Consider the following 72089-nt stretch of genomic DNA (forward strand, 5'->3'; position numbering starts at 1 on the left):
GTGTTACATGTTGTCTTTCACAAAGGTGTTGTTTCTTGTTGTTTATCTCATGGAATGTGTCCATATCTCAACTCAATGGAAAGGAAAATAATGTTTTCTGTCTTTTTGGTTGATTCATTGGTAGCGATGAAAAATGTGTATGTGAATATTTCTCTATGACCTCAACCAAAGAAGGATAACTTGACATTCTCATATAAGTCTGATAGTCAGGTAGAGGTATTTATATCGTACTGACATAAAAAAAGAAAAACCCAACTTTTATCTTGTTAGGGTAAATACATATCGACACTATAGTGAAGGCATCTCAATATTCTTTAGAGTCAACTTCGTGTTGTATCAGCAAGAGTGGAATACATCCCTACATCAATCGTGCTTCTTGAGGTATCTCAATAATTTTGGGGGTAGGGCATCTCGACACTCTATTAGAGTATAAGCTCTTGACTTTTTCGACCAATTTTAGATTGTAATCTCTTAATCTGATAAGATCGTGAGGTTTGTCAATGCTATTCAACAAGGTAGAAAAAGTTAGTCTACAGTAACGCACTACGGAGGATGCAGAGTATCTCAATACGTACCATACATTGCAGATAGAATATAGACATCTTTATCAAGATGAAAACATGACAAATTCATCTCGACACTAAAGGGGATACTCTCAACTCTTTCTATCAATTTTAGTGCATAATTGAGAACAGCGTAAGACATCTCAATGTTATTTGACCAGGTAGATGAGGCTACTCAGTTTGCAGTAACACATAATGGTGGGTTTAGAGACATCTTAATTTGTACCATACACTACATGTAGAACGTAGATATCTTTGTCAAGGGGGAAATAGGGCAAATGCATCTCGATGCTAAAGCGGAGGTATTTCAACCCATCGGGCAAATCAGTGGCCATAAGTTGGGTAAAGGCAACTCAACACCCTTCGAAGGTAACTCATGATTCTGTAGGTACTGAGGCAACTCAACATTTCTGCAGTTAACGAACAAATGCTTCTCTACATTCGAAGACATCTCGTCTCTTTCAAAGAGTTGAAACATCTTAACACTCAGAGTACTGGCAACTTGGCGCTCTTTTATCTATAGATTAGGGGAATTTCCACTATGGTAGCACATTGGAGACATATAAACATCTTGGCAACATGACTGCAGATATGGGTACCCTTATCCTAGTATTTAGCAAAGTCTATAGAGTTTTTATACTCTAACATATAAAGAAGAATCTCGATCCTCTCATGTATTAGAAGTATCTTAGTGCTACATGGTATACTAGAAAGAGGTTATCTCTTATATTTATTTGAGAGGTGGCTACGTTTAAGTTTAAGTTTTGTCTAAGTCAAAGGTAGAGGTCTAGCTGGTGTTGACCTGTGTTTCTTTGTGAGAGAGTCTAGGTCATGAAGAAGATGAATGAGAAATGATCTATAGGTTATGAAGGTGTCAACCCCTTTATCATTCATGATTGAGGGTATTTATAGTGGCTTTTAGTTGGTTGTGTCAAGCATAATATCATTATGACTATTTGCAGGTCCACTAATTAAATAGATCTAAGGGTCATATCTTAAATTTTGCTCTGGTAGATCACATGAGCCGATTAGAGGTCTTATTTATATATTGTGTTTGATGCAAGGATTTATGTTAAGTGGATATCTACTCCTCTAAGACTTCAATAAACAAAAAGTCTATTTAGAGATCGTAACTTATAAATAACTAACAACTTATATATGTCAAATTTGGGAGAGACTTGAGAAGTTAAGTCTTCTGAAAATACAGCAAAGTACATTCCATTTATTAAAATACATTCTATTTATTAAAATACATTCTTAAATCACTATGCTATTATTACTTGAATTATTTGTCCATACTTCCTTACTTTGGAATCCACAAATTCACTAATAAATAAAGAGGACACACAAACTTCATCATTCACTTTGATTTCAATATCCTATTCTCGTTGTGCCCACAAGGCCCTTTGGTTACAACTATATATATTTATATCATATAATATATTTGACTGTAATTTAGTGAAAGATTAAGAATTTTCATGCCAAGTACTAAAATTTCTAAAACAGCTGATAAAAGTTGTAGTATAATGTCACAGACCATGATATTTGGGTCTGAGACATTGACGTAATTGTCTACTAAAGAGGTTTTATGTAGAGTGTGGGCTTCCCAAGGCCACCAGACTTGGCTCATCACTTGAACAATACTATGGAGCCCGTTCACATTAGCCTTGTAGAAAAGGAAAGTGACATCATATTCAAAGATGATCACAGAAACTCAGTAAATATGGCAAGAAACACAAAATCAGGAAGATATTGTGGGGGAATCCTACCATATCTAGTGTGAACATCCATCCAAGAAAAGAATCCTACTAATGAATGTAATTAGATAGGATTAGGTTGGGTTTTCCTTGATTTAGGTGATCTTGTATTGATTGGGCATACCTTAGCTGTTGATGTAAATTGATCTAGGTCATTGCTTGAGAGAGAGCTCAACTATAAATAGAAAGTTTCTCCTCCTCATTTGTATTCATTAATTCATTCATCCATTCTCTTGGAAGAGAGTAATAAAACTCTGAGACACTTACTCTAGTTATTGTGTTATTTGTTCTTTATTCCCTTTGTGTTTGTTACCTCTCTTGGTGGCTAGGAGTAGCCCCACTTGAGTTTGCACTTTCATACCATAATCCAACCTTGATGGTTTGGAGTAACCTCATTGGTGTTAAATCTTCCGCATCCTAGAATCCTTGAGGGCTTAATTCCAAGCTTGATGAGTTTGGATGCTCACTAAGCTTGGGTAAGACTTATTTAGTTGTAGAGAATACCCCAAAGTGTCAAGAAATATCAAAGTTTACACGTCTCGTCATACATTAACTTTGATATTACGACAGTTTAGGCTTGATGGTTCTGAGGACTTAATAATTGGTATCAGAGAAAGTCATTGTGGGGAGAAAACGATTGTTTCGTACATGTTTGGTTGAAGGTGGTAAACCGGGTAAGTTAAGTTTACTTACTATTCAGTTAATTTGCTTTTGTAGTTAAGTTGCAAGGATTTGTGTTCGAGCTAGTCAAGGGTGATTGAACTAGTTTTGAGATGGCAGGTAAAAGAGGAAGATTTTCTACACGAAAAGGCGAGGAGAGCCATAGTGAAAAGTAAAAGTGGACAAAACCCATTGAGGATTACATCGAAGATTTGTAAGGTTGAGGTAATGATTGTAAATCTTGGATAGATGATCTAATAGATGTTGGTTCTTCCACAGAAAAGAGGGCCACTAGTTTGAAAGAGTTTATATACTCGATCAATGACGATGTTTAAGAGATTCTTTATCAGCTCAAAGAGAAGTCGACTAAAGTATGTGATTTTGTTAGGGCTGAGATGTTGGTTTTAGGGAATGAGAAGGAAGAGATCTTAACTTTGTTGGAAATGAGGGTCATAAGACTTGAAAAATCCAAGGAAGAGGCCAAGGAGACCCAGGGTGTTGTAGAATCCCGTCTTGACAAAATGAAGTCTATAGATGATAGGTTCAAGGATGAGGCGTAACATGTTCTCAACGAGTTGGAGATGGCTCGAGGGAGTAATGCCCATGAAGCCAATGTAATAGCTTTGAGAAACGATGAGGATGACCTAAAGAAGGAGATCCTCATATACAAAAGAGCAATGAGTGAATGGTGTGCTCAAGACCTTCTTGGAGGGACTCAGTCCAGAGGTGATACTCGGGAGAGAGCAAATAGATGCCCAAAGACTTTCGGAGGCCATAGTTGTAGCTGAAAAGTTGATCGATCTTGTGGGAGACAAGCCAACTAGCATTGTGTTGTCCAGGCCCATGCCAGGGATAGTGGCAATAGTGGGGTAGACTAGGAAGAAGTGCAGTTGGTAGATGATAAAAGAATCTCTACGATTGGCCAATGTGAGCCATCGATTGTTCATAGCCAAGGAAAGCCATAGGGAAATAATGGCATGGCTAAGGCCGGTGTGAAGAAGAAGGTGAGCAAAGAAAAGTTGAAGTGTTATTTCTGCGATTATCCTCATTTGATTAGAGGATATCTCGAGAAAAGTCGCCTTACTACCATCGTCAGGGGAGTAGCCAAGCCATAATAAAGAGTAGCAAGACTTTATACGATTGTAATGTCAATGTCGCAACTGCAAGTAAAAAAACCAAGCCAAGAAAGGGACTTGGATTGATTGTGAGTCCTAATACAGCAAAGCCAAGAGAAAGACAAGGTGCGACTACGGATGTTAAGACAACTAAACCCGAAAAGAGACCCGGTGTGATTGTAGATGTTAATGCCGTCAGGCCAGAAAGTGGTACGACTATAAGTTCCAAATTACTCAATCCATGATCGAGAAGCGACGAGACTGCAGGTGTCAAAGCAGTCAAGAACAGGAAGAGACCCGGTGCGATAGCTAAAGATAAAACTGTCAAGCCGATGGTGGAGAATGAGCAAGTTGCTTACAGTATGCCAAGATGGAGGTGTGTATGCTCAGAGTCTCGAGTTTGGTTGAAGAAGATGGGTTCTTCACCTTCATATTTGGATTGAAGCCATGGGCGAAGAAAGTGTTGGAGCGAAGAGAAGTCAATGAGTTATCTAAAGCCTTGAAAACCACTGAGTCTATCAGAGAATTTGGAGTCAAGAAGAGCAAGACTTCCAAGGCAAAGGTGAAAGTCGAGGGTAGTGGTGAGGGAATCCGTGATGAAGGTAAGTCAAAGGATGATGAATGTATTCATTGAGTGGCAGTGAAAATCCACTCAATGATGAACCAGATGGTGAGTCTGGGGAAGATGTTTTAGACTTGGCATAAGTACAAGTGTCAAAGATGCTACGCCAAAGGTAAGAGTTGAGCAAACAAAGGGTCTCCAAATTAAGATTACAAAGGTGTTACAAGATTACCCGATGGGAGGCGAGTCATCCAAGGTGATGGATGAGCCCAAGATCGAGTTGTCCAGAGAAGATGACGAACCCAAGATCGAAGAGGCATTGAGACTTGGCTCAATAATATTTGTTTCTGCCAAGTTGAGTGGGAACCAAGTGCAGGAAGGGTTATCCGTGTCCGAGGAGTTTACCGAGCAGGTTCGTGTAGAGAACATAGCTTCAGAGACCATCATAAGAGAAGGGTTGAATGAGGTATTTGACGAGGATGTTCACGTGAAGAACATTCTTCAAAGACTATTAGACAAAAGTCGAAGGGGGCCAAGACGTTGAAAGACAAGGCAACCATGGAGAAACTACCCATTTGCAAGGTGAGAAGTGAACTCCAACCTTCGGGTTAGAAGGGAAGAGGCGAGAAGGGACATCATACTTTACTGTGAGAAAGTTTTGATGCATGGTGACACAAAGAACTCAATGAGGAGGGTTCAATGTGAGGAGTATCAAACTTCATGGAGTAAGAATGGTTGATACATTTTTGAGTAAATGCCACGAAATATAGGGGAAGGTACATCTCAACACGATTCTAGTGTTCTTTTGGGTTTGATTTATTGTCTTTAGTGAGCATAGGTCGAGTAAGACCTAACCTTTAGCGTGGAGGAAACAAAGTTTGGAAGGGATCCAAGACTTTGCAACAGGGCCAGGAGGGTCTAAGCCGAGATAAATCAAGACTTGTAGGAAAGGGTTCCTACGATAGAGATTTACTTGTGGATGTGTTAGCCCATTTCATCACTTAGCGACAAGAGCCAAAGCAAGTAAACCCTTTATGGGGGAGGTCGAGTCCTTATGGGTAGACATGAGCAAGTAGAGGCGTCAAAAGGCAACTAAGTTGATGTGAAGTATGGCGTGAGGGATCGTGAAGTTACATGCGACAGAAGCCAAGGCAAGGAGTTCGTAAGTGGGGATCGCAACAAGCCAAGGCATTGAGAAGTGTCCAAGGTGATGTTGCCTAGGATCATTGAGTGGAGCGACGAGCCCATCACTAGGTTCAGTGGGGGAGAATGTCACAGGCCGTGATATTTGGGTCCAAGATATTGGCGCAAGTGTCTGCTAAAGAGGTTCTATACATAGTGCGGGCTTGTCATGGTCACCAAACTTGGCCCATCACTTGGAGAAGATTGTGGAGCCCGTTCACATTCGTTGTGTAGAAAAGGAAACTGGTATCATATTCGAAGATGATCAAAGAAGTTCAGTAAATATGGAAAGAGACAACAAATCATGAAGATATTGTGGGGGAATCTTACCATATCTAGTGTGAACACCTATCCAAGGAAAGAATCCTACTAATGGATGTAATTAGATATATTGGGTTGTGTTTCCTTGATTTAGGGGATCTTGTATTGATTGGGCAGATCTTAGCCGTTGAACAAAATCGATCTAGGCCATTGATTGAGAGTGAGCTCAACTATAAATAGAAAGCCTCTCCTCCTTATTTGTATTCATTCATTCATTCATTCTCTTGGGAGAGAGTAATAAAACTCTGAGGCACTTACTCTAGTTCTTGTGTTCTTTGTTCTTTATTCTCTTTGTGCTTGTTTTCTCTCTTGGTTGCTAGGAGTAGCTCCACTTGTGTTTGCACTTCCACACCATAGTCCAACCTTGGTGGCTTGGAGTACCCATGTTGATGTTAAAGCTTCCGCATCCTAGAAGCCTTAAGGGCTTGGTTCCAACCTTGGTGATTTTGCATGCTCATTAGGTTTGGGTAAGGCTTGCTTAGTCACAAAGAAAAATCATAAGTGTCAAGAAGCGTCTAAGGTCGTACGTCCCGTTAGACCTTAACTCTGATATTACGACAATTTGGGCTTGAAGGTTATGATGGTATGACAATATCATTATACATCTATTAATTAGTTTCTTACTTATATATAATCTGATTGATTAATTAATTAATTAGTTTTTCTCTTTTTGTGTCCTTGGAATTTAATCAATAGCTATTAGCTAATGAGTCGTAAACTAGTTACGAGAGTATAATCTTCCTGGGTTTTACGACAATGACATTGACATTCACATAATGTGGAAAATAAAAGAAAAACTCGAAAGCAACGGATGAGACAAAGAAAGCTTGAGAGAGAGAGAGAGAGAGAACGTGTGGGGTTTGGTTTGGATGAATGGAGCAGAGGGGTGGGTGTTGTTGGTGTTGTTTATGACTGTATCTCTGCGTTTGGGAATCATGAGAGACAGTGAGCAAAACCTGCAAGAGAATCCAGCACCCAAACATGGAAAACCTTAGGAATCCACCGTCCGCCTAGATTCACAATCTCTTCTTTCATCTCCTTTTTGTTCTTTGATTCGGGCCGCTGCATCCATTGATCCGCAACATTGTTAGCTACTGGTTTGGCGTGACACTTGCATGGAATATGTGGGGTTGAAGACGACAAATACTTCCTCTCTTCTACTTAGCTTCAAAATCCAATCCTCAAAATCTCAAAAAGAAAGCACAAGCTCAAGCTGTCTTTCATGGAGAGTAAGGGATGCAGAAAACCAAACCTCACCCACAAATCTCAGTTGCTTTACTGTTTATTCTCCCTCATCCTTTTCTCAGTTTGCTTATTGGTTGGCATCAGCGGCACTACAACCAGATATCAACAAGGTTTGCTCTTTCTCATCTAACATGGCAGAAACGAAACCCTGGTGTGTGTGTGTATATATATATATATCTGATATGATGATTGATGACACTCCATTTTTGACGGTAGATTTTAGGTTTCTACTGTTTGCTAAAGCTGCAGTTGGTATTTGTTCTCAGGTGAGTCAGTGAACTGTACTATTTATCTGTGTCCTGCTCCTACACAGTATTACTTATTAACTCTTAACATATGTTTCTCTGATCTAATACAAGAATCGTTCATGGACAATCGATCTATACATCATTGTTTGAGGGTTAAAATTTCATATGATATTGGATTCACTAGTAAAATAAAATGATCTTCTTAAAAGATTTTAGATTGAGTTATTGTGTCTGTACAGTGTGTGTACGGTAACAATAGGCTAAGAAAAATTATTGCGGCCCTTCTCCATAAACCACCACGAGCCTTCTGATGCATCGAATGGAACCATGCTATATGACTAGGGCTTCACGCCAGGTCCATCTCCATCCGAAAAATAACAAAAAGAAAGCAACACATGTGAACCCTGCGGCAGTACTGCAGAATTTAGGATTATCTTCTTAATTTTAACGAGTCTCGGTAACTTGAGGTAGCAGAGCTCAGCGCTTTAACCCAAACCACTTACTGTCTAGGAATAGGTTATATATTTGTATTGTTTATTTGTTTTGACTTCCCGTGTACATTGGTTTTTGTTCTCGGCTCAGAGCGCGCATGGTATTTGTAGGGGTCATAGATTTTGATTTTTGTGGTAAATTATCAACTAAGTAATAGTATAAGGTGATTATTACGATTCATTTGTCACAGGAAACTGCCCAGAAGAATGCCGTTGACATCCCAGTACGCCCTTTAAGCTTGACCAGGAGATTGTTGAGTGGCCCGGGATCATCCCCGCCACGGTGCATCTCAAAATGCGGCGACTGCACACCATGCAAGCCTGTTCACGTGTCGGTGCCGCCCGGAACACCGGTCACCGCGGAGTATTATCCAGAAGCATGGAGGTGTAAGTGTGGCAATAAGTTGTATATGCCATGATGCTCGTGTAATTTTGTTTGGTCATGTAAACATATGAGTAATGCTATTGCATGTGACGATGGAGAGACTATTGCTGGTTTTGCTGTGATAATTTTTTTCTTTTACTTTAAATACATATATATGTAAATAATTGTAGCATTTATATAGTATTTGTTAATTAACAACTTAACAGAGGAGTTGCTCATTTAAAAAAAATGCAAAATTCTATGTTAAAATCTTAAAATAGTGTGAATTTAAGAGAAAGTTATCGTATAAAATAATTTGTATAAGATAATTATTTTAAATTAGGTGCAAATAAAATTTGATGGAAATTTTATCGCATTAATTTAATTTAATTTGAACTCACTTAATGATATTAGTGGTTGCAGAGACTGTTGTTCTTTCTTTAGATCATGAGTTTGAACAGTTGTGTCTGTAGAGTATATGTTGTCAATAACTACGAAAAATCATTAACATGTATTATCTTGTAATTACTTAAATTACTGAAAAAATTAATTTGATATGTTTTGATTTTAATTCAATTTTAAAAGTTAATTGATTTAATTTAATTTTAAAATCAAAAAATGTTGTAACAGATGAATCTGGGTTTAATTTACTATTATATATATTCAAACTATCGCATGGGTTAGCATGAATTAATTGACTTTAGTGGTAAAATGATTTGTTATTCTCCATAGAGATTATGAGTTTGAATATCGACAAGAGTATGGACATTCATAGTTAATTAGTTGAAGATCTTTAAATATATATGTCTTATATTTACTCTATATATATCAAAAAAGAAAAGAAATCTTTCGCAAGTGTTTGGATTAGTTGATTAGGGTTGTTTCATCTTAACCAAGAGTTAACATTAAATGTTTAATAAAAATTTTAAAAAATTATTTAGTGCATGTCGCATATCGTAACATACTACTAAAACGACGAACTGAAACACACCACAAGCAAAATTGTCCTTATTATATAAATATTAAAAAGTATAAGGATTTTTTTAAAATTAATCATTTATTAAAAATCCATTATAATTGAATTATAACTCTTTAGGGAAAATTCCATGTTTAGTACATAAATTATCACTTTTGTTCCGATTTAGTACCTCAACTTTCATTTTTTCAATATCATACCTAACATTTATTTTTTATTTAATTTTAGTACCATGCCGTTAAAAAGTTAACGGCACACCTGACGTGAAATTTTTAATTTAGGTAAATTACATGATTCATCACTCAACTATATTCTCACTTCTATTTTGGTCACTAAATTTTAAAAAAATTCAATTTAATCATTAAACTTTCAAATTACTTTTATTTTAATCTCTCTTTGATGATGTGGATTATTTTATTATTTTTTTTTAATATGACATGACGAATTTATTATTATTAATGTCAAATTCTATTTTCATCACTTCATTATGATTATTTTTTAAAATTATATTATAATTATATATATATATTTTTATTATTTGAAAGCTAATATCGAAATAGAAATACCGTGTCCTTTTTTTCATTAGTTATATTGTGGCAACTTACAAACTAAAAAATTAAAATTAATTTGTATAATTTGTGTTTGCTAATTTTATCATTAAAAAGTATATTTTTACCGGTTTTGTTATCTGGTTTTGTTATTGTTGGGCATAACAAAACCGGTAAAAATTACCTAAAACATTATTATTTCTACCTAAAACATCATTAACATTTCCGGTAAAATGCCCAACAATAACAAAACCGGTAAAAAAAATAACAAAACTTGTAGCGTTTTACCTGTTTTGTTAAAATAATGATGTTTTCGGTAATTTTTACTTGTTTTGTTATTGTTGTATACCAGTTATATTGTAAATTTACCTATTACATTATAATTATAACATATGTGTTGATACTTTTAGAAAATGTATCGACACATATGTTTAACTATTCTCTTATTATAATATAATTAATGATATATTATTCTTATTATAAAAAATAAAAAATATAATTTATAATAATTTTATTTTAATAAAATATAATAATCATATTTTTTATTTATAAAATTATAGATATAATATTTTAATATTAATATTTACATAAATAATATTAAATAAATTATTCTAATATTTTAAAAATAATAATATTATTTTGTTAATAAATAATATTGTTTTATTGTATTTGATGTTTATAGGTGTTATTACTGCATTTCTTTTAAATTCCAAAAGTGTCGATACTTATTTAAATGGAATCGATACTTTCAACATATCCGGTAGGTAGTTTAATGTAATAGGTAGCGCCTATTTTTTTATCGTTTACATTATTATACTTGATAATGTTTCCAATAAATAATCGGTTATGTTATCATTGGTAATATTTTAGGCGTTTACCTAATATATTGTAATAACAAATTAAATAATTAACCTATTTTATTATATAAGTGCTACCTATTACGTTATATAAGCGCTTCCTAATAAGTTATTGTGTTTGATAATGTTTCCAGTAATTAACCTATTTTATTATATAAGCGCTACATATTACATTATATAAGCGCTACCTATTACATTATATAAGCGCTACCTAATATGTTATTGTGCTTGATAATGTTTCCAGTAATTAACATATTTTATTATATAAGCGCTACCTATTACATTATATAAGCGCTACCCAAGGCCGGCCCAACACATGTGCCACATGGGCGACGGCCCAAGGCATCATGTTGGGGGGAAGTTTTCTAGGGCTTAATTTCTATGTTACACGGTTTTACTCGCCTAAACCAGTTGAAGAAGTCTCTGGTTGAGCAGATTTGGAATTGAATGATTTACCATTTTTCTTCATTAATTCTGTACATATTTAAGTATTAGGTTGTATTTCACTTTCATCGGTAGTTTCATACTCCATTGTCAACCAGGGTAGTTTTCTCATTTGGTTCTTAACTTAGAAGGTGTGCATTGGGGAGTTGTTAATGGTGAAGAACTCTTTGAACACAGCTGATACATATGGCTATATGACTGTCCCTTGTTCCCATATGTAATGGGATAAGGGGGAGGTAAGATTGTAGGCTGCCCCCAACACCAGGTTGAGAGCAACTTCCGTAGAAGACCTTTGAATTATGAAATGCCCTCCGTAGGACTCGATCCCACGACGTCAAGGTTAAGAACCTTGTGCTCTACCAACTGAGCTGGATACATATGGCTATATAACGTAAGAAAATCTTATTCTTTTAGTGTTTCAGCTTCAAACTTTCAATGAAAACGAACTAAAAATTATATCCTTCTCATTCTTTTTCATAAGATTACCCAATCAATGTACAAATATACCAATGTACTTTTTGGATAATCTTTCCTACATTAAGCTTAGTGCATTTGAGATTTTTAGTTATTGTTATGTATTCCTAAATCATGATTTAGTTGTTGATTAATCTATTTGTATTTGTTATGATTAATGATGTGTAACATGTGTTTGATATAAAATCAGTACCTTGTTCTCGACTGGCACCTTGACTTGCACTTTGATCTTGAGATTCCAACGACTAATCTTGCTTTAAGAACTTGATTGAACAAAGTAGTTATCTGTTTAAATCATAAATCTAACATTAAACACTACAGGAACCATATTTACCTTTGATCTAGGTTTTCTACCGAAAACTTGTTGGAAACTTATTACCTGTGCACAATTTCCCTTCAATTCTTTCCATTTACTACTATGTTGTTAGTTGTGAAATTCTTGATGTTTATATTCTGAATTTTATGCCAAATGAATCCGAATGTGGAATCAAATAGGCCCGAGATTCGAATTTAGCATCTCTTATTCTTAGATTACTCGGTTAAACTTATCTAATAGGGGAAGGATTTATGCTTGGATTCGAACTTTGAATTTATTAGATGCCAGTTTTTGAAGATGACTGCATGAACCATTTGAGTTTCGAGTTCACTTAAGAATGCTTATTCTTTCTCTATAGTGTGTGAATTTGGTGGTTGACATGAACTAATCCTATGATAAACTCATCCTCGAAGTGTAGTATCGAATCGGCCCGAGATTTGTATTTAGCATCTGGAATCTATTTTCCTATTCTTCGACTACCTCGTTAAACTTTTCCGGTAGAGAAGGACTTATGTTAAGATTCGAACTTTGAATTTGCCAACTACCACATTTAAAAAGTATCTGCATGAGCGGATTGAGCTAAGTTTTGAGTTCAGGAATGCATCGTTCTTTCTCTTCTAAACCTTTGATGGTATGTAAATTTGGTTATAACTTGTAGGTGGTTGGCATGAAGAGATCATATCCCTTTTCTCTAAACAATGTTCCAGGTCCCCTTATCGTAAAATAATAGAGGTTTTTGCTTCAAAAAATGCATGAAGACATCGTTTTAGGTGATATTTGTAGCCTTGTAGGTTTTAGTTTGTATTAGTATTGTTATTGTTTGACTATAATTTCTATTACATTTTTGTTTTAAAACAATTATTTATGTTTTGTCTATTATACGATACAAGTATAGGGGCATAAAATTGTTATATCGCCCAGGACATTAAAACTCATTGGACCGGCCCTGGCGCTACCTATTACATTATATAAACGCTACCTATTACATTATATAAGCGCTACCTATTACATCATATTTTTACTTGTTATATTGTAAAGTATCGATCATTTTTATAAAAAGGATCGATACTTTCAACATATTAGGTAACATTATGATAAAACCGATAAAATTTACCTGATATGTTGAAAGTATAGATACTTTTTATAAAAATGTATCGATACTTTGTTGAAAGTTATGTAATTTATGTTTCAAAAATTTTTTAATATTGCATCATGTTTTCCACATACAATATTAATTTAATAATTTCATTTACACAAAATATTTGATTGTTTTGATATTTTATAAAATATTATCTAAATTTAAATTTAACAATTTTAACCAAAAATAATAATATGTAATATCGATGTTTATTATTTTTAATTTAATAATAATATATACCGTAAAATAAAAATAAACCATTAGACATGTATAATTACTAAATTAATATCTTAAAACTCACTAAAAAAATAACCTTAAATTAATGTTTTCCATGAAATAAGTATGAGCACTTATATATATGTATCGATACTTACCGATAACCAAAGTTTACCGATTACCAAAATTTTTAATAGTTTTTCATGTTTTCTACCTAAAAGATTATTAGTCTGTCAACAAATAGATAGGGCTAAACCGAATTTGTTAAATATCTTTTAATATATCTGGTAATGCCGTATTTTAGCCATATATTAGTCGCCTTTCCTGAGACAATCCCGGTAATGATTAGTAAGGTAAACCCATCAGAATCACTGAATAATAGGAGGCGGCGTTGACCTTGAGGTAGTAGGGGTGAGCAAAACTCAACTCGACTCGAAAAATTGATTTTTTCGATTCGACTTCAATTGACTTCTCTTAACTCGAAAAAAATTTAAGTTTAAATCGAGTTGTAAAATACAACTCGAATAACTCAAAATTTTTTACTAATTAGTAAATTGATTTTTAATTTTTAATCGAAGCTTGAGTTAAGTCCCTAGACTTTGTATGATATATATAAATCACATATGAAAAAATATTGTATATGATTATAAAATATTATTTAAATAAAAATCAAATGATGTTATAATATTGTAAATATTTAGAATTAAATTTAAATAGAAACTCAAAAATTTGACTCGAAAAAATTTCAAGTCGACTCCGAGTTATAAAATAGGACTCGTTAACTAGAATAACTTTAAAAAATTTATTCACCTTGATTCGACTCGATCGAAAGCTTACCCTAGATAGCATATTGAAGTTAAAAAGGTTGGGCGTAGGCGAGCATCAGGTCTGGAAGAAATAAAAGAAAAAGATAGAGATGAGGTTGTCCGATGAGGCAAAGGTTGACAACGTCAGTTGAGTTCTCAAACGACGACGGCGATAACTCCAATGGCCGGTGAAGGGAGGTGTGCGGTGTCAAGATATAGAAATCATTTTGGCCTTTTCTTATTCTAAAAGTTCTCCAAAACCAATTGAAAGAGAGAAAAAGTAATTTCCAAATATGCCATCCAATTTTCTATGATTCTCAAAACAGATATCAGATTTTACCTAGAATTCATTTTTGTCATTACCTTTACAAATTAGGTATCGAATTTCAATTTGTCCCCATAATTTCTAACCCAAAATTGAAGTGTAACAAAAACAAAAGATTAAAAATAAAATAAAATAGAATTAATATAAAAAATTGAAAATCAAAATTCAAAGTTAACATGATTATAAATGAAATGAAATTAATTTTGATTTTTATATTAATTTTATTTTAAATTTTTTTTCGATGCAATAGAAGTGGATTCCCATTTTAATGATAAAAAAAGGTGAAATGAAATTTCAAGTCCAACAATCGTTGAGGATGTAGTCGCTATTGATCAATGATAACAATCAACGGTGGTTGACGAAGGTGATAAGTGATGACTAACAATGTGAACTTTAATTGGATTTAGGGGTCAAATTGATATTTTATATAAATTTTAGAGGTTAAATTAGTATTTATAAAATTTAAGGTCAAATTAGTATTATGTCTAAAATTCATGGGTCAGGTTAAAATTTAACTATTTTTATAAATATGTCACATTTGCAAAGTAGAAGTTAACGACTCAGTGATTAAAATAAGAAGGGTTGAAAATAAGTGAGCAAACTAAATGTTTTTAAAAGAAGTGACCAAAACCAAAGAGACCAAAGTCATAAGGGATCATTATTGTTTACCCTAAAAAACGATACAATTGCAAACAGTTGAGACAACTTGGACGGCAATATTATTGTATTCAACATTCAACAGGCTGTTCGCTTATTCGTTATCAACTCGTCTTCCAATAATCACCTGCAACAACATCTTACATATTTTATTATTTATTCAAAAAAAAAAAAGAGAGAAACCGTGTTAAGGTTAAAGACTCTTCCGCCGGTCGGCCTCCCTCCGAACTTCCACCGATAATTCAGAAGAACGCTCTCGTCGTTAAAATTCATGTACGTTTTCATATATCTTCTCCGTCAACGTTTGAATTCTTATACAATCCAACTCTGCCAACTAAGATCTCCATTATTTTTTTCTTTTTTAGTTTTTCTTTCCGTATTTTTGCCGAAGCAATCCGCCGTTTGGGTTCGATCTCTGGCTCCACCACCTATGCCAGAGATTGAACATGTCCCAAAGAATGCCCTCTTCGGCAAATACGAGATCGGCAGGCTCCGGTTGCGGCGCCTTCGCCAAGGTTTACCATGCGAGGAACGTCCGTACCGGGCTCAGCGTGGCCATTAAGGTCATCAACAAGAAACGGCTGTCCAGCCCCAACTCGGTGTCCAACGTCAAGCGCGAGATCTCCATCATGAGTTGCTTGAACCACCCTTATATCGTCAAGCTTTACGAGGTATTGGCCACCAAAACCAAGATCTACGTCGTAATGGAGTTCGTTAAAGGTGGGGAATTGTTCGCCAAGGTTGCTAAAGGAGGTTCACCGAGGATCTCAGCCGTAAGTATTTCCAACAGCTCATCTCCGCCGTCGGGTATTGCCACGCTCGCGGCATATTCCACCGTGATCTGAAACCTGAGAACCTACTCCTTGACGACAACGGGAACTTGAAGGTTTCGGATTTCGGTCTCAGCGCCGTCACCGATCAGATCCGAGCCGACGGCATGCTTCACACCTTGTGTGGGACTCCTGCTTACGTGGCGCTGAGATCTTGACAAAGAAGGGATACGATGGAGCTAAGGTGGACGTCTGGTCATGGCATCATTCTCTTCGTGTTGCACGCCGGTTACCTCCCTTTTAACGATCCCAATCTCATGGTTATGTACAAGAAGATCTACAAGGGTGAGTTTAAGTGCCCTAAATGGATGTCCACGATACGAAATGGTTCCTGTCTCGGCTTTTAGACACGAATCCCGAGACGAGGATCACCATTGATGAGATCCTAAAGGATCCATGGTTCAGGAAGGGCTACAATGAACCCAAATTCCATGAGGATCAAGTCAAGGACGAAGCTCAGATCAAAAGCTTGGAGTTGAATGCATTCGATTTGATCCTTCTCATCGGGTTTGGACCTGTCGGGTTGTTAGATGAATCCCATGATTTCGGTGAACGTTTGGTGTTAAAAGAGGCACCGGAGAAATTGGTGGAGAAAGTGAAGGAAGTAGGCAAGGGCGAGATTGAGGGTGAAGAAGGGGAAAGAATGGGGTGTTGAATTGGAGGGAAAAGACGGAAATTTTGGTGTAGCTGTCGAAGTTTACCGGTTAACCGATGAGCTGGTGGTGGTAGAAGCCAAGAGAAGGGGCAGTGATGTGCAATGGTACAAGGAATTCTGGAACGAAAAGATGAGGCCCGCCCTGGTGGAAACATAGAGATGGAAGTTTAACAAGATTGTTAATTTCAAAATGGCTGCTTTTTGTTATCATTTTTATTTGTTGTTAGAGTTGATGATATAAAAGGGAAGAATACAGGCAATATGCTTTTTTCTCAATGGAAGAATTTTCCTTTGGAGGAAAAGGAAGGGTGAAACTTACTTCTGTAACATACAGCAGTTGGTATAATAATAATGCAAGTTGAAGTATGTTAGCAGCATTTTTGTAAGATAATCGCTTGTTTTGGGGGGAAGAACAAAATTCACACCCCCAACATTACCTCTACTGTTGTATTTCTCTGTTTGTGTATATAAGAGAAGTGGGGACAAAGAGAATAATAAATTCATTAATGGAGCTATGGCATTATCCTCGAACTGCAATGATAAGAATATGATTGAATTAATTATCTATAAGATGAAACGGGGCAGAGCAAAAACGTAATCCAATCTTATAAAATAGTCCATATGCGGATGCATTGTATATGCATACACTGAATGGCCCAAAAGTTAAGCTCACATTCGCAGGCAAAATTTGTGGGTCTATTCATTTATGCAGCAACAATGTCTGGCCCAATTTACTCTAAAATCTTCCAACTTCAAATTAGGGCAGAATCACCATGAAGGAAAAACAAAACCCAAAACACAGAAAGAGGTAATGGCTAACCTAGCCGTTCATGGAGGTTTAGAACTGAAGAAAATTTGTTCGTAAGGTACGTTATCGGGTTTTGGGACTGCTTCTTTTTCTTCTGTTCCGGTGAACTGGGAAGTTGAGAATGTCTGGAAAGGCAGGGATAAATCTTAAGCTCAACAAAAAACCAAAGATTTCCATGGGGAAGCCTAAGAATTACATTAACAGGGAAGGCCCTAAACCTAGTGTTGAAATGGGTTGTTACTCTTGGGAAGAGCAACTCTAATAGTAGAAAACTCAAGGGTGCGGATGATGGGAGAAGAAAGCGAGTTGATTCTCATCAATTAAGTTCATTTAAGATTGATAAGAATTTAGAGGCAACCAAGACGAAGGCTTCGTCTGGAAAACACTCGAAGATGGTCAAGAGTGACCTAAACAAAGGGAGAAAAGGCAATGGCAAAGCTTCTCCTCCGTTAGAGTATGTTACTAATCAGGTGAAGCTACTTCTCGTAACCCTAAGAATGCCAGCAGAAGTGCGAAAGATGAAGCTGAAATGGGTAGTGCTCCAATTGATTCATCAAAGAAATATGCCAATGCTAATGCCAGATCCAACTCAACTAAAAAAACATCTCGGGATAAAAAAGCTTAAAAACTGATTCAGAGTTGTAGATGATAAACCAAAGAAGAAAAAGAGAATTCTTAGATCCTTATGATACCTCAAACAAGCGGCTAGATGATGGCACTGCAATCAATGGTCGGTTTTTCCTTACACTTCCCCAATTTGTCTGGTGTTCTTTTATTTGCACCACTTTGTAATTATACTTGTTTGAAATGGAATTTTTTGTTTGAACTTTTATTTTTTCTGTTTCTTTATTCCTCTTCAGAATGTAAAAAGGATAAAAAGATTTGGCGGAAAATGCTCCCATGTCAAAGAATGCGCAATTTCGTGGAATACAGCCGAGTCCCTCCATCCTTTCCTTTGTGGAAGATAATGTAATTTGTTCGCCTAGTGCCTTGAGATGTTTGGACTTTAAATTCAAATCTTTTTATTGATTCTGCATTCTGACTTTTAAATACCATTTACAGTTGCTAGGGCGTAGACGAACTATTGAGATCCAGAGAGCAGGCTATAACACTGAGCTCTCTGCCCCGTTAGACAACATCCCTTTCTCTACCAATCCTGAAAGGGAACGCATTGAGGAAACGTGTGTCTTTTTTATTATTATCAATGTGATAATTAGCTAAAGTTACTCTTTTTTCTGCTGTGTTCATCTATAGGTCAATGTTTTTTGCAGATATTTAGGAACAAGTTGCATTTTTTTGCTGCAGCAAAGGTTTCATCGTCATTTCCCTCACCTGATATTCCAGAGATTGCATTTGCAGTAGATACCTGATGTTTTTCATTCTTTCCTTCCACATCTGTTGGTTTTATTTTAGGTTTCAATTTTTCTGGATATTGTACGCTTTCCATATTGATGGCTTCAAAAGTGTTCGTTTTCTCAGTATAACATTCTATTGTCTCATATACCAATTGAAAGAGTATAATTCTCACTCTATGGTTATTGCAAGTATCAATTGGGAAAGTTGTACGCCAGCAGCTATAGTAACTATGCTCTGTATCTGTACTCTTTCCAAGTTTGTCTGTGGGGACTTATGATGAGACTGCTGGATTGACTTTCTTTTTCTGCATGCGACCTTCCTTTCATTGTCCAATTTTAATGAGTTTCTAAGATTGGATTATCTTATTTTCACATTAAGCTGGTTTGACGCTTTGCTTACCGTCTGCTCATTTTTGTTTTGATGCGACATATGACAACTTGTTGTAGTCTCTAAAATCTTATCTACATATATTCATGTTAAGAATATACATCTTTATTGCCCTTGTTAGTAGGTCAAATGTTGGGAAGTCATCTCTTCTCAATGCACTTACTAGGCAATGGGGTGTTGTACGGACATCAGACAAACCAGGCCACACTCAAGTCCTCCCAATTTTCTTAAATCTATGCTTTCAATTTCCTGGTAATATATCTTTCTTGCAAAGGTTACAGAAACTGTTTTTGTTGCAGAGTATTAATTTCTTCGAGTTGGGATCAAAGCTCTGCTTGGTTGATTTGCCTGGCTATGGCTTTGCCTATGCAAAGGAAGAAGTTAAGGAGGCATGGGAAGACCTGGTGAGTACATTGTGTTTGGATCCAGGCATCCAGCCTTTGCCAGCTGCTGTTTTTTATCTTTTAGTTAGCCTTTGCATTTTTTAACACCTTATTGGTGCTGAACACGATAATTAATCTGTGCCGGTCCTAGTTATCAGATTGCTTTGCTAGTGAGCATGATTGTTTTCATCAGTTGTTGGACAAGGTAGACATTTGTTTTTTCTGAACCAATCAAGTGTTAGACAAGTTTGTGTGTACTGGTAATTGACAATGGGAGGCTGAAATTATTTGTTTGGAATGTTTTCCGAGTTGAAAATCTGAGAACTGACTGAGTTACAGTCTACGTTTTATGGTTTTTCTTCTTGTTAGTTTCTTGTCAAAACCAGTAAGGTATGATTTAACCTCTTGCAGTTAAGTACTTGTTAACTGTTAAAACTTGCAGGTCAAGGAGTATGTTTCAACAAGAATTGGTCTAAAACGAGTGTGCCTTCTCATTGATACAAAGTGGGGTATGAAGCCTAGAGACAATGAACTCATTGATTTAATGGAAAGGTATATTTCTGTTTTATTTTCTCGATATCAAACTGGTGACTTTTAAGCCTGTAATTAATATTTTATTTGCATAAAAAGGCATGTAAGGAAGAGGAAACTTAATTTGGTATTATAGTTGCATATCGTTTGGTACTCTGGGTGTTGCCTCCTTTCCCTGGATAAGAGTAGATTAAAATCTTATTGTACAACATGAAGATTTTGGTTGATGTAGGCATTTAAAGGAGTGCAAATGCCTAAGAGTTAAGATAACTTTTTAGAACAACACATCCTTTGTGTGTGGACCCGGGGGACCCCATACGTTGCATAACTGACACTGTCTCAATCGGCAAATGGCAATGAAGATTTGAGACTCAAGTTTCATTATTTGGTTAAGAGGGAAAGGAGGAGGTGAGGTGAAGATCATTATTTGCCGTTCTGGAGATACTACCTTAGATGGCGTGGTATGACTAGGCAGCGATCTTGCATGTCTGTTGACCTTTATGCATAAGGGAACATAAACCACACTAGGAGTATTGCATGTACTTGATTTATTTTGTTGATTTCTCATTTATTAATATACAGATCTCAAACAAAATTCCAGATTGTCTTAACCAAGACGGATACGGTGTTCCCAATTGATGTGGCACGTCGTGCAATGCAAATCGAAGAGGTGATTTTATGCATTGATGTTTCACATTTTCATTGAAATTAGCATCTTGCCTTTGATGCTGACCAGTTTCTAAAATCCATGTGGCTTTGCAGAGCCTCAATGCAAATAGATCTCTTGTTCAACCGGTGGTATGAAGAAACAAACTTGTTTGATGTTCTATAAATTATCGAGTAGGATGCCTATGTAAATGGATATTGATTTTATTTCAGGTGATGGTGAGCTCAAAAACTGGAGCTGGTATCCGAAGTTTAAGAACTGTCTTATCTAAGATTGCTAGGTTTGCCAAGCTCTAATTCTGGCCAGGTGATTATTTCGCTTCTTGTCCATAATGTCTCATGTAGTTCTTTAACTGTTGATGAAATTAAAAACATTTTGGATTCTTTAGATGTGAACTGATGAAATTTTCCCCCAAACCTTGTAAACTGTGATTGACGGGTATCGTTTACTAATCAGTGCATCAGGAATGGCTTCCAACTTGATAAGGGTTTACCTTTTGACTAGTTTATGCGTCTAAAATTTTAACCTCAACTCATTGTTTTTAGTCTTTTTTGCTTCTGCTTTAGAGTTGGCAGGGTGAAGGGCAGAAGTTGATATATTCATTTAGTGGACCTGCTCTTGTCATTGTTATCAGCTTCAAGTTATTTAATCAGCATAGAAGCTCACAGGAATTGATATATATGGAGAGGTATTGATGGGGAGTCCCCACTCTTTCTGCAGCATCACAAGAAACTTTTTGAGGATTTGTTTTTATTTTAAAAAAGCCTTATAAAACAAAGCTTTAGGGATAAGATACTTTGTTGGTAGTATAAAGAAGGTACCAGATGTTTGTATAAGCTTGGTATTTCTCAAAAAGCAAAAGCACGGTGAAGTTGTGGGTTCATTCATTGGGCAACCATAGGGTGTTCAAAGCTTATTATTGATGCATTGGTAAGACTAAAATTGCTATCTAACCCAACTAAAAAGATTTGCCAAAAGCCGAAATAGGATTAGGATGTGACCAATGTTACTTGTAGGTTGATGCTGGTGCCAGACCAAAATTGGCACTCTGGATATGAAATTAATTAGATAAAAGGGCAAACTAAATGTTTAGTATTCTAGCCATTACTTTTATTTTGTTTTGGTCATTCAACTATTTTTGTTTCAAAATCATACATAATGTTTAGTTTAGTTTAGTTGTTTTTTTTTGTCACTTTTCTTCAAAAAAATTAATAGAATTGTTGAGTGTTATTTTTTTATTTTTTATAATGATGATGTGATATTATCTTATGTGACATGTTAGTATATCATTAATTTTTTAAACTGTGGGTGATTAAAATAAAATTAAAATTAAGAAAAAATATTTTATTCGTATTTGTTTTCAACCAACAAAATTTCATCTTTTATTAATAGATCAAAATATCTATTAATTATACTTTTAAAAGGTAGACTAATAAAATATAATTTTACATTACAGTCACAAATTCAATTAGCAAAGGATGAGATTTTAAAAATCAATTAAAAGCAAAAACTAATTTAGAAATAATTAATTTGATATTTGAGTATAATCAATATTCATAGATCTGGACAGTATATTAGAAATTAGAACGTCGAAGTAAATTAGAAATTAGGGCGGGCGAATTTGGAGAATGTCCGCTGAGGCTGATCCTGATTTTTCTGTCTGCAACTCTCGCCGGACTTTCCTTATTACAAACAAACAACTCCCACTCTGCCTTCTCCAAGGTATCTTCTTTTCTTCATATCTGTTTCCTTACCCTCTTGTATTAACAATAAAACCTTAATTTGTTTTGAACTAGGTCCGGCAAGCTATAGAATCTGGGTCTGGACGTGCGTCGACATGGCCAGTGGTCGTTACTTGTGGAGGCATTTGGTTTCCTCAAACTCAAAGCACTCCACTTGATTCCACTCCTTTAATTGTATTCAACAAATCTTGTGCAAATACGTTTTCTTGATCTCGTTATTTTGGGGGTTTGCTATTCTTCCTCGTCATTGCAATTGTTCTTTGTATTTGAAGAACTACAGTTGTACATATTTCCTGGATCTTGCTCCTGTAGCTTCAATTTGGGTCCCAGATTGACAGAAATAATAAATTCCTTCTCGATTAAAAGGGACATATGTATATATATATATATTGTTATGAGCTTCTTGTGTGCTTTGGAACGTGTTTCCTTTCTTCTGATTATACCCTAGTCTTACTTTAAATTGTCTGTTGTCTAAAGCTAATGACTTTGTTCTTGGACTCAGCTTCTCCGTGCCCATTCAATTTGTTCATAAAATAGTAAATTTTTATGCTTATGAAAGTTGTAATAACTTCCAATTTGGACTGGTCTTCAAGCTTATAAGCTGCATATCTGGATCAATAATAAATGTATTGAGGCTGTAAGATTGAAAAGTTATATAGTTGGAAGCTACTGGAAATAGTATTTCAGCTTCTCCGTGCACCATTCAATTTGTTCATAAAATAGTAAATTTTTATGCTTTATGAAAGTTGTAATAACTTCCAATTTGGACTGGTCTCTTCAAGCTTATAAGCTGCATATCTGGATCAATAATAAATGTATTGAGGCTGTAAGATTGAAAAGTTATATAGTTGGAAGCTACTGGAAATATGTATTTCAGTTTTCTATGCAACTTCTTGTTTGTGGAAATATATCCAAATCAATGACATGCTGCTTCATGAAAGCTTGAAAGGTTACTGTGAATAAGCATCTTCTTGTTTCTGAACTATATGTGCATGTATCAGGTTTTCGGTGGTTACAGACTTGCAATTTGTTGCTGGCACCATTTATGTAACTATGCATTGGTATCTTGTAACTTCTGTTTACAGTATCTTTACATAGTGCTAAATTTTGGCCGCATTGTAGGGTAAAGGCAGTCTCATAACAGTTTTTAAGGTCACCGAACCACATCCACAATTTAAAATATTGGGATTTTTAAGAAGTAAATCACGTCTACGACACTGTTACGTGTTACGTAACATCTTCAACATTCACAAACCACATCTGCTACAGACACTGCAACTGCAATTTAACATGGTTGGTGTTTTGATATTACTAAGTAGTTTTCCTCTTGGTCAAAGATCTCACTCAAGATATCGGATTACTGTTTGATCCTTTTTTTTTGAATGGTTGTCATTTATTCTTTCATAATCTTTCCAGCCGTCTACACATTCTGTAAACTGTCCCTCCCCCTTTCACCTTGTCTCCCTCCTTCAACTTTCTTTTCTTTCTTCCACCTTGGTTCAATAGTAAGTTTTTATTCACTTTCTAGATGCGAATATGAGAAACTTTCTATGAATTCTGGGCTGCAATGCATGAAAAAGGATCGATGTTTGATTGAATTATGATGTTTAGATACTACCAAGAACTTAGGCTAATGGATTATATATTCAGGCTGTAGATACAGTAATACCTTGTTTACAATGAGCATACGAACTTGTGCAGGTTATATGAAAATAATGGCAGATGAAGCAATGAAATGGGACATGATAGGAACTGCGGGTATGAATTATATGGTGTCATGCTCATGGATGGTTCCCTTAAAATTACATAAATGACGTAGTATAACCAATAGAGGAAGTGAAAGGGTTAACTTTTTTCTATGTTAAAAGTACTAAAGTTTCTTTCTCATATTTCTATTTCTTCGCTTCCTCTATTTTCTTGATTCTGTAGATTTTGTGACTAATGTCGAATTTATTCGAACGTTATAAGATACTACCCCTTGATGTGAGTAGATTTTGAGCTCGCTTCAATCCAGTATAAAGGAGCATATGCAGGCCTTTATAAAATGACATCTTTTTGGTACAGTTTATTATATCATAATTCGTTAATTATTTTATAATATAGTGATCACAATAGAAATAATATAAAAATCAAATGATAAAATAAAAAATTTTATACAAAAATGACCAAAATAGAAGTAAAAGAATTGAGTGATTATTTGGGTAAAATACTTGCATCAAGTGAAATCGAATCAAGCTTTTAAGCAGCAACCACTAAAAGTAAGACGTGAAGTAGGTCATGATAACATGACTCCAAGTGTGGAGAGACAATGGCGCGTGTAAAAAATAATATATAGAGATATTATATATATTATTTCTAAATATATAAGATAAAATTATATTTTTTTCCAAGTTGGTCAGGTCATGTTTTTTTTCACCCTAAACCCGAATCAGGACTGAATATCACCTTTAAAAAATCTGACATGACCCGACTTGAATCTAATTTTTTTTAAAAACATAACCCAATTAAATCGGATCGAATCAAAACCTTTCGGATTCGGATAGAATGTCCGTTCCTAGGCGTGTGGTTGAGGGATGCCCTTCCGCTTAATCCAAAGCAAAGCACGTAATCACTGAGAAATACGGGTGGGAATAGGTCAGGCTTTTAAAGGCCTGAGTCTGGCCTATGATAAATTTTTTAGGTCGAGCCTAGCCTATAGACTATCAAAGGCTTTTATTTTGGCTCGACCTGGCCTTTTTAAAAGCCTGGCCTGATAGTCTTTTTAAAAGCCTTCTTCACATTAAATTTCATCTGACCCGAGTCGACCCAACCCAATCCGATTTAATTTTTTATTTATTAAAACCCACAAAATTTTTTAATTTAAAATATAAAAATACATAAAATAATTGTTGAAAGTCACACCCTAATATAAATTTGGTCCCGCATTTTAACTAAAAAAAAGTGAAAAAGTATTAAAAGAGTTAAAAAAAAATATAGCTAAAATAATTGTTGAAACCCACACCTTGATATCATGCTTGCCACAATTGTCTTCCCTCCCTCGAAAATCATGAAAGTTGCCTAGGAATGAATGGATTTTCGACTAGAGACTCTAAGCCGGTCATTATTTATTAAAATATAGTAATTTTCCAACCACTAATTTAATTATATTTTAATAAGGTGTAGGGTCTAAACCTATCATTATTTATTAAAATATAATAAATTTTAACGCAAATGTGCCACATTAAAAGATTCAATAAGGTCTATGGTAATAAAATAGTCATCCAAAAAATAATATAAGTATATATAAGCCGACCTATCAAGCTTTTTAATAAAACTAAATCTGATCTATTTAATTTAATATGTTTTTAAAAAAGTTTGAGCCTAACCTTTTTATTAAATAGGTTAATTCAAGTCAGGTTTTATGTAGGTCGTGGCCTATTCTCACTCTTATTAGAAAGACACCTGGTGAGTGGTAAGTGGCTTAGCTATCAATCGCAATTGTTGCCTTTATTGGCTTAAAAATATGAACCACACATCTTTATAAAAGGAAAAGTATGGCCTTTGGGCTATTCAATATTATTTGAAGTTTTTGAACCACACATCTTAAATATCTCAAATCCCACTAATGATCATCATCATCCAATAAATGAATCACTAATTTTCTTTCTACAAATTGAAATAAGAAAGGCTCAACATGTGATTTAATGGTCTCTAGTCTCATGGTTGGACTTGTGTCTCCATAAGTTCTCCTTTTTAATTGCAATTTTATGATTTCTTTTTTTCCCCTGAGGTGCAAGTATTCTGAAGCCACTTACAGCTGATTTCCGAACAATTTAATAAATTTCAATGTCAAACAAGAATATGAACACACTCAAAATCAAGTGCAGGCCGCACTAATCCCAATTTCATTCACCTAATAACGCTAGATTGAGAGAGATGGTATCTGTACAAGTAGGACGATGTCCAATGATAGTCTAGTCAGCTATCAGTTACGTTTGCCAAAGGACAGTAACTTTACTGAAACAGGCTTAATACAATCATATGAAGATCAAACAAAAGAGTTCAAAAACACAGTATGGCAATGTACAAACATCTTGAGAAAATTAGCAGTTTTAAGAAGGTTAGTCATAGTTGCTGGTGGAGGCAGAGCTAGAATCATTCTGTTGTTGAGGTTGCTCCTGGTGTTCCTCGTGTTGCTGTTGTTGATCACCCTGCCAAACCCATACAATATCCTGGAGAGCAGGCTTCATATCCTCTTTAACCATCTTCTGATATTCCAAAGTGTCTCCATTAGATTTCTTAATCTCCACTAGATGAAATGTCGGAGTCACTTGAAAGATCTCCGCATCGATTGACAAGATCCCTTTTCGACCCTCCTTTAGCCTTTCCAGTTTCCACACACCTGCATCCTTCTTTTTCACCTTTAGTTTCAAACGTCTAGCAGCTTCTTCCAGCTTAGAGATGATGACCGAGGCAGGTTGTCTGGAAGAAAATCTTGTTTCTCTCTTTTCAGAAATTCTGTCAAACAATCCTGACAGATCAAACCCATCTGAAAGTGATATGATATCAAATGCGTTTAGGTTTGGAAGTTGAACTGATTCTTGTTTAGTCTCGGCATTGTGATTGCTATTCCCACTATCCTGAGAAGCTTGCTCGTTTTCCATTTCAGGTTTTTTTAGTTCGGCAATCAATCCTCTCTTAAACCAACCACTTCCCCTAATCTTAGACATTGAAATCCTAGAAGTTGGGTTTGGATCCAACATCTTAGAGACCAGCCTGCGTGCTTCCGGAGGGAACCAGCTAGGATATCTGAAATCTGCTTTGCCAATTTTCTTATACATCTCCATCAAGTTTGAATCATGAAATGGGAGATAACCTGATAGTAAGACGTATAGCACAACTCCGCACGACCAAATATCAGCTGCTACTCCATCATAACCTTTTCTGCTGATCACTTCAGGAGCAACATATGCAGGAGTACCGCAAGTAGTATGAAGCAGGCCATCTTGACGCTTTGATTCCGCTAGCGCACTTAACCCAAAGTCAGAGACCTTTAGATTCTCATTCTCATCCAACAGCAAGTTCTCAGGCTTTATATCGCGGTGATAAACACCCCTACTATGGCAGAAATCAACTGCATTAATCAGCTGGATAAAATACTTTCTTGCAACATCAACCTTTAGTCTTCCATTAGCAACTTTGTTAAAGAGCTCACCACCTTTGCAGTATTCCATAACAAAGAAAATCTTAGTTTTGGTGGCCATTACCTCATAAAGCTGCACAATATTAGGGTGTTTAGCGATTCTCATCACCGAAATCTCTCGCTTGATCTGATTAATCGTCCCGACCTTCGTGACCTTTTCTTTGTCTATCACTTTTATGGCCACACTCTGGTTGGTTTGTATACTCCTCGCATAATACACCTTTGCAAAGGCACCTTGGCCAAGTTGTCGCCCAATTTCATATCGTCGGGTCAATACACTCGGTTATTTTCCATTCCAAACTAACCTAATATTTAGCAATATCAACTAACACACCTTGCAAGCACAATTTATGTGATTTACAGAACAGGTAGTATCTGTTATATATCAAGCTCAACCGGCTCCACAAAGTTCATGTAAAAACAGAAAAGGCGCTCTCAAAGTACTTACAAGCCTTTTCTGCTTCTGTGCATCGAAATTTAATGATGGTTCGCCAATAACTCCAAATCCAATATCATCAAAGATGAATAAGGTCAAGTTTCGAAAACCGGTAAGTTCATCAACTTCAAAGATGGAATTCTGGAGGATGAGGCACATCTTCCAGCATTCCCGGGACTTTTACTCTCTCCTTGAAAACGAACTTGAGAATGCTGAAAGGATGTACCAAAGGATATCTAAAGTACCCTCGATCAAAAAATCAGCAAATATTATTTATAACTCAAAATTGATTCAAAACCTGCAAAGAGAACAATTTAAACCCTCAAAATCTTTAACTTGCAATACATAAAAGCATCAACAAAAGAAAGGAAAAAGATATCAGCATGTAGTTCATCTTTTCCAGCTACTGCTCACAAATGAAATTCAGTTCAATCCATATACAAACTCAGCTAGATAATTCCATATTCATTTTACACTGAAAAATAACAGCAGGGATAATTTTAACCCCAAAAAAGGAAGATTCAAGAAATAAGAAATCAAATAAGATCCCAACATCAAAGCATAATTCATGATAAGAAGAATCAAAGAAAACAAATACAGAAAATAAAATACCTTATTTTTCCTGTGTCTTGAAGTTCGAACACTGATCCCAAACTTGATTTGATTATGTTGAAGCTTTTTGAGGAAAGCTAAAATGAAAACAATATATTAAAAAATATCAGAGCTTTGTTTAATAAGGGTTTACATTTCTTGCATCTGAGAAAAACTTTAGTTTAATGAAGGGAAGGAGGAGTTAAGATTCGGTGTGAGCAGTAGGATGTAAAATCAGGTAATCAGACAGGTTTCAATCGGATCTTGGTATATCGGGTACAGGTCAATTTAGATTGATTTGATATTAGATCTAGATCAAATTTAGGTCAGGTTAAATCAGTTCGGATTATTTTCATGTTGATTTGACACCATATCCAGATCGGGTTCAGGTCGGGTCATTTTCAGTTCGGATCGATGTCAGTTCAGGTCCGAAGCATATAAAGACCAGGTTAATTCAGGTTCGGGTGGACTTCAGTCGGATCTCGTTCAGATCAAGTCACATCATTGACAGATAAAATTCAGGTCGGATGTTTATCAGATACGGATTGAGTTCAGGTCGGGTCGTTTTTATTTTTTGGATTAATTATTTTGTTATCTTTCGTGATTGTTGAATTGCAAGTTGTAATTGTATATGATTTCGAGTAAATTAAGAGAAAAATAAATATTCATGGATCAATTTGTAAAAAATAAATTTAATGAAAAAAATTGAAGAAATGTAAAATTACAAATAAAATCTTAAAATAATTAAACACACATAGGTAAGGGACTAAATCGAAATAAATTTAAAATGTGAGGTTTAAATTAATATAAAAAGGACTAAATTAAACACATTTAAAAAATTATGGGCCAATTACAAAATATAAATAAATAACAACTAAAAATGGAATATGTAAATATAAATTTAAGGACTAAATTGAATACATATAAAAGTGAAAGACTTAAAATTGAAATAAATAAAAAACAAAAAGGATTAAATAGAAATAAATGCAAAATGTGATAAAATAATGAAAAATATACTAACTTGCATTCATTTAAAAAATTAAAAAATATAATATATATATAATAAAATTATATAAACTATAATTATATTATAAACTATATAATTATTATAAACTATATATATAAATATATTTATGTGAACTATATATAAACTACGTATATAAAATTATAAACTATATTTATATTATAAACTATATAATTATTATAAGCTATATATATAAATTATGTTTATGTGAACTATATATATAAACTATGCATATAAACTATATATGTATAAACTATAAAAAGTATAAAACTATAAAAAGTATATAGTTTATAAAATATTATTTATATTAATATAGTATATATATATACATATAAACTATATAAAATATAGTTTATATGTTATAATTTATATTAATATAATATATATATATATATATAGTCTATTTAGGGTTAGGGTTTCTATAAACTATATACTTTATTATTTTATATAGTTTATGCATAGTATTTCTATAAACTATATGTTGAAAACATTTTGATGTTTCAATATAACAAATTAAATTAAAAGAATTTTAATTTTGAAAAGATTTTCTAAGCACATTCGATATATTAATCGAATATCAAAATTACTCAAAGTATTTCAAAGTTTATTTTAAATCCTTACTAAAGTGTAAAATTAAGTTTTAATGTTAAAATAATTTTAAAACAATTTTACAAAGTATTTCGAACCGTTTCAAAGCCAAAAATTACAGTTTGTCCATAGGGAACCGATTTCCCCCCAAGGGGGTACCGATTCCCCCTGAATGGTTTAGCTCCGAGAATTCCAGTATGCTCGGAGGGAACCGATTCCTCCCCAGGGGTACCGATTCCCCCCACTGTTCAACGGTCGAATATTTGAATTTTACACTTAGGGAACCGATTCCTCATGAGGGGTACCGATTCCCCCCACGTTCCAAGTTGTTTTATTAAATGATTTCACACTTAAACGACTCTATTATCTCCACTAATCATCCCAAACGTTCAGAAGTGATTCAATGTGTATTTAAACAAGTTCTGAAGCTTTTGATCAATAAGAAATTATAGAGAAACAAGAGAGAAAGCATCAAACACCAAGTTTGTGCAAATCAAGCCAATTTTCCTTTCAATATTCATTTTGCTTTCAAGAACACCATTTGTGCTCATTTGTAATTATTTGTGAGTGTTCTTTTCTTGTTCTAGAATTGTGCAAACGTCTTACCTTGTAAGGTTTTCCTTGTAAGTTTGTAAATTTGTGTATTTCTCTTTGAAAAAGAATGTGCTCAAGAATTTGGGGTATAATTCTTGAGGGAGTTGTAAGGTTACTCTTTGTCCTCAAAAGAAAGAACAGATTAGTGAATTTGTTGGAAAATCCTTAGTGTGGATAGCTAAGGTAGTGGACGTAGACTTTGGTTGAGAAAGTCGAACCACTCTAAATCGTTGTGCAAATACTTTCAATTTTCTGCAAAAGCTTCCACAAAATTTTAATTGCCAATTCACCCCCCCTCTTGGCCATTTCCATCAATCGATTAACTCAACAATTGGTATCAAAGCCTCACTCATTTGAAGGTTTAATCGCCTCTTGAGTCGATCCGGGAAGAGTTAAATCGATAAAGATGGCGTCTACTTCCGGTTTATTCTCCATGGAAGAATCCAAACCTATTGACGTGTCTCCATACTTCAATGGAACAAATTATCGTCATTGGAAGAGGTGTATGATGATATTCATCAAAGCATTTGATATGGAAGCTTGGATGATAATCAAGAAAGGATATTCCTCTCCTACTAAGAAGGCAAAGAAGTGGAGTGTTCAAGAACGGAATGAAGCTCAACAAAACTCAAAGGCTATGCACATGTTATGTTGTGCAATTGATCCTAATGTATATAAAGGAGTTTCTTCTTGTTCAAGTGCCAAGGAAATGTGGGATAAGCTTGAGGAGATCTATAGAGACAAGGAAGAAGAATAACCAATAAAAGTGATGTCTCTATTAGCTCTCACAGAGCCAAATGTATCTTCTAACTCAAATATATCAAATTCAAAATCTTTTTATAAGTTACAAGATGTTTATGATAAATTATTTTTGGAGTTTGAGACCATGAACTCCAAATACAATAAATTGATTTCTAAATTTATTGCTAAAAATGATCTTCTTTTGAAAGCTAAAACAGACTTGGAAAATCAAAATAAAATGTTGAAAAAGGAGTTAGAGCTTTCAAAAATAAAATCTGAAAACTTTGAAAAAGAAATTTTCAATTAAACAAACTTCTTCTAGAAATGAAAATGGATTTGAAAATCAAAATGAAATCTTGAAGAAGGATTTATAACTCTCAAAAAATGAAATTTGAAAGTATTGAAAAAGAAAATTTCAATTTAAAAGATAAGCTTGAATGTTTAACAAGAGAAAAATAGATCATTCTAAATAATTCATCTAGTTCAATAATGACAATATGTTCACATTGTCATTATCATGGTCATAAGGAACATACTTGTCCTTTAAAGAAAGGAAAATGATTTAAAATTAGATAAGTATGGGTTCCAAAAGGAACAAGAGGCATTGAAACTAATGTTCAAGGATCCAAAGCAATTTGGATACCAAAATCTACTTAAATGTCTCTTGTAGGTGTGTGAGAGTAATGGTGATAAAGATGATGATATTCAAGATGCTCTAGCCACACATAAAAGGGAATGGGTAACCTCTAAACTTAATGTTTTTATTATTTGGTTGCTTATTTAGTTTATGCATGCATGAGGTTTTAAAATATTGAATTATGTTTTATCTCATGTATGTTAAAAAAATATATTGTATGATGAACATGGTAATTTTTGGTAATGTTTTATAAACTCTAGTTCATCATATTATTTTTTTGGTCAAAATTGTTTTTAAAATGTAATTGATATCTCTTTAACAATTGATATCGATTTTTCAAGAACTTTGGTTTTGCAAAATTTTGACCTGAAATTTTTCTTAATGTTTATGCATAGATTTTTGTTTAAATATTATAAAGTTTTAGTGCATAACATTTTCAAAAACTTTATGCATGTGCTCTTAATCTCTATAATCAACATTGCATAATGTTTTATATGTGAATGGGTTAAAAGCATAATCTTTTGAAAAATAAATTTGATAAAAGATACAATGTTTTATTTTAAATGATTGCAAAATTAATTGACATTGCATCTATTTTCGATTATGCTTGTTGGTCATAAAATAGGGATATATACATGATGCATTTAGATTTTATTGATATGACTATTTTGTGCCTAGTTGCTAGGGATGAGCATGATAATTTGTTATGGCATAGGAGACTAGGACATGCTAGCATGAGTGTTTTGCAACGGTTAGTTCAAGGAGAATTGGTTCGAGGGCTGCCTAAACTAAAATTTGATAATGATAAAATTTGTGATGCTTGTGCTAAAGGAAAACAAAAGCGAGTTTCTTTTAAAACCATTAATGACGTATAAACTAGTAGAGTATTACAATTGATCCATATAGATCTTTTTGGGCCAACTAGAACTACTAGCTTGGGTGGAAAACAATATGCATTTGTCTTGGTAGATGACTATTCTAGATATACTTGGGTTCTATTTTTAAGTACTAAAGATGAAGCATTAGAACATTTCAACACATTTTCAAAAATAATCCAAAATGAAAAAGGTTACTCTATAACTAGTGTTAGGAGTGATCATGGCACCGAATTTGAAAATCTTGGATTTATTGAGTTTTGTAATTCTAATGGTATTAGCCATAATTTTTCAGCACCTAGAACCCCTCAACAAATGGAGTTGTTGAGAGGAAAAATCGAATTTTAGAAAAAATGGCTAGAACCATGCTTTGTGAAAATAATTTGCCAAAATATTTTGGGCGGAAGCCACAAATACCGCTTGTTATGTTATAAATCGAGTAATGATTAAGCCAATTTTAAAGAAAATCCATATGAAATTTTCAAAAATAAAAAGCCTAACATTAGCTATTTTAATCCTTTTGGATGTAAATGTTTTGTTTTGAACAACGGTAAAGAAAACCTTGGCAAATTTGATGCTAAAAGTGATGAAGGAATTTTTCTGGGTTATTCCTTAAATTCTAAAGCTTATCGAGTATTTAATAAAAGAACTTTAGTTGTATAAGAGTCTATACATGTTGTTTTCGATGATAATCCCCTTCCGAAGAAGGTTTTTTGTGTTAATGATGATGTAGGTATTATAAATACAAATGATGTTAGACATGACGTTGGAGAATCATCATCAAAGGAAGAAACGAAAGATGAGGAAACTCATGATCCTCTCGAGAATCCAACCATTGAAGAAAGAGAAGTATCTTATCCAAGTGAGTACAACTATGTCAAGGATGGTGAGATTATAGGTGATCCATCCAAAGGGGTAACAACTCGATCTTCTCTTAGAAACATTTGTTATTATGTTGCATTTATTTCATGCATAGAGCCTAAGAATATTAAAGAAGCATTAAATGATGAACATTGAATTATGGCTATGCAAGAAGAATTAAATCAATTTGAGAGAAGTAAAGTATGGACATTAGTTGAAAGGCCTAGTAATAAATCTACTGTAGGTACTAGATGGGTATTTAGAATAAGCTTGATGGGAGTGGTAATATAGTGAGAAACAAGGCTAGACTTGCTGCTCAAGGGTATACTCAAGAAGAAGGCATAGACTATGATGAAACATACGCTCCCATAGCTAGGATGGAAGCAATTAGAATGTTATTAGCATTTGCATGTTTTCATGAATTTAAACTATATCAAATGGATGTTAAAAGTGCATTTTTAAATGGTTTTATAAAAGAAGAAGTGTATGTGGAACAACCTCCAGGTTTTGAAGATTCAAAATTTCCGGATCATGTTCTTAAATTGACAAAAACACTTTATGGTTTAAAACAAGCTCCTAGAGCTTGGTATGAAAGACTGTCAAATTTTTTAATTGAAAAAGGTTTTTCAAAAGGGAAGGTTGACGCTACATTGTTTTTAAAGCATAAAGGTAAAGATTTATTAGTAGTTCAAATTCATGTTGATGATATAATATTTGGTTCTACTAATGATGTTCTTTGCCAAGAATTTTCTAAGCTAATGCAAAGCGAATTCGAGATGAGCATGATGTGGGAGCTTTCATTTTTCTTGGGACTCCAAATCAAGCAAAGAAAAGATGACATCTTCATCAATCAAGCTAAGTACGTCAAAGATATGCTCAAGATGTTTGAACTGGAAAATGGGAAACCTCATGACACTCCAATGAGCTCTTCTACAAAGCTTGACTTGGATGAAGGAGGTAAATGTGTAGATGTTAAATTATATAGGTCAATGATTGGATCTCTACTTTATCTAACTGCAAGTAGACCTGTCATTATGTTTAGTGTTTGCTTATGTGCTAGATTTCAATCATGCCCTAAGGAATCACATTTACTAGCTGTTAAGAGAATCTTTAGATACCTTAAGGACACTCCTAGTTTAGGACTTTGGTATCTTAGAGACTCTAGCTTTAGCTTGCATGCCTTTTCTGATGCGGATTATGGAGGATGCAAATTAGATAGGAAAATAACCTCCGGTACTTGCCAATTCCTTGGAAATATGTTGATTTCTTGGTTTTCAAGAAACAAAATTATGTTGCATTATCTACCACTGAAGTCGAATACATTTCAGCCGTAGTTGTTGTGCACAAGTTTTATGGATGAAACAACAACTTTTTGATTATGGAATTGAAGTAGGTACCATTCTTATCAAGTGTGACAATACTAGTGCTATTTGTCTCACTAAAAATCCCATCCAACACTCTAGAACTAAGCACATTGAAATAAGACATCACTTCATTAGAGACCATGTCACTAAGGAAGGTGTAGTTCTAGAATTTGTTGATACTTTGCACCAATTAGCGGGTATCTTTACAAAACCTTTAGACAAGGAAAGATTTTGGACACTTAGGAGAGAATTAGGTTTGACCAACCTATCTTCACTTAGTGTTTAAAATAATTTTAGCACTTTTAAGACTAAATGAAAAATGCTTAGAATAGTAATTTTTGATTGCATTCATTGCTATTAGTTAGGGGGAGTTTATGATTCTTGATGAAAATTAACTTTATGTTCAAATATAGTTTAAAGATTAATTTGATTGTTTGAACATGATTAATTTTCAATATATGAGTTGCCAATACCACTAGAGAAAGTTAATTTAGCATTTTGTGTGTCTAAAATCGGATTTTAGCATTTTGGTGCAGAGGGAATCGATACCCCCATAAGGGAACCGATTCCCCCTTTGAATGGGAACCGATTCCCTTGAGGGAATCGATACCCCCCACTGGTTCTGGATATATCACGACCAGAAAACCCATCCTCTCAAAACCTCTCTTCTTTCTTAAACGTCGTTCATCCTCTCTTTCTCTCTAAATGACCATCCAGCTCAGTTGGTAGAGTACAAGGTTCTTAACCTTGAGGTCGTGGGATCGAGTCCCACGGAGGGCATTTCATAATTCGGAGGTCTCTTACGGAAGCTGCTCTCAACCTGGTGTTGGGGGTAGCCTACTATCTTACCTCCCCCTTACCCATATATATGGGAAAAAGGGACAACCATTTTTTTTTAGCCATCAAATACAAGTCAGAATTAGATCTTTCTTCAACTTCTAATCCTTGCAAACAACATCACATTCTCATAAAATCCAAATTTTCAAGGTAACATTTCAAAATCCTCTATTTCATTGATTTTTGAACTTAGGACTAGTTTTGATTAGTTTCTAATATAACATTACATCGAGCATTGGTTATATGATGATTTACAACCAATTTCGTCAAAACACCCAATTTTTCAAAATTATATTTTAATTTTGAAATTAAAAAAAATCAAGAATTATTGTTTTAATTGATGTTTTTTTATTCAATTATGTGTTTTCATAAAAACTATATGTATTATGATTTTCAAACATTATTTTCCAAATAGTTTTTCAAAACATTGCCCTTTAGAATTCGGTTTATAGAAACTTGAAATATTGATGACTCATTTGAGTTTTGAGTTTAATTATATTGCATACATGTGTTTAAATTTGCAGGTTACATATTCTATTCCGATTCTTAAACCATGTCAAATCCTAAACGACCTAGGACATTGTCTAGTCGCTCAAGTCAAAACTGACATCTTATACCTCCACCCAATCCAAATAACCCAAATATGACCATTTTGAACTCTTGTTTCACGTACCTGGTCGTAGACAAGATCTATAACATAGGTACCATACTTGTTTTGAGTCATACAAAATCCGGGAAGAACATATCACTTCGATCCAAGCTATAGAAGATATGGACTTCCAATATCTTCCTACTCTTAAATCCTAGAAGTTTGATAAACTCTTTAAACTCAAACCTTTGGTTTATCATCAATTAGTCCGTATTTTTCTATTCCAATGTGGTATGTATCCAAAACGAGCGCCGACATGAAATTATAGGAATTCGATCCTATCTTTTAGGACAATTCATTTTTATTGACTCCGGCTGTAACATCCCCAAAAGCCGGATCAGTGACTAAAATGTAAATTTTGGAAACTAGGTGCTCGATTTCGAAATAAGTTAAAAGTTCATGGATTTAATTGAAGAAAGTTGATGTTGGATTTAATGATTAAGTTTGGAAATATTAAGGGTACTATGGTAATTTTTCAGGGAAGATTTTTATTTCCCTTTATAAAGGGTAATAAGCACGTAGGAAGAAAAGTCCAGAGCATTCTTCAGTCTTCTTCCTCCTCTCAACCGTGAAGCCTGGTATAAGGTAAGTGGGTATTTAGTTGGTTAATTCTTTCGTTTTAAAGCTTGTTTTGATTCTTGGGATATTAAGAAAGATTAAGGAAAGCTTTAGGTGGCTTAAACCTCAAAGATTAACAAGTTATGAGAAATTAAGAAAACGAGTTTTTAAGTGAATTTTTGATATGGAAGGAGATAATAGATTGTGAAGTTGAATTTGACTTGTCAAGGGTTAAATTAAGAAGTATGAAGTGTTAGAATTGGAATTAGAACACATTGAAAATTTGGTATGATTTTTGAATCTCATATGGAAGATAGGATTTTGAGGTTTAAGATGAAATAAATGAATATAGATTGGTTTAAGTATGTGTACTAGAGTTAAGAATGAAAAGGGATGATATATGAAGTGTTTAAGTGGAAATGAAGTAATTTTCGGGTTGAAAATATGATTTCTGGGCAAGGGGAATCGGTACCCATTCAAGGGGAACCGATACCCCTTCAAACGACAAAATTCCAGAATGTCATGAGGGAATCGATACCCCCTCAGTAGGGAACCGATTCCCCCTAAAGGAAAAATGGGAATATTGGTTTAATAAGTTCGTTTAAGTTGCTAGTATCTAATTAAAAGGTGTAGGTATCTAATGATTACCTCGAAATGTACATTTATGTAGATTCTACGCATAAAGAAATTTCGGAACGTTTGGCAAGTAAGATCGATCAAAGGAAAGATAAGAGATTGGAATTGACTAGTGAGGCCAGGTGAGTGCATATTCAATAGTATACGATGTGCGATGGGAATAAGACTTGCGATGAGTCTATTTCCTAAAGTGTTACACATGAATTCATGATTAAAGGCATGAGTGGAATATGCATGTATGTATGCTTGATTATATGGATTGATCTGTTCTTTTATGTGTTGGATGATAAAGTATAAGTAATTCCATAAGAAAGGTTATGAATTATATGAGATATAAACTATGTGATCATAGAAAAATATAATTATTATTATATGATAAGTGAAATAAGCTGGATAATATTGATCTATAGGATGAAGTGAGAATAGTACACTAACTAGGAGATTTGAACATAAATGATAAGATGAACATATAAGATAAGCTAGATGGGAAAGATTCATATGTTTAAATAAAACTATAACACATGGGTTGTATGATAGAAAATTATGAAGTTATATGAGAAGATTATAGGAGTTATATGAAATTGAATTAAGTAAACAGATTATATTATATATAGAGAAATAATAGAAGTGAGATATGTTTATAAGTCTGCCCTAGATGAATATGAATACGAAATATAAGAGTGCTATATGATTTATATTAGGATAATCTTGAGGATATATATATAGATAGATATGAAATGAAATGAAATGAGTTATATGAATACACAATTATGTGATGAAATGGTGGATTACCTGAACATGTGAATATATATATATATCTAAGAGAAGGCATAAGATTAAGATATAAGCAATGTGACTATAAGTATATGTGCTCTAAGTGATATGACTTATAAGTATTTCTATTATAATGTTACACGATATGTTATGTATGTTAAGGAATTATGTGATGGTATAAGAATTGATATGAAATATATATGTGAAAACAAGTATATGTTATGAGACAAAACCTATGATTATAAGCTACGTGAAAGTGTTCCTATCTGTTATATGAAGTATATGATCATATGTGAACAAGATATGATGAGTATGTGTACATGAATAAAGGTGATTGGGTGAGAAATGATAGAAATTATATGAAAACATGACATATGTGACATGTGAATTATATGGAAATGATCTACGTGTAAGTGAACTACGTGACTATGTGATCATATGGAAAGAAGCTATGTGATAAGTGATATGTGAAAGTGAATTACAAGTTTATGTGAATATTTGAAATGAAATAAATGATAACGCCCATGTTATGTGTCATGAGAGCTAGGGGTATAGTTGGCATGCCAAGAGTCGAGGGTCTACGCGGTTCTTCGGGACATATGTATATTCTTTGGAACATGTGTGAAGTCTGGAAAGACACATACTTGATCCCTAGCATATGTATATGATTCTTAAAGAATTCTATGTGGTCCTTATGGACATTATTATATGGCACTACGGTGCAATTCTACGCGGTTCTTCGGGACATATGTATATTCTTTGGAACATGTGTGAAGTCTGGAAAGACACATACTTGATCCCTAGCATATGTATATGATTCTTAAAGAATTCTATGTGGTCCTTATGGACATCATTATATGGCACTACGGTGCAATTCTACGGGGCACTTCGGTGCGTTTATACGAGCTGTGGTGACAGCATAGTGCACAACCTCTATAGACTCACATATCGATAGTTCTCACATATGTACATGGGCTAATCCAGAGATATGAACACATATAAGTTAGTGGTATGATAAATGCTATAGAAATGATATGATGTTGTGTGTGTATAGTGTTTGATTGAAAAAGTATGTGATTATATGATAAACTGTTAATGATGAATTATGTGTATGTATGTATTTACTGCAATTAATCTGATATGATTTTATACGATATGAAAAATGCATGGAATTGCTATAACATGATAGAACAGAACATGCATGTATCAATATATGTTGTAAAGTGCATTATAAGTTGTTATGCCTCACTAAGTCTTCGACTTAGCGTGTGATTGTTTCACACGTAGGTTTCGAGAAGAGTAAGGAGTGATGCGAAACAAGACAGGTCAGTTTTCCTTACCAAAAGATCAGATCAGAAATATTTGACAAAGTATGTATTTGGTTATGTATAAAGTGTTGGCATGTAATAAGTCATTAAGTACGAGCACTCTGATAAAGTCTTTATTTTGATTTAAATAAAGTTTTAAATTTCCCGGGATTTTTCTTAAGAGTCAAGGTTTGAAAAGTCAATGTGACACTTCGGACTCATATCCGGGTCGGATACGAGTTGGGGGTGTTACACCGGCACAATCGCTACCCATTTTGGACTAGATAACTCAGGTTTAATGAAAAAGAGACTGTGGATTCACCCTATAAGTCTAAGGATAGTGAGAGTACTCTAAGAACTCATCGTGATAGATTCCTTCATTATTTGATCTCTTGGTGGTTTAGACCATCCGGAGGTAGGTACTCCTCCCTTAGGAACATAGATATATGGTGGATATATTGTATCCAACATAAAAATAAGATTAATCTGCCACAAATCATCTTTAGTGAGTTTCCATAAACACTAGTCCTTCCAAGAATATAAAAACATTGGTTTATGGTTGTCTCCTTTGTAATTTGTTTATCAAACTCGGTCTTAAGGTCTCTTTTGATATTCCTAACCCTCTTCAAAACCAAATCAATCTTAATTTCTTGAAGAAAGCAAGTTGGAAAAAAGATAAGGAAACGGGCCAATGGATTTATCATCCCGAACTCAGAACTTTGAATTGTGAAACATTTTGATGTTCATGGATTGTTTTATTTTGGGTGTTTGAATTTGTTGGATAATTGGATATTTAAACTTACATGCTTATATATTTGGTTTGATTTTCACTTTCATTTTGAGCTTAATGTTTATTTTTGCATCATTTACATATTAGTTGCATTCTGACCAATTTTGCCATGTCACATTGTTTATGAATATTGATTATGGAACTAATGGCTAACGTTTCTCTTGATTGTGTTCTTAGCAGCGTATTTTTATATATATAATCAATTGGCTAAATGATTTCAAAACCTTGTTTAAAAAAAACTTTTACAAGTCTTTTTGATTTAAACAAAAGGAGGAGAAATGTTTAAAAGCGTTTTTGAACATGAGTAGTGTTAAAGTAAGGGGGAGTAGTATTTTTCAAAATCAAAATTCATTTTGAAATTAGAAAATCTTAAAATGTTTTGTTATATCAAAAAGGGAGAGATTGTTGAAAACATTTTGATGTTTCGATATAACAAATTAAATTAAAAGAATTTTAATTTTGAAAAAGATTTTTCTAAGCACATTCGATATATTAATCGAATATCAAAATATTACTCAAAGTATTTCAAAGTTTATTTTAAATCCTTACTAAAGTGTAAAATTATGTTTTAATGTTAAAATAATTTTAAAACAATTTTACAAAGTATTTCAAATTGTTTCAAAGCCAAAAATTACAGTTTGTCCAGAGGGAACCGATTCCCCCCAAGGGGTACCGATTCCCCCCTAAATGGTTTGGCTCCGAGAATTCTAGTATGCTCGGAGGGAACCGATTCCCCCCCAGGGGTACCGATTCCCCCCACTGTTCAACGGTCGAAATATTTAAATTTTACACTTAGGGAACCGATTCCCCGTGAGGGGTACCGATTCCCCCCACACTCCAAGTTGTTTTATTAAATGATTTCACACTTAAACGACTCTATTATCTCCACTAATCATCCCCAACGTTCAGAAGTGATTCAAGGTGTATTTAAACAAGTTCTGAAGCCTTTGATCAATAAGAAATTATAGAGAAACAAGAGAGAAAGCATCAAACACCAAGTTTGTGCAAATCAAGCTAATTTTCCTTTCAATATTCATTTTGCTTTCAAGAACACCATTTGTTCTCATTTGTAATTATTTGTGAGTGTTCTTTTCTTGTTCTAGAATTGTGCAAACATCTTACCTTGTGAGGTTTTCCTTGTAAGTTTGCAAATTTGTGTATTTCTCTTTGAAAAAGAGTGTGCTCAAGAATTTGGGGTATAATTCTTGAGGGAGTTATAAGGTTACTCTTTGTCCTCAAAAGAAAGAACAAATTAGTGAATTTGTTGGAAAATCCTTAGTGTGGATAGCTAAGGTAGTGGACGTAGACTTTGGTTGAGAAAGTCGAACCACTCTAAATCGTTGTGCAAATACTTTCAATTTTCTGCAAAAGCTTCCACAAAATTTTAATTGCCAATTCACCCCCCCTCTTGGCCATTTCCGTCAATCGATTAACTCAACACTATATAAGTAATTTACTTTATATAGTTTATATATATATATATATATATAGGTATATATATATATAGTTTATATATACCATGGTTTATACATACATTAGGGTTTATGTTTAAGGTTTATGGTTTAGTATTTAGGGTTTAGGGTTTAAGGTTTATATAAATTATATACTTTATTGCTTTATATAGTTTATGCATAGTGTTTCTATAACTTGCATCGAATTGAAAATTTAAGAAGATATTTACAATTAAAGCATGACTAAAATGAAATAAATTAAAAATCATATACAAGTGCAAAAATGATGATTATTGGAGGAGCATGAGCCTAATTAACCCAAATATCTTGTTGGACACTATATTTGACGCCAACTTCCCAAATTTTTCTATTCCCTCTAAGTTTCCCAATTTCCCTCTAAATTCTCAATTTCCCTATATTCTCAAAATTTCTTAATTTCCCTCTAAATTTCCAAATAAAATCAAAAAATTTCACACAAAAATCTTTCTTTTAAAAAATTTTCTCCCACAACTCACTTTGAAAATATATATATATATATATATATATATATATATATATAATTAAACATAAGTGACTAAAATAAAATATTCTAAAATTAACATTAACATTTAATAATTATGCACATTAAAGATAGAAGGGAAAATTAAAAATAATTAGAATTTATATATAGGACGTTAATAAAGCTTGGAGTCTTCTTGGAGAAGACAATATCTTGGCCATTGGATCTACTTTTGATCCAAGGGTTGGAATTTTTTTGGTACCTTTAGCCATGGATCAGTGACATCACACCACCTAAAAAGTTAGGCCAACATTTAGTGTTTTGTTTCCTTTCAAAAACCAAAGTCAAAATTTTTCCCTCCCACACCACAAAAATCGATGATTAGGAGTAGTTTAGGGTTTTTTGTTTTTTTATTTATTAAATGCATATATTTGTAATACATGTAGGCTAATTATTAAATGTTAATGTTAATGTTAATTTTAGAATATTTTATTTTAGTCACTTATGTTTAATTATATATATATATATATATATATATATATATACTTATATATATATATATTATTCAAAGTGAGTGGTGGGAGAAAACTTTTTAAAAGAAAGATTTTTGTTTGAAAAATTTTGATTTTATTTGGGAATTTAGAGAGAAATTAGTAAATTTTGAGAATATAGGGAAATTGAGAATTTAGAGGGAATTTGGAAAATTTAGCGGGAATAGAAAAATTTGGGAAGTTGGCGCCAAATATAGTGTCCAACAATATATTTTGGGTTAATTAGGCTCATGCTCCTCCAACAATCATCATTTTTCCACTTGTATTTGATTTTTAATTTCTTTTATTTTAGTCATTGTTTAATTGTAAATATCTTCTTAAATTTTCAATTCGATGCAATTTATAGAAACACTATGCATAAACTATATAAATTAATAAAGTATATAATTTATATAAACGGTATAGTTTATATTTATATTGTTTTTCATTTATGTTATAATTGTTAGATAATTTTTTATACAAAAATTAAACGGTATAGTTTATATTTATATTTTAGAGAATTAATCATGTTTAATACTAATATTCATTTATTATCAAATTAATTATTATTTTATTGTCAAAATTATTTATATTATTAATGTAAACCATTAATATATTACATAATAAATACTTTTATTATTAATATTATTTTTTTTATATAAATTAAACTATATAATTTATATAAATTAAACTATATTAATTTTCCTTTACATTATTAATCATGTTTTATCTAATTTACATTTAAATAATTTTATATAATAGGTCTATTTATTAATATAATTATCATAATAAATATTTTATTATAACATTTAAAAAGTAATCATATTAATATTTTAATTACATCATAAGTTAAAAAAACTGATAATTTATAAGATTTCCATGGTAATATATAAGTCAGATAAATATCAGATCAGATCATTAACAAGTCGGATCATTTACAGGTTAGGTTAAAAACAGGTCAGGTTAAAAACATGCCAGGTTGAAAACATGTCAGGTTGAAAACAGGTCGGGTAATACCAGTTATTTACCAGGTCAATCTCGGGTTCAGGTTCATATTAGTCGGATGCATTTCGGGTTCAGGTATCATATTTTCGGTTCAATTCGGGTTCAGGTCGTTTTCAGGTCGGATGCAAGTCGGGTTCGGATCCACAATTTCCATGTCCAAATCGGGTTCAAGTCAACACCAGTTCCGACTCGAGTCGGTTTCGGATCGCCTCAGTGCAAGTCAAAAATAATTTTAACTCGAATCAATTTCAGTCAATTTTACAGTTCAAGTCAACTTTTTATAACCCTAGTGAGCAGGATCATGTTAAGAATGATTCTGTTGAAATCAGATCCAGAAGTACTGTAAAAATTGAATAAGTAATTTAAAAACATCCAGAATTTTCGGTACACGAGAATCGAAATGATATGCGTACACACAGGGACCCAATTGATATTTTTCTGTTTACTTTTGTGAAAGCGCTGTCGTTTCACTGTGTATACATACAGGGATTCTTTCGAAGTAAAATCTATTTTAGTCCTATTTTATTTTTGGGTAAACTAATTTCAAGGTCACTAAACTATGGGTTCAATTCTATTTGACCTTTCCAATGACTCACTAAATTTTCAATTTGTTTTTGATCGAACCATCCATCGTTAATTCTAAACGAAATTATTGACGTGATAGTTAAGTAAATTTGTGCAATGAAATATTTGATCCTTATGATTTATACATTTTATCATTTTGGTCCCAATCCGAATAATAACACATTTGATCTTCATTATTTATACATTATAGCAATTTAATCTTAATTTTAATTCAAAACAATCCAATAAATTTTATCATCCAATAAGATAGTAAAACATGTCATCATCCAATATCGATGGGTCAATATCGGTAACTCAAGAATGAGTATCGATATTCCCTTCATATTTTACCTAGATTTTTAAAATAATTTCATTCGATATCGATACCATAAGAATAATATAAAATGAATAATCTCTAGAGTATGAGGTTAAAAGCTCTCGGTTGACACATCCCTTTCCCTAGGTTGTGGTTCAATACTCATTTGGAGTAAAATTCTCCTTTCCTCTTTTTCCTAAGTAGGAATTGTTCAAAATAATAATAATAATAATATCAACATCAAAACCCATAATTAGCAATTTTAAACTCGAAAATCACATACAACATCCCTCTAAATACTTGTTTTAAGGCTTTACTTGATTTCTAAGACTTATAAGAGTAGTGTAGGATCATTTAACACTATTTCACACATGTTTAACACCACAATCATAAACGATTATTTGGCGTGCATAGTACTAGTAGAAATATTTAATTCAATATATTCCATCAGAAAATTAACTTTACAAATAGTGTACTTGTATATAAATTCTCCTCAACTAACTCACTAACAAATTCTAAACAGAAAAACTAACTAACTAACAACTATTGTTCTTGTAACTCCCTTAACTCATATATGTATCCGTATACGAGTCAAAGATGAAACATCAGTCATACAAAATAAATTTTTGTTCAAAAATCGATAAAAATTTGTTTCTTTTAAAAGTCAACCAATATAATTAAAAGTCAACCAATATATTCCATCCTTTTATCTCCATTTTAATATCCTTAAATAAATATAACAACCTCATTTATCAATTTCCATATTCACTCTTCCAATTTTTCAAAAATTTAATTTAGTCACTAAATTTCACTATTATACTTTAACATGGAAATTCCTCCAAATTCCACTAATTCACATCAAATTATACTAATTAAAAATATCAATATAATTTTTCTAACCTCAAACTTCCTTCCTTCCTTCAAATTTTTGTAAGCTTCCGATTCGATCTGATTATATGAATATTTTATCGGACTCTATCACTAAATAAACTTTTATACCAACTTTAAATCAAAATTAAACCCACTAAAATTCTATTCTTGGGCTGGAGTGCTCAATTACAGTCCAAATATTTAACCTTCGAAAATTATATTTTTACTCCCTGAACTTTTATAAATTATATTCTAGACACTAGTCTAAATTTTGGCATATTACAGTTCTAAAACTCCCCCTCAAGTTGGAGGGTGAAAAACATCTTTGACCCCAACTTAGAAATCAAATAAACATGATGGTTTACACTCAACGGCTTGGTTAAGACATCTGCTAACTGCTCAGTTGAAGAAATATGTGTTGTTTTAATCAGTCTAGCTTGAATCTTCTCCCAACTTAAGTGGCAATCTATTTCTATATGTTTGGTATACTCATGAAAAATAGTGTTGGCTGCTATCTACAAGGCAACTTTGCTGCCACAAAATAACGAGACTGGTCATTTATCAACAAATCCCAATTCTGCTAGGAGACCTTTCAACCAAATTATTTCAGTTGTGGTAACTGCCATGCTTCGATATTCTGCCTCCGTAGAAGACCTTGTAACAATGTTTTGTTTCTTCGACTTCCAAGAAATCAGAGAATTCTCAATCTTGACTCAAAAACTTGTTACAGACTTTCTTGTTATTGGACAAGACGCCCAGTCTGAATCACAGTATGCAAGTAATTTACAATTACTCATTTTGTCCATTAAAATCCTTTGCCCTGGTTTCTTTATGTATCTCACAACCCTAAGTGCTACTTTTAGATGAGTCCTCTTTGGCTGCTGCATAAAGTGACTCAGATGATGAACTAAGTTATATATGGTCGAGTATGCATCAAATAGATAAGCCTCCCAATAAGCCTCTGAAACAATTCCCTGTCAAGAAGCAACTTATCATCACCATTTTGTTGTGCCCCTTCATCATATTCTACTGAGGTAAGTCTACAATTCTACTCAAGGGGAGTTGATGTTGTCTTGGCTCCACTCAAACCCTCACTTTCAATAAGTTCAAGAGCATATCTGCGTTGGTTAATTAAAATTTCTTCACTTGATCCTAAAATTTCCAATCCAAGAAAGAATTTTAATTTTCCAAAATCCTTCATTCTAAATTTCTGGTGTAAAAATAACTTCAATTCTTCAATCATGGCCTCACTACTTCCAGTAATTAAGAGGTCATCTACATAAACAAGCATTATCACAATTCATTCATCTTTCTTCTTGGTGAACAGTGAGTAATCGTTTTTACTATGCACATATCCAACAGTCACGAGAGCCTCAGTTAACTTCAAGTTCTACTGTCTCGAGGCTTGTTTCAAACCGTATAACGATTTTTGCTGTTGACACACTTGATGCTCCCCTAACTGCAAAAACCATATGGCAGGTACATGTAAACTTCTTCTAATAAACCCCTACTAGACGGCATTATAAACGTCTATTTGTAACAAACGCTAGTCAAACATGGAAGCCAATGCCAAAACAAGTCGAACAATACCCATCTTCGCCACAGGAGAAAATGTTTCTACATAATCTACACCCTCGCGCTGTTTGTACCTTTTAGCCACCATCCTGGCCTTGAATCACTCAACTTCCCTTGAAGCCTTGTATTTGACTTTGTAAACCCACTTACAACCAATCGTCTTTTTTCTAGAAGGTAAAGGTACAAGAGTCTACATTTTATTTGACTCCGAAGCCTAAATTTCCTCTTCCATGGCCTTAACCCAAAGGGAATTTTAAATGGCTTCTTGGTAGGAAGTAGGTCCAACAAAATGATACGTGGCAGTAAGGAAACATTGTGTTTTAGGAGGCAAATGCATATAGGAAATTTATTTTTGATGGGATACTTCACTTAATCAGGCAAGAGATTTAGCAACTTGGGAAGACCTACGGGGAACCATTAAAGACTCACTATGGGATGGACCAAGGGTACCTGTTGAAGTAGAATAATTAACAGAGGAAGACGGAGCAGAATTTTGAATTGAAGTAGACGGTGAAGAAGAATGTTGAACTGGTAATGATTGTGCAATATGCAAAAAATCTGAATCTGAAATGTCAGAAAAAGAGGGGAAAATTCTAGAAGAATTATCAACAGGAAATTGAAATGGGAAAATATCTTCATGAAAGATAACATCCCTATTAAAAAAGAATTTTTTAGAAGCTAAATCAAATAAGAGATAACCTTTTTGAGTGAAAGAATGTAACACCCCAACCCGTACCCGACCTGAATACGAGTCCGAGATGTCACATTGACATTTTCAAACATTTATTTGTATAAAATAGTGAGTAATTTAAAAACTTTGATAACATTTAACTTATTCAAAACATTTACAAAATATATATCAGAGTTCATACAATTTATATCTTTAGACTACATGCCAACTACACTCTATATACAGTACATATATTTTCTGATCTGACATTTGGTAAGGAGAACTGACCTGTCTTGCCCCGCATTACTCTTTACTCTTCTCGAAACCTACGTGTGAAACAATCACACGCTAAGTCGTTGACTTAGTGAGGCATATAAAACATATAATATTTCATATAACATAAAGCATACATAAACATATACCATCATTATCATTAAGAAATACACATAACATCATATGGTTCATGTAACACATTTCAAACCACTTACCTTTGATAACCATTTATAAACCCATCGTATACATATCACCTTCAGTATGCTTGTTTAATCACTTTATTAGCCCATGTACACTAGTGAGAACTTAAGGTATGTGAGTACATTGAGGTTGTGCACACATATGCTATCACCACAGCTCGATCAATGTCCCGAAGGACCAGTCCATAGATTCCGAAGAACCTAGGTAATCAGTCCATATGTCCCGAAGAACATAGGTAAACAGTCTATATGTCCCGAAGAACATAGGTAAACAGTCCATATGTCCCGAAGAACATAGGTAAACCCTCGACCCTTGGCATGCCAACTATACCCCTAGCTCTCATATCACATAATATGAGCATTATCATTTATAACAGTTCACATTACTTATTCATATTCTTTCTCTTATAAACACATATATTTTCCTTTCAGTCACGTATCACATGTACGTGTAATCATTGATCTCATAGTTCTTTCACATAGCTCACTATCATATTTTCATATCATATATCTTATAATGGATTCTTATATCATCATAACATATCACACATTCACATCAACCATATAATACATATATACAATAACATGTCAACACATATAAATCATACATGTATATACTTCTATTTATAAATTCATGCATTTTACTATGGAAATAGACTTGTTGCAAGTCTTATTTCCATTTAACATCATATAATACTAATATGCACTCACCTGGCCTCACTAGTCCATTCCAATCTCTTATCTTCCCTTTTTATCGATCTTACTTGTCAATGATTCCGGAACTCGTTTAGGCTCTGAATCTACATAATTATACATTTTAAGACAATTATTAGATACCTACACCTTGTAATTTGATACTAACAACTTAAACGAACTTATTAAACCAATATTTACAATTTTCCTTTAGGGGGAATCGGTTCCCTACTATGGGGGTATCGATTCCATCATGACATTCTGGAAATTTTGTTCGTTTGAAGGGGTATCGGTTCCCCTTGAATGGGTACCGATTCCCCTTGCCCAGAAATCATATTTTTGAGCTCGAAATTCACTTCATTTCAGCTTAAACCTTCATATTTTACTTCCTTTAATATTCCTAACTTCCATACACATATTTAAACTCATTTCTATTCCATAATCACTTCTTTAAACCCAAAATTCCATCATTTACATAGCATTCAAGAATCACACTAAATTTTTAATGTGTTCTAATTCCAATTCTAACACTTCATACTTCTTAATTAGATTGATGACAAGTCAAATTCATTTATAAAACTTCAACAACCATACCATATTAAAATTTCATCTTAAAACTCATATTACAAATTCCTTCTTAATTCCTTTATCTTATTGTTTAAATCCCATATAAGCTTTCCTTAAGCTTATTTAATACCCAAAGAATCAAAACTAATTTATAATTCAGGAATTAAGAAGCTGAAATTAAACTCACCCTTATGAAGTAAACCAACGGGAAGAAGAAAGAAGAAGAATGAAGCTTTCCAGATACTTCCTCACCCATAAGCTTCTCTCTTTAAATAAAAGATAAATATCTTTTACATAAAAAGACCATAATACCCTTTCAATTCTTCCATAATTACCATTTAATCCACTATCAAAATATTACACTTTAAATCCCTAAACTTTTCAATTTTTCCTAAATTGATCACCAAATTCTGAAACTTTTCAATTTAGTCACTAACCCGATATTGCGGATGTTACAAATCTCCCCTCCTTTTAAGAAAATTCGCCCTCGAATTTTCACTGAACATCTTAATAAGAACATATATTCTAATGTTCTTATGTTGCTTCCCTGACTTATTCTTTCTTGTCATCATCAGAAACTTACTTTTCAATCCTTTAGTTTTCCAACTATCTTTTTCGTTTATACATTCATCTTCTGTTGCTTATCATATAAACAATAACCAGTAATACCAATCCATTGTTGTCTTTTCTCTCATTCGATTATGCATTTTTCCTTTGACCTTTCTAAAATTCCATATAATGTCACTCATCACGTTGATAGTAACATCCATCTCATCACTCTATATCATAAATCCATCTATTTCTTCATAACTCTCTAATTACCTTATAACCATACCAAACTTGTATTTCGTCATCATTTGACCAAAACTCAACTTTAAATCTTCTTCAATTGTGATTAAACATATACTTTTAAGGAGTCAAACAATATTTTCACATCACCTTGCACACTTTTCGTGTTTCTATATCGAACTTATCATTTACACTTCCATACGAATCCTCACTTCATTCACTATATCACATTTACGTAATCAAAATATACAACTATATCTAATACAATTTCATCACAAAATCTTGTTAGTCAACGCTAACTCTTTCATTCTAAAGTACAAATCCTTATCATCTCCACACTCTTTCTTATACACAATACTATCCCTTTGTTTTAAATTCATAACTCTGATTTCATTCATATAATGTTACTTATCCTGTAGACAGTAACATCAATTCTTATCACTCAAATCAAAAATCAATCAATTGATTTCTTTCCTCATTTCCTAATTAATTCACCACAATCCAAACTTTTGCTCAATCTTTCATCCTTGTCTGTATTACGATACACATAATCTCTTCATATAACCTTACATACTTTTCTTACTTCTAATCAAACTTATAATCTGCACTTCCTTATAATCATTTATCATTTTTAATCCTTTCATTATCAAAATCTTCTTATAACATAACTAAACTATATCTTTTCATAACTTTGATAATCAACCTTACTTGTACAGAACCTCATTCTTATCATCTATTGTACTTGTATTTCCTTCAAACATACAAATCTTTATCTTCTTCACCACAACACCTTACAATGATCAAACTATACAACTGTATCCAAATCCTCTTCATATTTGGTTATCATAACCTGTCAATATATTATAATTCCATTACATATTCATCACATACTCTTGTTAGCCAATGCTAACTATTTCCATCTAGAATACAAACTCTTTTACAAACAATAACCTCATCACTTGATCTTTTAACATCCTTATGGTGACACTCGTTCATCATATTCCATCTTATCCACATAATAACAAACTTCTCAATTTAATTTCTCCACTATGGAGAAATGAACATCTTCTAGCATTATCTTCATATCATATACCCAAAGGTCTGTAACAACAGAGCCTTCCTCAAATTCACCCTTGAGATCGGGTGCTCATAACTCTTTTAACTATTTTGATACATTCATTCTATGAGTTAACGAAGTATACAATTAAAAACATATCGGAATATCATTCAACATCATGAATCATCCTCTAATCTTATACAGACATTCCCTGAGGTTTTCGCTCTTCTCCCTGCCTGGCCAGGGCAGGTGAATGCTATTACCTTCAGGTCTATCGTCTTGTATTTCACTTTGGAAACTCTCATATTTTCATGTGCTCATATAATTTCTTCTATCAGATATCACGTGTGCATATGCTCATCCAATTCATATTGTGTAACATATGTCAATTGCATATGTTCACATATCATCCATCATATCATATAAACATATATATAAATTTCATAAATCATTCTCAGTATTCACTTATCTTATATAACATAACAATTTAACTCTATTAACAAGACATCACACTCCTTACCCTATCAGATCAGAAATTTTTTTTCACTCTATGTTGGCATGTACACATTTTATTACACTTTGGACTTCGTTTTATGCCGAGAATCGGCTAAACCTTAGCTCTGATACCATTAAATGTAACACCCCAACCCGTACCCGACCTGAATACGAGTCCGAGATGTCACATTGACATTTTCAAACATTTATTTGTATAAAATAGTGAGTAATTTAAAAACTTTGATAACATTTAACTTATTCAAAACATTTATAAAATATATATCAGAGTTCATACAATTTATATCTTTAGACTACATGCCAACTACACTCTATATACAGTACATATATTTTCTGATCTGACATTTGGTAAGGATAACTGACCTGTCTTGCCCCGCATTACTCTTTACTCTTCTTGAAACCTACGTGTGAAACAATCACACGCTAAGTCGTTGACTTAGTGAGGCATATAAAACATATAATATTTCATATAACATAAAGCATACATAAACATATACCATCATTATCATTAAGAAATACACATAACATCATATGGTTCATGTAACACATTTCAAACCACTTACCTTTGATAACCATTTATAAACCCATCGCATACATATCACCTTCAGTATGCTTGTTTAATCACTTTATTAGCCCATGCACACTAGTGAGAACTTAAGGTATGTGAGTACATTGAGGTTGTGCACACATATGCTGTCACCACAACTCGATCAATGTCCCGAAGGACCAGTCCATAGATTCCGAAGAACCTAGGTAATCAGTCCATATGTCCCGAAGAACATAGGTAAACAGTCCATATGTCCCGAAGAACATAGGTAAATAGTCCATATGTCCCGAAGAACATAGGTAAACCCTCGACCCTTGGCATGCCAACTATACCCCTAGCTCTCATATCACATAACATGGGCATTATCATTTATAACAGTTCACATTACTTATTCATATTCTTTCTCTTATAAACACATATCTTTTCCTTTCAGTCACGTATCACATGTACGTGTAATCATTGATCTCATAGTTCTTTCACATAGCTCACTATCATATTTTCATATCATATATCTTATAATGGATTCTTATATCATCATAACATATCACACATTCACATCAACCATATAATACATATATACAATAACATGTCAACACATATAAATCATACACGTATATACTTCTATTTATAAATTCATGCATTTTACTATGGAAATAGACTTGTTGCAAGTCTTATTTCCATTTAACATCATATAATACTAATATGCACTCACATGGCCTCACTAGTCCATTCCAATCTCTTATCTTCCCTTTTTATCGATCTTACTTGTCAATGATTCCGGAACTCGTTTAGGCTCTGAATCTACATAATTATACATTTTAAGACAATTATTAGATACCTACACCTTGTAATTTGATATTAGCAACTTAAACGAACTTATTAAACCAATATTTACAATTTTCCTTTAGGGGGAATCGGTTCCCTACTATGGGGGTATCGATTCCCTCATGACATTCTGGAAATTTTGTTCGTTTGAAGGGGTATCGGTTCCCCTTGAATGGGTACCGATTCCCCTTGCCCAGAAATCATATTTTTGAGCTCGAAATTCACTTCATTTCAGCTTAAACCTTCATATTTTACTTCCTTTAATATTCTTAAATTCCATACACATATTTAAACTCATTTCTATTCCATAATCACTTCTTTAAACCCAAAATTCCATCATTTACATGGCATTCAAGAATCACACTAAATTTTCAATGTGTTCTAATTCCAATTCTAACACTTCATACTTCTTAATTAGATTGATAACAAGTCAAATTCATTCATAAAACTTCAACAACCATACCATATTAAAATTTCATCTTAAAACTCTTATTACAAATTCCTTCTTAATTCCTTTATCTTATTGTTTAAATCCCATATAAGCTTTCCTTAAGCTTATTTAATAACCAAAGAATCAAAACTAATTTATAATTCAGGAATTAAGAAGCTGAAATTAAACTCACCCTTATGAAGTAAACCAACGGGAAGAAGAATGAAGCTTTCCAGATACTTCCTCACCCATAAGCTTCTATCTTTAAATAAAAGATAAATATCTTTTACATAAAAAGACCATAATACCCTTTCAATTCTTCCATAATTACCATTTAATCCACTATCAAAATATTACACTTTAAATCCCTAAACTTTTCAATTTTTCCTAAATTGATCACCAAATTCTGAAACTTTTCAATTTAGTCACTAACCCGATATTGCGGATGTTACAAAGAATACCCCATAAGGATAGAGGGAATGGCTTTAGAGGCAAATTTATATCGATAATTGGGTTGAGTTGTGTAGCATAGACAAACACCTTAAAATGAGACAAAACCAGATATTTTCCATAAAGACAAGCAAAAAGGTGTTTGTCAATTAAGAATGAATGAAGGAAGTTTATTTATCAAAAAAACATGTAGTAAGAACACATTCCCCCCAGAACTTAATGGTAACACTGGATTGAAACCTTAATGCTACCTTAAGAATATATATGTGTTTTCTCTTTGCTACCTTATTCTGCTGAGGAGTGTGTACACAAGAATTTTTGTGTAAAATATCAAGAGAGGAAAAAAATTCAGAACTCAGAGCTGGAAAACTCAAAGCCATTATTGTTAAAAGTCAAATAATTTAGGCACCAAATTAGGCACCAAATGGTGCTTTGTCAAAGTCAAAAATTAGGCACCTAATTTTTGTTGAAATTGGGTAATGAGATAATTAATTTTAGTCATTGTAATTTAGGGTATTTATAAGATTAGTCCTTAAGTTTCAACTATAAATACCCTAGCTCATTTAGCTTCAAAATCATCCCAAAACATTCTAGCTTTCTTCCAATACTAGAGAATTTAGAGAGTTTCTTTATAGTTGTTTTCTCCTTTTTTTATCGAGAGAGAATTATCATTGTGTTCTCCTTGGTAGATCGAGAGAGGTTGTAATTCCTATTTTCTTATAGTGAAATTCTTTTACCGTTACCCGTGGTTTTTACCCTAAATTTTTAGGGGTTTTCCACGTAAATTTTGTGTCTCTTTTATCTTCATTTTTATTTTCTCAAATTATCAGTTATGATTTTGCTATATCCGATAGTCGTCTTCCGCAACAATTGGTATCAGAGCTAGATTAGAGTGTGTAATATCTGCTTATTGTCTTTGTGGTTGCCATCAAAAAGTGGATCCTCCAACATAAGAAAATAAGAAGTTATTACCCATTCTTTGAAGGTTCCAGAGAACTATTCACGATAGTGACATAGTGGGAGCTATCCGTAAAAGAAGCTATGGCAACGAAATTTGATATTGAAAAATTCAATGGGAGAAATTTCTTATTGTGGAAATTGAAGATGAAGGCCATCCTAAGGAAAGACGGGTTTCTAGCGACTATCAATGAAAGGCCGGTGGATTTCGTAGATGACATCAAATGGAACGAGATGGACAGGAATGCTATGGCAAACTTTCATCTAGCATTAGCAGATGAAGTATTGTCAAGCATCGAGGAGAAGAAGACAGCTAAGGAGATATGGGATCATCTTACCAAATTGTACGAGGCCACATCGCTGCACAATAAAATTTTCCTTAAGAGGAAATTGTACACTCTCCGAGAACAAGAACGTGTTGAACTTCTACTTCAAAGTATACCGGATTCGTATGATCAACTCATCATCAACTTGACAAACAGTAATGTCACTAGTCTAGTCTTTGATGATGTTGCAGCTGCTGTTCTACAAGAAGAAAATCGGCTCAAGAACAAGGAAGACAGACAAGGAAATCTGCAACAAGCAGAAGCGTTGACAACGATGAGAGGGAGATCAACAGAACGTGGCCAAAGCAGCAGTCACAAACATGGTAGATCGAAGTCGAGGAGCAAGAAGAATTTAAAGTGTTACAACTGTGGAAAGAAGGGTCATTTGAAGAAGGATTGTTGGAGTCTAAATAAAAACTCCAATCCACAAGGCAATACCGCAAACACTTCAGATGATGGAGATGCTCTATGCTGTGAAACATCAACCACCGTGGAAGGAAGAAAACGATTTGCAGATATATGGCTCATTGATTCGGGAGCAACATATCACATGACCTCAAGAAGAGAATGGTTCCATCATTATGAACCTGTCTCAGGAGGATCTATTTATAGTTGCAATGATCATGCCTTAGAGATCGTTGGCGTGGTAACCATCAAATTAAAGATGTATGACGGAACAATTAAAGTTGTTCGAGATGTGCAGCACGTGAAAGGCCTGAAGAAAAATTTATTATCCTACGGATTGTTGGATAATAATGCAAACAAGATTGAAACACGGAAAAGAATCATGAAAGTGTTCCGTGGAGCGCTTGTGGTACTGAAAGGTGAAAAAATAGTTGCAAACTTGTACATGCTGAAGGGAGAGACTTTGGTAGAAGCAGAAGCCTCTGTTGCCTCATGTAGTTCAGATTCGACAATGCTATGGCATCAGAAACTTGGACACATGTCAGAACAATGAATGAAAGTCCTTGTGGAGCAAAAGCTACTTTCAGGCTTAACAAAGGTATCACTTCCTTTGTGTGAGCATTGCATAAAAAGTAAGCAACACCGGTTGAAATTCAACACATCAAATTCTAGAGGCAAAAGTGTTCTAGAACTGGTTCACTCTGACGTATGGCAAGCACCAGTTACATCCCTAGGCGGAGCAAAATACTTTGTCTCATTTATTGATGACTACTCCAGGAGATGTTGGGTGCACCCTATTAAGAAGAAGTCATACGTGTTTTCAACTTTCAAAAACTTCAAAGCACGGGTGGAACTTGATTCTGGAAATAAGATCAAGTGTTTCAGAACAGATAATGGAGGAGAATACACAAGCGAAGAATTTGATGACTTTTGCAAGAAAGAAGGCATAAAAAGACAGTTCACAGTGGTGAACACTCCTCAACAAAATGGAGTGGCAGAGAGGATGAACAGAACTTTGTTAGAAAGAACAAGAGCAATGTTGAGGGATGTAGGCCTAGAAAAATCATTCTGGGTAGAAGCAGTCAATACCGCCTGTTATTTGGTGAATCGAGCTCCATCAACTGCAATAGAGCTGAAGACACCAATGGAGATGTGGACTGGTAAACCAGCTGATTGTTCAAACCTTCATGTATTTGGAAGTGTTGTGTACGTGATGTACAACTCCCAAGAAATTTCAAAGATGGATCCAAAATCCAGGAAATGCAAATTCTTGGGGTATGCTGATGGAGTAAAGGGGTATCGCTTGTGGGATCCCACTGCCCGCAAAGTGATCATCAGTAGAGATGTTATCTTTGTAGAAGATAAACTACAAAGAAAAGAAGACGATGATAGCGCTGAAAAGTCAGAGACTACTCAGATACATGTGGAAAAAGAGTTTGAAGAAGGAGATTCTTCTGAAGCAGAACCAACACATGATGAACAAGAACCAGAGAGTTCTGAAGCTCCAACAACTCGTCAATCAGATCGTGTGAGAAGACGTCCCAATTGACACTCAGATTATGTTATAGAAGGTAATATTACATACTGCCTTTTAACAGAGGACGGTGAGCCATCAACATACCAGGAGGCAATAAACAGCTCAGATGCTTCACTGTGGATGATGGCGATGTAAGAAGAAATTGAAGCCCTTCATAAAAATAATACATGGGACCTTGTGCCACTACCACAAGGAAGGAAGCCAATTGGTAACAAATGGGTTTTCAAAATCAAGCGAAATGGTGACGATCAAGTGGAGAGGTATCGTGCAAGACTGGTGGTCAAAGGATATGCTCAGAAAGAAGGTACTGATTTCAATGAAATTTTTTCTCCTGTGGTTCGACTAACAACAGTTCGAGTAGTCTTGGCAATGTGTGCTATATTGAATTTACATTTGGAACAGCTAGATGTTAAAACAGCTTTTCTTCATGGAAATCTTGAAGAAGAGATTTATATGCTCTAGCCTGAAGGTTTTGAAGAAGACGAAAAGAAGAACTTGGTTTGCAGGTTGAACAAATCTCTGTACGGTCTAAAGCAGGCGCCGAGGTGTTGGTATAAGAGATTTGATTCCTTCATTATGTGCCTTGGATACAACAGACTTAATGCAGACCCTTGTGCTTATTTCAAGAGGTCTGGTGATAACGATTTTGTTATATTGCTGTTGTATGTGGATGACATGTTGGTTGTAGGACCCAACAAAGATCATATTGAAGAAATGAAGGCACAACTGTCTAGGGAATTTGAAATGAAGGACTTGGGATCAGCAAACAAGATTCTAGGGATGCAAATTCACTGAGACATAAGTAATAGGAAGATTTGGCTTTCACAAAAGAATTACTTGAAGAAAATCTTGTCACGATTTAGCATGCAAGATTGTAAGCCAATTTCTACCCCTCTTCCTATTAACTTCAAATTATCCTCCAGTATGAGTCCTAGCAGTGAAGAAGAGAGGATGGAGATGTCTCGAGTACCGTATGCATCAGCAGTAGGAAGTTTAATGTTCGCTATGATATGCACAAGACCAGACATTGCACAAGCAGTGGGAGTGGTTAGTCGGTACATGGCGAATCCAGATTCTGACTATGCAGGGGATTTGGATAAAAGCAAATCTACTACATGATATGTGTTCAAAATTGCTGGTGGAGCTGTAAGCTGGGTTTCAAAATTGCAGTCAGTTGTGGCTACGTCCACAACAGAGGCAGAATATGTAGCAGCTACACAAGCCAGTAAAGAAGCAATTTGGTTGAAGATGCTATTGGAGGAGTTTGGGCACAATCAAGAGTATGTCTCTCTGTTTTGTGACAGTCAAAGCGCCTTGCATCTAGCAAGGAATCCAACATTTCATTCAAGGACAAAGCACATACGAGTTCAGTACCATTTCGTTCTTAAAAAGGTGGAAGAAGGAACAGTAGATATGCAGAAGATCCATGCCAAAGACAACATAGCAGATTTCATGACGAAGGCAATCAATGCTGATAAATTTACCTGGTGTCGATCCTCCTGTGGCCTTTCAGAAACGTAAGCAACATGAAGGTACAGGGTAGAAAGAATGGTATGAAGATATGATTATTCCAATCAAATCTTCAAGTGGGAGATTGTTAAAAGTCAAATAATTTAGGCACCAAATTAGGCACCAAATGGTGCTTTGTCAAAGTCAAAAATTAGGCACCTAATTTTTGTTGAAATTGGGTAATGGGATAATTAATTTTAGTCATTGTAATTTAGGGTATTTATAAGATTAGTCCTTAAGTTTCAACTATAAATACCCTAGCTCATTTAGCTTCAAGATCATCCCAAAACATTATAGCTTTCTTCCAATACTAGAGAATTTATAGAGTTTCTTTAGAGTTGTTTTCTCCTTTTTTTATCGAGAGAGAATTATCATTGTGTTCTCCTTGGTAGATCTAGAGAGGTTGTAATTCCTATTTTCTCATAGTGAAATTCTTCTACCGTTGCCCGTGGTTTTTACCCTAAATTTTTAGGGGTTTTCCACGTAAATTTTGTGTCTCTTTTATCTTCATTTTTATTTTCTCAAATTATCAGTTGCGATTTTGCTCTATCCGATAGTCGTCTTCCGCAACAATTATCACTTCTTATAGTTTTAACAGTAGAAGAAAACAAGGTTTTAACAAAAATAAGAAACTTCTTAAGGAACAAGATGGCATCACTCTTAAGCCTCAATAGGAATACCCAACTCATTCTAGTACAGTCATCAACAATGTTAAGGAATAAACGATGATCACTGTGTGTTGAAATCCTATATGGACCCCAAAGATCTATGTGATCAACTCATAAGGTTTGGCAGACCTAGTGGCACTTAAAAGAAAAGAAAGCCTAGTCTATTCTCCTTTAGGACAAATAAAACACTTATGAATTGTATCAATATTAAGAGCAAGATTTTTAAGCATAGGCATTTTATGTAATTTGGAAAGTGATGAATGTCCCAATCGAGCATGCCAAACATTAGTTTTATTAATCAAAGGAAAAGAAACATAATCAATATTTGATGCCAACGACAAATGAACACACTAATCAGAAGTTTGTATGGTTGTAACCTTTTTGGAAGACTCAAAAAAATATAGCCCTCTAGTTTTTTTTACCAATTCTCATCATCTGCCTAGTTGAGAGTCCCTGTAAAATAAAGAAATCAGGGTAAAAACAATGGAACAATTTAATTTCTTTGTAAGCTTAGAAATGGACGAACGGTTATGAGTACAGTTCGGGACATATAAAACATTGGAAATTTTGTGGTGAGGGCTAAGGTTATGGGAACCAGTGTATGTGATAGAATATTTTCTACCATTTGGCAAGTGAACAAATCGAGATTAAGCACATGGAACAAGATCTACCATGCTTTGAAAGTCGGATAAAATGTTATCTATTGCACCTGTATCTAGGACCCAAGACAAAGTATCAGTATGCGTAGGTAAACTATAAGAAACTATACTTGCAAGATTCGCAGCGGAATCCAGTGAAGGAGCCTTGCTCAAAAGACTTAGTATCTGGTTATACTGTTCTTGAGAGAAAACAGAAGTAGGAACACCACTGATGCTGTCAGAATCATAAATAGGAGCAGGAAGACTGGTGTTGAATTTGGACTCCTGAAAAACATCATCAACATTTTCAGGATTAACTATCATAGCTACCTGAGCTCCCCTGTTCTTCCTCGTGAATTTGAAGTCCACGAGAAAGCCAATAAGTCGATAGCACGACTCCTTGTTATAGCCCTTAAGCTTACAGTGTTCACAAACAACACTGTTCCTCCGGCGATTATGAACCCCAGAACTATTTGAAAACATAACAGTTACATCAGAGATGGACACTCCAGAAAGATGCACTCGTTGTGATTCTTTTTGAACTATCATAGAATAGGCTTGATTCACGAAAGGGAGGGGTTTTATAAGAAGAATTTGACTGCGAATGACTGAGTAGGTTTCATTCAACCCCATCATGAATTGAAACAGCTTCTACTGAACAAAATGAAGCAAGTTCGACTGAGATGCTTCACATTCACAGGCAGAAAACGGAACCACGAAACTATACTCATCCCAAAGAAGCTTAAGCTTGAGACGAGTGAAGTAGACGGAAACATTTGAATCCCCTTAAGTAATCGTAGCAATCTCCCAATTGAGAAAAAAAAACCTATAACCATATGTCATAACCGTTTTTTAAAACAATTAAGATTTAAAAAAACAATTATGACCGTATTTGAAAAATTGGTGATTTTGAATTGATTTGAATTAATTGGAAAGGGAGTCGCCATCGATTTTTGAGTTAGGTAGGTCGAATACCTAAAAACGTTTTTAAAACAATTTAAGGAAAAATCGTTTTTAAGAAAAAAGTTGGTATGCGTTTACCAAAAATTTGATTTAATGAGTCCAAGAGTCGATTACGCGTGGGGAAGGATAAGCACCCCACAACACCCAAAAATCGGTACTTAACCGCTTACACGTTGTCGTAATGGTGACATCATGAATCGAATATAAAGTTAAAATATGATCTATTTATTAAGTTGCTCCAAATTATTTATATTATTAGGGAAAATTCTTTAACTTAGAAAGAAATCTCGAAATTAGCAATCCTCCATCAGAAAAGATATCTCGCATATTTCTTATCAGTAAAAGAATATTCCCTCCTCATTTATTAAAAAAACATGAATCGAATATAAATTAAAAATCGGCATTTGCATTCAACAAAATAAATTGCTACATAAAACGATTGAATCATAAAAATGATTTAATTAATAAAATAAACTAGATTTATTTCAAGTTGTCATTTCGTTCGAATGTCGTATCAGATCACGTTACTTCGATCAAGTAATGCTTTCCATGCCCATTCTACAAATCGAGGCTCTTGAAAGTATTTGAATAAATAACATTTAACAAATTCTTAAATAAATAAGCATTAAAAAAGGTACATAAATATACAATACTAAAAGATAAATATGTAAATATACACGTATAAATATTTAATATAACATCGCATACATAACAATATTTACAGTAAAATATAGTACAAGTTAAGTTGGAGACTAATATACGACAAACAAGCAATGTCGAGATCAAAACACGGGTGTTATAACCATTTTTTAGAAAACCCAATTAAATATTATTTTAAAAACTATTATGACTTTAATTTGAAAAAAATTGTGATTTTGGATTAATTAGAATTAAATTGAAAGGGAGTTGCCATTGATCTTTGGGTTAGGTAGGTCGAATACCTAAAAACGTCTTTTAAAAAATAATTTTAAGAGAACATTTTTTAAGACAAATTTTGGTTTGCGATTTCAAAGATTCGAAGTAACAGGTCCGGGAGTCGGTTGCGTGTAAAGAAAGATGAGCACCCCCACAAAGTCCAAAATTGGTATTGTGTCGCTTACATGTTATCGTAAATTGTGAAAAATATGAATCGAATAAATTTTAAAAAAACAGTTACATTTACATAAAATGAAATAAATTGTTAATTAAAATAACACACATTGCATCATTAAAACAAATTAATTAGTAAAATAAACTCTATTTATTTCAAGTTCCTATGTTGCTAAAATGTCGTACCGGATCGCACCACTTCGACCAAGTGGTACTTTACACGCTCATTTTACGTATGCGTATTCTTAGAAATAAAAATTGAATATTTCATTCATGAATAAAATGCAATGGAAATAAATGTAATTAAAATACAAAATAAAATGTTTACATTAAATGGAACTAAAAACATTATTTACATAATACAAATAACCATATAATTTGTAAAATACATTCATGCATAAATGACTAAAATAAAAATAAGTAAACATTACAAACCAAAATGAAATCTTTAAAATACAAATATTTACAGGACTAAAATAAAATTAACATAAATTAAAAGGGCTAAATAGTAAATACATAAAGTTAAAGGACCAAAATAACAAATACAGAAACTTAAAGGACTAAAATAGCTAAAACAGAAAGTTAAATGACTAAAATAGCAAAAATAGAAAGTTAACAGACTAAAATAGCAAAAAAACATAAACTTTAAGGACCAAAATAGCAAATACAGACATTTAAAAGACTAAAATAGAAAAAATAGAAACTTAAGGACTAAAATGGTATTAACAAAAACTAAAAGGGTTAAATAGTAATTACAAAATAAACCAGAGCCCAAATTGCAAATGTTAAATAATACAGGTACCAGAAATGTAAATAATCCATAATAATATAAAAAACTAAAATGAAATAAACATAAATAGAAATGACCACACAGTAATTAAACAAAATACCACACAGTGACTAAAATAAAATATTTACAAATGTCATGGCCATATTCGAATAGCAAGGAAAATATACAAAACATTAAATCAGTGACTAAAATGGAATAATTACAAATATGGTGACCAATGTCAAACATAAACAAATATGGTAAAATAAATGAACTAGGGACTTAAATATAAATGTTGAAATGTAAGTGCTCGAAATCAAATAAAATAAGGCTTCATTTCACGGCTTAATCATAATATTACAAAAAGTGAGGGACTAAAAAAGCTATTATCCCCTAACTCTAAAACATGGAAAAACGAGGGTAAAAAACTGCGTCGTTTTGGTCAGCTCATATAAGCCCAAAACGAGCTCTCATTCTCCCATCCCCTCATTTTTCCCTCATCTCAGAAAATAGAGAGAGAGTTAAAACTCTCTCAATCTCTTCTCGTCGGAGAAAAAAACAATGGCCGCCGCCGGCGAAACTTACAGCGACTCACGGCAGGTAGAGGGTACAAACCACCCTAAAATGATCTTTACTTCACACTCAACCCAAAACCTAGTATCTTTTAGCCTAAAACCACTCCTAACATCTCAGATCTAAAGTATTACCTTTCGAAGCAACAAACAACCAATGACCTTTAGTGTTCCAGATCTGCTTCGAACCTCGGTATGTGCTTTCTCCTTCTCTATTTCCTTTTTTTTTCTTTTTATTTCGGTTCCTATTTTTTTTATTTCGGTGTCACTGTTTTTTGTTTCAGTTCTCCTTTTTTCTCTTGTGTTGTCTTTTTTTTCAACACCGAATGTTATGATTTCTTTTTAAAACCCCACGAAGCTTCTCCCTCTACCTTCGATCCCTTTCTTTTTTATAATGATCTCTCTTTGGTTGCTAGCATGATTAGATCTAGAAAATAGGATATGATACATCTGATTTGGGATTTTGATGGTTTTGACTGACATATGAGGCTTATGGAACGGTGGTGTCAGGCTGGCAACAACAACTGACGGCGGCGGCAGAAGCAACAGGCGGCGACATTAGTTATCTAGGATTAGGGTTTTAAAAACCCTAATTAGGCCGGTCGAATTTGCTGAGTAGGTCAGATTCTGGGCCAGTTCGAGTTATCTTGTAACTTGTTGGATCTGGGTAGGTTCCAGTTGGGTGGGTTTTTGTAATTTGAGTTGGATATCTGGGCTGCTTTAGGGTGATGGGCTCGAGCTTCAGGCCTACAAAATGTAAGATGTAAATAATATTAATAAAAATACAATAGTAAATAATAATAATAACTATTATAATATATTAATATTTTTGTAGACCTGGATAAAAATGGGTGTCTACAACGGGAATACAAAAATATAGGGAGTTAATCAGACAACGATCCAAATTTTCAAGCATAGGATAATGATCAAATTGCATATAAACAAAATTTTGAGGATCTGAAATCGAAATAGATCAATTTTAAGAACATTGGAGATAAGGGACTAGAATATAAACATAAAAAATGAGAGCTAATAACAAAAATATCAAATTTCACATATAGCAACATCAAGTACTAAAACAGAATGAAATAAAAATTACAGACACTATTATGTAATAATTATAGGAATTATAACTTAATGTGGTCAAAATAGAAAGGACTAAACCATAAATAAAATCAAAGTCAAACTTAGTGGCCAAAATGCATACATAATCAAGCATAAGGCTTCAAAACATAAATTACACCAATTTTTAATACTGGCAAATACGAAGGACCAAATTGAATATTGCACCAAATCAACAATACAAATTCTAAATGTTTAAAAATATAATAACATACATGGGGACTAAAATGACATGCGAAACAAATAAGGAACTCGAAATAAAAAGAAAATAAAAGTTTTATTCATTGGTGAAAACAGAAGGCTTAAAAATTATATGGATCAAATGTGATATTAACCCCGAAAGCCCAGAACACGTGGGTAAGATTACAAAGTGTCGATACTGTTTTTCTCCCGGGCGGGGAAAACTGATACCGACTCGGGGGTTTTCTCTTTGAAAATCGTTTAAAAGTGTGAGGAGTCGCCACCAATCATTTAAGGTGAGATTGGAACACCGAAAAAACTGGGTGATTTTAATAAAACATTTTATTTTAATAAAATACCGAGTTTTGGGGTCTACAAAAATCCAAAAATCAGGTTCGGGAGTCGGTTACGTGTGGGGAAGGATTAGCACCCCCACAAGCGCCCAAAAATTGGTACCTAGTTGGTTACCCTATATTTAAAATTGGAAATTTTGAATTCGATCTTTATTTAATTTAAAAATCATTAAGGATGCAGAGTTTGAAAAGGGTATTCGTTTATTGAGACCGATAATATTCGCCCCGAGCGTAAATGCGGGAGATCAACTATTGTGCCTAATAACCGAACATTGCCTCGTTTTTAGAAAATATGATTTGGTTTTGAAAAGGATGTCGACCTATTTAGGGAATTATCAGTAGTCACCCCCCGAGCACGATTGCGGGAGATATACTATTAATTCCTTAATAAGTGAACAGTGCCTTAAATTTATAAAAACAATGCGATCAAGAAAAATTTTATTTGTCCTAATTATGCTAAAAATAAATTAAGGCTCTTTTCTAACCTACGGTGTCAAATTATGAAAATTAAAGAATCTAAGGGCTTAAATCTAAAATGTAGGCTCTAATATTAATCCTATTTAATTTTAATTAATTATTGAATCGAATAACTGAGATGGTCCCTCGAGCGTTTACGCAATGACCGACTCAAATTATCCCCTAAATTTAAAGACTAGTTTAAAATCTAAGATAAAATGGAGGCTCTATTTAACCTATTTAATTATGTCAATATTTAAAGTCTAATTGAAGTTCGGGAACTAAAAAATCAAATAACTAAAATAACGGGCTCTGAAAGATTTAAAAATCTAAAGACCTAAATTGAATGTTTTTAAAGTGAAGGGACTAACCTACTTATTAAACTAAAATTTTTAGAAAATATTAATCATTAATTAATTTTAATCGAACAATTGATTCGAGTATTTGGGGGTATAATGCGAGAACTCGACTCAAATTGTCCCCTAATTAAACTACATATCATCCTAATTTCTAATTTTGATTCAAATATTAATCTAATTAAAAATAAAATTACAAAATAAATTAAATAAATACTAGAATTAAACAAAATAATAAAAATTTCAAATAATAAAGAAAATTAAAATACAAAGATCTAAATATAATAAAATTTAAATATAATGACTAAATTGCGAGAAAATAAAAGAAAGTAACTCAATAAAAGTAAACAAGGACCAAAATGCAAGAAAATAAAATTCAGTAACTACATTAAGACTAATAAGTAATAAATCGAAATAAAATAAAAATACATGCCAAAATAAAAAATAAATAGAAATAAAAGATGCAGTGACCAAAGTGTAAAAACACTCTAAAATTAAAGGTACTAAAACAATAAATTTACTAGAAAAATAAAGTATGCATAGAGAAATGGTTAAACATCAATTTCGATCCTTACAGTGACTAAAATGTAAAAAAAGGAAAGTTAGAGGCATTTAAGATGTAATTTTACCATTAATCTAGCATATATATATCAACCTTTACTCTTTTTTGTTTCATTTTTACCCAAAACACACAAAAAAAAAAGGAAAGAGCTCTTGAGAGCTCTCTCAACCATTCCACCACCGGCCAACTTGCTCAACCCCCTGACCACCGCCCGGTCGCCACTCGGCCTTTGTACACGGTGGCCGAAAATTCTAAAATCGACCCAAATCACCCCAAAACAATATATCTACCCATTAGGAACCCCCATTGGGACTAAAACCACCAAATAAAGCCTTAAAGTACCCGAAAATACCCCGAAATCACTCAGTTTTCCCGGATTCCGACGACCTCCGACGAGGTCCCCTTTGGCTCAAGTAAGCCTCGATTCCTATTTCTTTTATTTTCTTGCTATAAAATACATATTATTTATGCTTTTTATTATTCCGAAATTAAACAAAAAATCAAATATTATTGTTATTTCGAAATAAAATAAAAAATAAATTGAACGTTGTTGTTTTGAAATAAAGTATAAAAACTAAAAAACTACCTTGCAAAACTGCTTCGTATTTCTACTGGAAACCAAAAAAAACCCGATCCCCTCTTCATACATTTTGTTTGTCTTTTATAGCCCAAAGTTTACATAATTTCAACATGAAAAAATTAATCCTGCGCAAATTTCTGCAGGAGACAAGGATGAAGGGAGCATGTATTATGGGTGAACTGCCTTTGACTTTTGATTTTGAAAATTTGGGATTACAGATGCCCCTGTTTGCTTGTTGTTATGAAACAGGAATAGAGCAAAGACGAAAGCACCAAATTTTCATCTGTCTGGTCCATCAGTGAAATTTTGAGTTCCAATTTCTTTTGATCGGACGAGTTCTTCTGATTATGAACTCTTCGTTGGAGATGTCAATCCACTTCCTTATGTGATGAATTAAAATGTCGATCCAGCTCCTCATGTGATAGATAAATGTCGATCCACCTCTTTCTGTAATGGATTTAAAATGTCGATCCACCTCCTTCTATGATGGAATCGAACGAGATGTCGATGTTGATCTACCTCCTTCTGTGATAGAATTGAGCAAAAAGTTGACGCTGATCCAACTCCTTCTGCGATGGATTTGAGCGAAAATAAAAATGTCGATCCACCTCCTTTTGTGATGGAATCGAACGAGATGTCGAATGTTGATCTACCTCCTTTTGTGATAGAATCGAACAAAAAGTTGACGCTGATCTAACTCCTTCTGCGATGGATTTGAGCGAAAATAAAAATGTCGATCCATCTCCTTCTGTGATGGAATCGAACGAGATGTTGATGTTGATCTACCTCATTCTGTGATAGAATCGAGCAAAAGTTGACGCTGATCCAACTTCTTCTGTGATGGACTTGAGCAAAAATAAAAATGTCGATCCACCTCCTTCTGTGATGGAATCGAACGAGATATTGATTCTGATCTACCTCATTCTGTGATAGAATCGAGCAAAAAGTTGACGCTGATCCAACTCCTTCTACGATGGATTTGAGCGAAAATAAAAATTTTGATCCACCTTTTTCTGTGATGGAATCGAACGAGATGTCGATACTGATCTACCTCATTCTGTGATAGAATCGAGCAAAAAGTTGACGCTGATCCAACTCCTTCTGCGATGGATTTGAGCAAAAATAAAAATGTCGATCCACCTTCTTCTGTGATGGAATCGAACGAGATGTCGATGCTGATCTACCTTCTTCTGTGATAGAATCGAGCAAAAAATTGACGTTGATCCAACTCCTTCTGCGATGGATTTGAGCGAAAATAAAAATATCGATCCACCTCCTTCTGTGATGGAATCAAACGAGATGTCGATGTTGATCTACCTTTTTCTGTGATAGAATCGAGAAAAAAGTTGAACAATCTCTTCATTACGAATTCTCTACTGAAAATACTTATCTTCTCTTCAAGGTTTTTGAATTGACTGCGGTCCATGAAAGATATGGACTAATTCTCTGCGGAAGTTGTGAAATGAATATTTCGTTGATTCTATGAGTTCCTGTCATGTTTTCAAAACTTTATGTAAATGTATGTATATGCTCTTATTCAATGAATGCATGAGTATACATGATGTGTTCTTTGGGTTTTTAGGGTTTCGTAAGCCTTTGTTTTCCCATTTTATCCCTGTTGAATCCCTATCTTTGTCGACTTATGTTTTTCGGGCTGCTGTCATTTCTTGTTTCGCCCTTTCATCAATCCTTTGCTTTAATTAGTGCAAATATCGACCCAAAAAGACGACCTTGGATTCCCATTATTTTACAGGTCAATTAAAGGTAATACCGAGAAATTTCTGGAATTTGTATTATGCTAAGTTACTTTTGGCACACATAAAAAATGAGTTGAAGATTGAAATAACACTCATGAAATTTATTGACAAAAGAGAAGTTTTATACAAAGTCATGGAAATCGAATAAAAAAACTCTGGAAACAAATTAGCATATATCCTAATAAATTCTAGCACAATTGTTCCTGCACCATTTGATTTGACACCCCGAGGTAGTCCTCTGTGATGTCATTCATGAACTACTATTATCTCGAGGGGTTTACTTGCCAGATGCCTCCATATCAAAATGTATTTGAGCGGCCCTTTTCGGGTTTTCGACTCAAATCCTCACTTTGGTTTCAAAGTGCCCTTTACGGGTTTTCACCTCGAACCTCTCCTTTTCTCTTTTCTTTTCTTTCTTTTTCTTTTTCTTTTTCTTTTCAGGTGTAGTATTTCTTGACAGAGTCTGAATTTATAAGGTTTTTCAGTACCCTTCCATCCATCTCCGCCAAAATTATCGCTCCCCCAGAGAAGGCCTTTTGACAACATGGTCCCTCCCAATTAGGCATCCATTTTCCGCGGAAAATCTGGATAGGCAAAATCTTTTTCAATACTAGATCTCCCTCTTGAACTCTCTTGGGCGTACCTTCTTGTCGTGGGCTCTCATCATCCTCTTTTGATACATTTGTCCATGACATAAAGCATTCAACCTTTTCTCTTCAATAAGATTTAGTTGATCAAGGCGAGACTGGATCCATTCTGCTTCATCCAACTCCACTTTTTTCAAGACTCGAAATGATGAAATTTCAACCTCAATAGGTACGGCTGCCTCTGTTCCATATACCAGAGAGAAATGAGCTGCCCCTGTCGATGTTCGCACGGTCGTTCTATACCCATAAAGGGTAAAGGTACTTTATCGTGCCAATCTCTGTAAGTTTCTATAGTCTTCGTAATGATCCTTTTGATGTTCTTGTTTGCTGCCTCTACCGTCCCATTCATTTTCGGCCGATAAGTAACAGAGTTGACATGCTTTATCTTGAAATGCAAATAAAGTTCATCCATCATCTTGTTTTTCCAATTAGTAGCATTGTCTGTGATGATTCTTTCTGGCAATCCATATACGACATATTATTTCCGCTTTATGATCTACAAACTGTAGATCTCGTGATACTGGAATAGGAAGCAGCCTCTACCCATTTTGTGAAGTAATCAATTGCTACTAAAATGAATCGATACCCATTTGAAGCTTTTGGTGTGATTGCCCCAATGACGTCCATACCCCACATAGAGAACGGCCATGGTGAGCTCATAACGTGCAAAGGTGAAGGTGGTGCTTGGATTTTATCCGCATATATCTGGCCTTTATGGCATCTTCTCACGTAATTGACGCAATTTGTATGCATTGTGGCCCAATAGGGTTTTCTTGTCAATTTCAGATGCCCGGGAGGATAAGGTATCTCTATATTGTAGGATATCGTGGTACCATGGATGACTATCTATTTCTTCTTCTAGGTGATAGCAGTAGGCTTGGGTCTCGTATACTTGCATTGTTATGGGCATCATGTTTGTTGTTTTATTAGCTTTAAACATTGCTGCTAAGGTAGCTAAAGCATCTGCCATTTGATTGTCCTCTCGGGGGAGATATCTAAACGTGAAATCCTTAAATTCTTTTAGTAATTCGAGGATTAAATTTCTATATTTGACTAGCTTTGAGTTTTTAGTCTCCCATTCTCCCCTTAGTTGGTACACCACTAGCGAGGAATCTCTGTATACTTTGAGTGTTTTGATCTTTCTTTCAATGGCCGCTTTTAACCCCATAATACAAGCTTTGTATTCAGCCATGTTATTGGTGGAAAAGAAATCTAATCTGCTTGTGAAAAGATAGTAAATCTCCTCTGGGGAAATCAACACTGCCCCAATTCCATTTCCTAAAGCGTTAGAGGCACCATCAAAGTACAAAGTCCAAGATTTGTTGCCTTCAGAGCTTTCCTCCACGGTAGAAATGCACATTAAATCTTCATCTGGGAAATTGAAGTTCAGAGACTCATAATCCTCCGAGGCACGACTAGTAAGAAAGTCACTATAACGCTCCCTTTTATTTCTTTTTGACTCACATAGACAATATCAAACTCAGATAACAATATCTGCCATCTAGCCAATCTGCCAGTCAAAGTAGGTGACTCCATCAAAAATTTCAACGGATTTATCCTTGATATTAACCATGTAGTATGGTAATCGAGTCTCGTAATCGGTAAACTTCTTACTCAAGTAATAAATGACTCTTTCTTTTCTTCCTGATTCATCATGCTGCCCTAGTACACAACCCATTGAATTCTCGAAAATTGTTAAGTAGAGAATTAATGGTCTGCCAGGTAATGGCGATACCAATATGGGGGCATTG

At 33.8% G+C, this 72089-nt stretch overlaps 3 protein-coding genes and 1 pseudogene across 3 annotated transcripts; 3 read left to right on the forward strand and 1 right to left on the reverse strand.

Moving 5' to 3' along the window:
• The first annotated feature begins 7262 nt into the window (after positions 1–7262).
• Positions 7263–8693, forward strand: LOC120200270 (EPIDERMAL PATTERNING FACTOR-like protein 4). The gene is made up of 3 exons (XM_039201157.1): positions 7263–7515; positions 7622–7671; positions 8336–8693. Exons 1-3 carry the CDS (start codon positions 7383–7385, stop codon positions 8561–8563), a joined length of 411 nt encoding a protein of 136 aa, XP_039057088.1. The 5' UTR covers positions 7263–7382; the 3' UTR covers positions 8564–8693.
• A 7002-nt stretch (positions 8694–15695) lies between these two features.
• LOC120200292 lies at positions 15696–16983 on the forward strand (annotated as a pseudogene).
• Positions 16984–17971: 988 nt separating this feature from the next.
• On the forward strand, positions 17972–21560 carry LOC120200293 (probable GTP-binding protein EngB). The gene is made up of 11 exons (XM_039201175.1): positions 17972–18288; positions 18419–18527; positions 18621–18738; positions 18828–18917; positions 19422–19513; positions 19601–19705; positions 20127–20236; positions 20798–20885; positions 20978–21013; positions 21095–21188; positions 21449–21560. The coding sequence occupies exons 2-10, from the start codon at positions 18459–18461 to the stop codon at positions 21176–21178; spliced, it is 792 nt and encodes a 263-aa protein (XP_039057106.1). The 5' UTR covers positions 17972–18288; positions 18419–18458; the 3' UTR covers positions 21179–21188; positions 21449–21560.
• A 4920-nt stretch (positions 21561–26480) lies between these two features.
• On the reverse strand, positions 26481–28925 carry LOC120200295 (CBL-interacting serine/threonine-protein kinase 10-like). The gene is made up of 2 exons (XM_039201176.1): positions 28855–28925; positions 26481–28540 (listed from the first exon to the last, which is right to left on the reverse strand). Exon 2 carries the CDS (start codon positions 27910–27912, stop codon positions 26725–26727), a length of 1188 nt encoding a protein of 395 aa, XP_039057107.1. The 5' UTR covers positions 27913–28540; positions 28855–28925; the 3' UTR covers positions 26481–26724.
• Positions 28926–72089: the final 43164 nt, after the last annotated feature.

The sequence above is a fragment of the Hibiscus syriacus genome, unplaced genomic scaffold, assembly GCF_006381635.1.
Source record: "Hibiscus syriacus cultivar Baekdansim isolate YM2019G1 unplaced genomic scaffold, ASM638163v2 tig00005936_pilon, whole genome shotgun sequence".
Classification (NCBI taxonomy): Eukaryota; Viridiplantae; Streptophyta; class Magnoliopsida; order Malvales; family Malvaceae; genus Hibiscus; species Hibiscus syriacus.

What these genes read in the sequence shown, in the direction of transcription:
- LOC120200270 (XM_039201157.1), top strand. Translation starts at nt 7,383, where the DNA reads ATGGAGAGTAAGGGATGCAGAAAACCAAACCTCACCCACAAATCTCAG. An exon ending in TACAACCAGATATCAACAAG is followed by an intron (nt 7,516 to 7,621) that starts GTTTGCTCTTTC and finishes TTTTGACGGTAG; the next exon opens with ATTTTAGGTTTCTACTGTTT. An exon ending in CAGTTGGTATTTGTTCTCAG is followed by an intron (nt 7,672 to 8,335) that starts GTGAGTCAGTGA and finishes CATTTGTCACAG; the next exon opens with GAAACTGCCCAGAAGAATGC.
- LOC120200293 (XM_039201175.1), top strand. Translation starts at nt 18,459, where the DNA reads ATGTCAAAGAATGCGCAATTTCGTGGAATACAGCCGAGTCCCTCCATC. An exon ending in ACAAACCAGGCCACACTCAA is followed by an intron (nt 19,514 to 19,600) that starts GTCCTCCCAATT and finishes TTTTTGTTGCAG; the next exon opens with AGTATTAATTTCTTCGAGTT. An exon ending in GTGCAATGCAAATCGAAGAG is followed by an intron (nt 20,886 to 20,977) that starts GTGATTTTATGC and finishes GTGGCTTTGCAG; the next exon opens with AGCCTCAATGCAAATAGATC.
- LOC120200295 (XM_039201176.1), bottom strand. Translation starts at nt 27,912, where the DNA reads ATGAGAATCGCTAAACACCCTAATATTGTGCAGCTTTATGAGGTAATG.